The 72,089-nt window shown below is 37.4% G+C and overlaps 3 protein-coding genes across 4 annotated transcripts; 2 read left to right on the plus strand and 1 right to left on the minus strand.

The window, feature by feature from the left end:
- Positions 1-3,570: 3,570 nt before the first annotated feature.
- Positions 3,571-24,517, minus strand: AIDA (axin interactor, dorsalization associated). 2 transcript variants are annotated; one of them, XM_070949254.1, is made up of 11 exons: positions 24,257-24,517; positions 17,310-17,379; positions 14,644-14,697; positions 13,033-13,087; positions 11,824-11,887; positions 10,841-10,947; positions 8,702-8,713; positions 7,421-7,543; positions 5,517-5,639; positions 5,045-5,162; positions 3,571-4,025 (listed from the first exon to the last, which is right to left on the minus strand). In XM_070949254.1, exons 1-11 carry the CDS (start codon positions 24,364-24,366, stop codon positions 3,929-3,931), a joined length of 933 nt encoding a protein of 310 aa, XP_070805355.1. In that variant the 5' UTR covers positions 24,367-24,517; the 3' UTR covers positions 3,571-3,928. The 2 variants fall into 2 exon arrangements, with proteins under 2 accessions (XP_070805355.1, XP_070805363.1); XM_070949262.1 differs by lacking the exon at positions 8,702-8,713.
- A 1,164-nt stretch (positions 24,518-25,681) lies between these two features.
- On the plus strand, positions 25,682-47,266 carry BROX (BRO1 domain and CAAX motif containing). The gene is made up of 13 exons (XM_070949275.1): positions 25,682-25,747; positions 31,044-31,175; positions 31,273-31,379; positions 34,141-34,237; positions 35,573-35,668; positions 37,144-37,216; positions 37,800-37,905; positions 39,278-39,367; positions 39,855-39,940; positions 41,187-41,268; positions 41,815-41,965; positions 44,155-44,314; positions 44,581-47,266. The coding sequence occupies exons 2-13, from the start codon at positions 31,075-31,077 to the stop codon at positions 44,665-44,667; spliced, it is 1,236 nt and encodes a 411-aa protein (XP_070805376.1). The 5' UTR covers positions 25,682-25,747; positions 31,044-31,074; the 3' UTR covers positions 44,668-47,266.
- Positions 47,267-51,641: 4,375 nt separating this feature from the next.
- Positions 51,642-58,530, plus strand: FAM177B (family with sequence similarity 177 member B). Its single transcript, XM_070949288.1, has 5 exons — positions 51,642-51,671; positions 53,735-53,893; positions 55,707-55,773; positions 56,119-56,216; positions 58,333-58,530. The coding sequence occupies exons 1-5, from the start codon at positions 51,642-51,644 to the stop codon at positions 58,528-58,530; spliced, it is 552 nt and encodes a 183-aa protein (XP_070805389.1).
- The last annotated feature ends 13,559 nt before the right edge of the window (positions 58,531-72,089 follow it).

Raw genomic sequence — 72,089 nt, forward strand, 5'->3', positions numbered from 1 at the left:
GGTAATAAATATAAACCATTCTGAGAACAAATTGAGCTTTGGATGCCAACAGGTTGTCAACTTTCAATTGTTTTGACAGTCTGTCCTACGATTGCACACAGCATATCATGTCTTTTTTTTTTTAGAAGTACTTTATTTTCATCTCTGGGTTACCTCCTTTTGAATCAAGTCAGAGAACAGCGGAGGTTGTAAACCCATTGTTTTCATAGCAGGGCAATATAAATTATCAGTTAACGTGTTGGGTTAGATCAGAATTAAGACAGTGTTCTGCTCTGTCAATCTTCTGGGGGATCAAATAAATGAATTAAACAAATGAGTTTTTTCTGTACAAATGAATGATCCCAGAACTATTTTCTGGGAAACCTCACTTTGAGCATCTCATCAATGCAAGAATTGCCCATTTCTGCTCAGTCTGTTTTTAACCAGTTGCCAATCTATGTGAGTGCCCCTTTTTCTTCCATGGTTCCTGAGTTGGCAAAGGAGGGACTTGTGTCCAAAGCTGTTTTAAAGGCCAAATATATCATATTTGGGTTTGAATCCCTAGTGCTGTGTAACAGGGTGAGCTCCCGATACTTGTCCCAGCTTCTGCCAACCTAGCAGCTTGAAAGCACGTAAAAAATGTAAGTAGAAAAATAGGAATCACCTTTGGTGGGAAGGTAACAATGTTCCGGACGCTCTTGGCATTTAGTCATGCCAGCCAGATGACCACGGAGATGTCTTTGGATAATGTTAGCTCTTCGGCTTTGAAATGGAGATGAGCACCACCCCCTAGAATCAGGAACAACTAGGACATATGTGCGAGGGAACCTTTACCTTATATCATATTTTTAGAATAATGATCCAACATGCATCATTGTGTAAAGACATTTTAATTCCTTTTTATCAGACATGCCCCATGTTTGCTTATTTTCTTTGTAATTCTATTAAAACAATTGCCATTTAGCTGATCATAAAAAGTTCCTAAGAAGTTAGTAATAACAACACAGTTCCAAAGAATTCCAGCAAGATGAAAATAAAACAGGAAAAGCCACTACTGCTGCACAAAAAGTTTATGTTGGAGAGGTCACAATGAGGAATATGTAGCCTGGAATAGTAGTCAGTCTTCTATTGAGTCACCATGATCCATGATGGTGCAGTGGTTAGAGTGCAGTACTGCAGGCTACTTCTGCTGACTGCCAGTTGCCTGCAATTTGGCAGTTCAAATCTCATCAGGCTCAAGGTTGACTCAGCCTTTCATCCTTCAGAGGTCGGTAAAATGAGGACCCAAATTGATGGGGGCAATATGCTGACTCTGTAAAACCACTTAGAGAGGGCTGTGAAGCACTGTGAAGCGGTATAGAAGTCTAAGTGCTATGTGCTAAGTCTTAGGCAAGTAACATGCAACATGAACAGATGTTGGTTGAATGGATATTAAAAACTGTGGCAAATGGCTTCTTTAGAAAGATTAAAAATAAAGATTCACTTGGTAAATGAAGATGAGCTAATATAAAGGCATTATTACCAATTTTTATTTTGGCTCAATCTTCCTCATGAACAGGCTACACATTTCATAATGCAAATGCAAAAAGTAGGTTGAAGGGACATACTGGAAGCCTGAGATACAGAAACATGGTATTGGAATGTTGGTATCTGTCCAAATTGCACTTTAGAATACTGAAGGAACTTGCTGATAGTTTAGCCAAATTATTATGTATTTGAGAAATACTGGAGAACATGTGAAGGTCAGAGTAGGGACGGCAAATGCCCTTGGAACTACAGGGTAATTAATCTGCCATTTCTACTCAGAAAAGCTATAGTGGCCGATTTAAAAAAGTGATTAACATGCAATTGCCTTGAAAAAAATGTCAGCAGATAAGATTACTGGCCAGCTCATTTTTTAAAAAAATGAGCTCACTTCCTTAATACAATGTGGAAATTTTGTAGATACTATTATTCTAATGTTTGCAAGATTCAGTCTCAGGGTCTTTACTCTTGCACATGTTATCAATTACTTGGATGAGAACAGGATGAGAATCCCCATCACATTTGTACATGATACAGTACAAATTTGGATGGAATAGCTATGACTGTAGAAAAAATTCAAAATGATCCTGATACAGAAAGAAATGAAAATAACCAAAAGATTTAGTAGAGACTCAATAGAAAAAGCAGTCAGGTGGAGAGGTTAGGATGGAGAACACCTAGCAAGTATCAGTACTTCAGGAAAGAGTTTGGAATCATTCATTTCATTTTGAGAAAAATTAGCTTTATGAAAACAAAGATGTGATGGCATTATCTCATCCTGTTCTATTGTCTTTTTTTTCAAGAGGCACCTGGGCTTTCTGGTTTTTCTTTGAAGATGTTTCACTTTTCATCCAAGAAGTTTCTTCAGCTCTGACTGGATGATGGGGAATTGGTAATCTAAATCAGTGTTTCCTGCCTCAGCAAGTTTAAGATGTGTGGATATCTTAAACTTTCCAATATTGCTGCCAAGCATGCTGACTCAGGAATTCTGGGAGTTGAAGTCTATGCTTATTAAACTTGCCAATGTTAGGAAACATTGGTTTGTAGTAAATGATATATTACTGTTAAGAATCATCAGTCTCCTATATTCCAGTACAGAATTAATTATAACCATGAAAGATGCAGCCTTGTTTAAGACGTATTTGTTAGATATTAATATCCAGAAATAATATGCATAATTCATGACATTTGTACATCCCCTTCATGTAGATAGCATTTCTATGCACATAATGCAGTATAAACTTAGAAACTTGAAGCACAGTTCAGCTTTTTTTTCTTAGAGCAATTTAGGATGGATTCTTTTCTTTTATAATCATCCAGTTTTTTTTAAAAAAATTAAACTATTAGTTTTAGACTATTCCCAATAGTAAAACTCTACAGCAGTTGAAATTATCTGGAACAAGTGTACAGGTAGCCTTTGGGTTATGACCATTCATCCAGCTACTGTTCAAAATTATGACAGAACTGAATGAATGAATGGTACTTACTATATTATGGGCCCTTGGAGTTGTGGCCATTACATTGTCCCCATGGTCACACGATTGTGATCCAGGTTCCTGGCTCATGATTATGATGTTACCGTGAGCTATGGTCACATGGTCATAATTTCCGATGTTCCTTGCTGGCTTCCCAAAAGCAAAGTCAATGGGAAAGCTGGCAGGAAGTTGGAAGTCAAGGTCACCTGAGGTCCCCCCTTAATGACAATAACCAGGACAACTTGGATTGCCATTGTTAAGCAAAGTGGTAATGTGACGTTGCACAACTATGTGACTGAATCATTTAGCAATGGCAATTCTGGGCCCAATTGCTGTTGTAAGATGAAGACCAACTGTATTGAGTTTACTAACTTTCAGAACAAGCATAATTTTATGACTGTTAATTCCAGTCCTAAATCTTGAGAAAAACAAGTTTTTTTAAAAAAAAAATAATGGATGCAACATGTGGGAGTGTGTGTGTGTGGAAGTATCTTTTTGACATTTTATATAATTAAACTCGAATGGTAATAATACTTTATAAATTTAATGAACTTAGGAAAATGATACAAACAAAATACAGTAGAAGATTAAATGTTTTTTGATACTGGCATATCTTTATTGCTGTATTAGGTTTGGCAGGTGAGAATTCCTCAACTGCTTTAATTAAGGGTTCTGATATAACTGTAGAAATCAAGTTACAGAACTGAACTTAATAACCGGCCAACTTATGAAAAACTTGCAACACACTTTGGAACATCTGAGATAAAAAATATACATTCCAAAGAAACTGGACTTGGATGCAGAGCATGGTTGCTGATCCACTGCTGTGCAGCATTGATGGTCATTTGTGACCACAAGGTAAATGCATCCAATTCTTCCTTCCTCCTGAAAGACAAGTGCTACATATGCAGCTACTATGATTTTGTGGCAAGTGGTTCAGTTCACAAAAGTCACTCTTTGTGCAGTGTTTGATGAAGATGAAGATAAAATGGCTTCTTGGTCAACAACTGAAGTTTCTTCCTCTTGAAATCAGTGGGTTTTTTGTACCTATAATGATAAAAATAGTAAATATCGGAATTAATCTTAATGCTGTTTAGGAACCTACCCCAGATTATTCTTTTCTTACTTAAAAGGATATTGTATAATCTGAGCAGCTAGGTAAAATGAATACAACTCTTAATCCTAATTTGTACCTCCACAATAATTATCCCATTTAAATTCAGTGGCACTTGTCTGGTATAAAACTGTCTCAAAATTTGTTCTATACTAATTATTCAGATAATCATTCTTTCACTTTTCTGTCTACCAATTTTCTTCTAAATTAAGCCAAAGCAGTTAAAATGGTTTCAGAATCACAAACACAATCTAATATCTATTCTGAATATTACATTTTGGAGGGGGGAAAAAAACTCTTCTTCAGATCTTTAAACTTTTATTTGGGTTCAAAGCTAAGATATTGCTCAGCTATCATAAAATAATATACAAATCAAGCATTATGGAAGCTTAGCGTTTCTCTTCATATTCATGAAAAAAATTAATGAAGTGCACTACTTTCCAAGGATAACTTTTAACCACAAATCATTTGTATAAGAGCAAATATGGATGCTTGCTTTATGCAATATTTTACTTACATTTAGAGATATGCATGCAATTTTTATTTTTGGGCAGTCCATATCTCAACTAAAACTCAAATTTTGGCTGTACACGGAATAAAGCAGAAATGTTTTGTTCTGAATATGGATTGAAATACACAGCTCTGGGGAAAACACAACAGTATGTAAGGGATTTTCTTGCCAATGGGACATAGCAGTAGCTAGAGTGGAGAGAGGAGATACTGAGAAGATAGGAGGCAGGTGGATGAACACATGCATCACTGATGATCAGAAAAGATGATGCATACTGATTCTGTCATACTGCTATATTAAAATTAGCCCTAATTTGATTTGCACCAAAACCTGGGACCAAAACATTTCAAGTTTTGTTTCTGACCAACCATGACTGATCTGAAAGAATTTAGCAGATGTTCTGGAATACATTGTCTGTTGTTCATGCACATGCTTACTTACAGTTCTATAACGATTGGTCCAGCTTTAATTTCATCCATCTCCATAAAGGCAAAGCACTTTGTGCTGGTGAACCTTTTCTTGGGTTTATAGTGTTTAAATTCAAAGAAAATAGCTGCACCTGAAAGGTAGGAGAAAAAAAATCTAAAACATTCTTCAAATTACATCACTGTATTTCTTTATAGATTAGCATAGTTAATACAATATTGTTAGAACTGCCTTGAGGAAAAATGATCCTCATTGAAGATTCTGAACCTCTGCAAAGAACTCAACCTAAGAACTTTGAAGCCACTGTCTTTTGATCTACCCCCATCCCAAATCACAAATAACATCTTTAAAAAGTTTTGAGTAGTTTGGTTAAGGCACCAGGGTAACCACATTTTTCTGGAGATAGCACAACTGTCTTCTCTCCAAGTTATTGCTTTGTCCTATTAATCACAGTTCAACATGATTTTCAAATCTTCATGCAACAAACCTTTTGTTAATTTTTCAACATGTTTCTGAATTTCAATGTCCACATTAAAATGAATGTAAGTATCCTCCTTCCTTGAAGCAACAGGGGTGTCCTGTACAGGTGTAAGATCTATCCCATTGAGATCTGTTCCGAGAATAAAATTTAAGCATTAAACAGGGGAAAAATTGTTGTATATTGAACAAGGAGTACTTCCCAGGGTCATTACATTCATGATCTAACAGTCTAAGTGTTACAAAGATTGCTTCTTTTTGTAAACAGTTCAAACAATATATTTACACAAGATTCTTTACAGGAATGTCACTTCCAAGAACATGGTAGTGATCATGAGTAAACAATACTGTGGTGTCGCTATGGTAAAGTAACATTGCCTATTTGGCCTTCCCAGTGCACATTCTCTGAGAAAGGTGACACATGCTTTCCAAAGTGATGAAATATTTGGTATTTACAATAGAGACGTGATCATGTGTGCAGACTAGAGGAACATTTAGTGAACAGAAATGAAGTAGACTTGGGACAAACCGAACTTTTAACCAAGGCTCCTTGAAAAAAATAGCGGATGGAAACCATTTAATATGAATAGTCCTCACCTGCAATGTCAATTGGGACTAGAATTTCCAATTCGAATCAATGTGGCCAAAAAGCAATTTCTTAACAAAGGCTTTTTGAAAAAAGAGTGATGCAAATCTTTTAATACAGGTAGTCTTTGACTTCTAACGGCAATTGGGATGGAATTTCCAACATTAAGCAATGTGGTTGTAAAGTACAATGGCATTGCTTAGTAAGGGCAATCCCTGAAGTCCCAGATGCCATTCTTAACTAAATCCCATGGTCATTAGGTGAGGCACCTTCCTCCCAGCTTTCCACAACCAAAATCAGGCAGGAAAGGGTACAAGCCTGGCAGACAAATAAGTGGATGCTGCCAAGTGGAGAAGGGAGTGAGGCGCTACTGAGAAGGGTGAACGAGGTGTGTGGGAGGTGATGCCCAGATCAGGGAGGGTGCAAGGGTGTTGTGAGAGGTACCACACAAGTTGAGGAAGCTGCTATGGAGTGCAATAGAGCTGCAATGCAAACGTGGGGGATGGTATGCGTGAGACATGGCAGAAGTGTAGAAGAGGTTTGGTGCAAGTTGAGTGCACGAGAGGCACAGATTGGGGAGGGTGTGCAAGAGGTGCTACATGGTTGGAAAGGATATGTGGGTTCTGCCATGAGTGCAGTGTGTGCAGAGTGGTTGGGAAAAGATGCACAGGAGGGCTAGGTGAGAGTGCGTAGGTGGGATACTATTACCCAGAAATTTGTGATTTTCCCTGCCAGCTTCCCCTCTGACTTTCTGGGGAAGCCAGTAGATAGCATTGCAAATGGTGATCACATGGTTGCATAGTGCTTGGCAACTGATCATGAATGCAAATGGGTTGTCAAGCATCCAGATCATGATCATGTGACTGAGGCTGTGCTGGGAAAGCCAAAATTCTAAGAACTCACCATAACCAACGTTCATTCAGGACCATTGTAACAAGCAATGGACACTAACTTAATGGTAATAGATTGAGGACTAACTGTACCCTTTCACTATTCAGGAGAGGTTAATCTATAAAAAATTGACTTAAATTAACTGATATGTAAGTGGAAGATTAAATTTCAAGAACTCTGTATGCTAAATCAAAGTGACTTACAGGAGTTTTCACATGTTAAATCTTGCAAGGAGTCAAGACAAGGCAGTTCTAGAAAGACAGCATGTTGAAGAGTTTCCATGGGGGAAAGAAATCCAGTATGACAAATGTCAATATTTTAAATTCTAAATGCTGATTACATTGTGGAATATTTTGCCAATTCAGTTCTAGCTAATACTGGATAAAAAGGACCAAAATTATATGCCTAGCCAAATCAATTAAGAAAAATATACCTACCTTTCACACTAACTGTGATATAGGGATCAATGCACTGCCCAGCATCTTTAAGACCAATTTTTTCTATTTTGATAGTTAGTAATGTCATCCCGGGTTCAGATGGTAATCTGGGTAATAAAGTACCTGAGGGAAAAATAGACCAAAATAATAAAGTTATTCAGCATTTTTAATACTTTCATTCTCTCGTTATTAATCCTGTCAACAAATGGATATCTGATAATAACATCATAAGACACAATCTCTGGCATAATTTATTCATATGATCTGATTGTAAATTACAGCATCTTGGAAAAGTAGGATCCTTTTTATAGTTGAACAAGAAGAGTCAAGGAACTATTATCTATTCAATTCTCTGCGCAAATTATTTGTCAGCTGAATTGCCTGAGCAAATAAACACAGAAACATATGCATCATGACAAGACAAGTAGTTAAGTAGTTAACAGCTGGGAGAGAGCCAAGACATAAAGCTTTTCTTTTCGAATATTAGACTAAAACCACTTGCTAAATACCAATTTGGGGAAGAGTCAAAGCCAAGTGCAGAATTATTGTCAGAGTTAATGTCTGTAGCACCTCACAATCCAGACAGAGGCAATTTAATTACTTTCCAGATCTTTTAGATTTGTGGTTTTTAACTTATGATACATATATTCAGAGGTGAGACATGGGTGAAGACATTGAAACTTACTGTGTTTAAAGTTTACTGTAAACAATAAACACAGGAAATTCTGATACCATGCAACCTTCTTTATTGAAAGGGACATTTGATTTTTTTTTTTGTTTTATGGTGAAACCCAGGTTCTTTAGTAGCACCACTGCTGGAACATAAGACATAAATGCCAAAACTAGTCTTCTAGATGATAAATTCTATAAGCCATTGGCTACGATGGATGACACTGGGAACAAAAGCCCAAAACATCATTGCTCACTCTTGATGTACATAGTATGTCACATACATGAATACAAATCTGCATGAACTTTTATAGTGTATTAAAGTAAGCTTGCATTTCTGATAGAAAAAACTTTCTACAATCTCCACACATGCCAACTGATTTTTTAAAAGATGGATTTTCTCCATGTCAAAAGCAATTCAGAAACTTGTACAATTTGATTCTGTGCCTATAGAATAGACATTCATCATCTACCATTTATTTTGGGGGGAAAGAGCCAGATGGTAGATTTTAATATAAAAGAGTTTTCACATTTACAATGCTAAACTATAAAACAACAGCAATATGATTATTTTAATAAACAGCAACTATTAACATTAGAACATCATCATACCTTCATTGGCTCCTGGATTAGATGAATGATGTAGCACATGGTTACACAATGGAGCCATGCAAGTAGAAGATAAGACAAGACCATGAATGATTAGGCAGCAAAATAATACAATATGGGATCCGTGAAAAGAAACAAATTGTACAATGAAGTACATACAATGGAAGTTACAATGTCAGAAAAACAGTCTCCTAAAACTAGTACCATAATGTGTAAGCTATCTCAAAGTTCATTTTTAAATGGCATCATCTCAGCACCATGGTATTTCAACTATTACAAAATTCTATTTATCCACTTTAATCGGCATACATATGTCAGGATTGTACCCAATTATTCTTATCTGGAGAACTGAATGATGCGTGCGAGTTCATGGGAAAAGTCTACTTGTGGAATACATGAATATATCCCCAAAACAGAATTTCTTGGAACTGAAGCTCGTGTTGGAAGTTTATCTATTTCAGACATGGCAATGAACATACTGTAGAAAACAGTGATTATCATATACTGTAATGAAAGGGATTATTGTGCTAAATCTAATATTACATACATGGACTTTCAACAGAACCAGTATAAAGTTTATCAACTCTTCCTTTTTTAGCTTCATAAGATCTTAAAGATCTTAAGTCCCCTAGAATACATTTGGTTAGTACAAAGCAAATTGCAACGGGTATTGACTTCAACTAGTGCTGTTTCACTGGCATAAGGCTACTGTCTGATTAAACTATGTCACTTATTTCAGACACTTCCTAAAAACCATTTACTGCTGTGCAAAATTGGTCAATTTTAGTGTTTTCACCCCCCCCCCCCCAAGTTTTTAAATCAAGTTTGAAAACTCCAGCTAGTGGCTGGATGACTAAAAAAAATATCACACAGTTCCTGGCCACATCAGGCTTTTACTTCAAGCCTCAAGAGGCACATATTTTTAATCAGCAACTAATTGCAAATAACAGGTTTTCCTTTCAGAGCTTTTATAAATATACAACTGGGGCTACTTTTAAACCACGATTGTTGCATGGGGTATATTTTCGGGTGTGGGGGGAATTGTAGAAGAAAGGTAATATTCACCAACATAGAGCCCCTCTCTTTAAAAACATTCATGCTTTTTTGCCTTATCCATGCTAGCCTGTAGCCCTGATTAACATTTGTGCAATCAATTTGGCACTTAAGCCAAATTATCAGAAATTAGGATCCAAAAAAGGAAAAACTAGCTTGGAGTGAGTGTAGGGTGCATTCACTGCACCTCTCAGTACCTCTCAGGGAAACCATGCCTTTCCTGGGTTTGCACACTAGCCATGCTTAAATCATACCCTGTCATTTTTTCTGCTTAGTAAAGATCTATAACCAATAAACCTATTTAACCACTGGCTAATAATAAATAAATATGAAGCACCAATTTCCATAGGGATTATGCCTTGATAAAACAGTAAACTTCAAATCCTATCTGAATTTGAGAGCTGACAAAATTAGTATAGATTTTCACAAAGCAAGCTTGCTTGATATTGGGCAGGCTTTTCTAAGAAAACTCCATGTTTCTGCTTTGCTCTCTGTCCTTCACCTTACCTCCAGATGATAAGGGACAACAGTTTTTAGTTCAGCTAACAATAATGGCATTTTATAAAATCCTGGCACAAAGGCATTCTAGCAGGGGCATGCTGAGATGCTCTTTATTCAGAAAGAGGTTTAGCAAACAAACATCCAATTGCAGATTCCCCCCCCCCCCTAACTCTTGCATATGGTTGGAGAGAAGAGGCCTGGAAAAGAAAAACCTATGAGGAACATTTAAAGGTGCTGGGTATGTTTAACCTGGAAACAGAAAACTTTACAGAGATTTGACAGCTATCTTCAAATATCAGCAGAAGATGGGACAAAACTGTTCCAGAACACAAAACTAGAAACAATGGATTTAAAGTACAAGAAATAGATTTTAACTGGACAACAACAACAACAACAACAAATCTAACAGTAGGAGGTAGTGGTGGCTAGATGGCTGTAAGTATGAATTCCTGTACTGGTCAGTGACTGGATTAGATTACCTTCAAGGCCCCTTCCAGTCCTTGCATTCTCTGTTTCTAACTGTAATTCTAACATTCTCATTTTTCCCCCTTCTGGATAATTATAATTTTATTCACTTTGGCCTCTTACCTGGGACTCTGGCAGGAAATGCATCTGGAGATCCTGCTCCAGCTCCACCTTCCTCCTCATCTTCTTCAAATTCTAAATCTTCCTCTTCACCAGGTGCTAATATTTTTCTTTTAAAAAAGGGAAACATCATACTGCAACTGAAAACTGAGTTGGATAGGAATTGCCACTATATCAGAATATAATACTGGAATACAGGTAGTCCTCAATTTACAGCAGTTCATTTAGTGACCGTTCAAAGTTACAACAGCACTTTAAAAGTGACTTATCAGCCTTTTTCACACTTACGACCATTGTAGCATCCTCATAATCTTGTGATCAAAATTCAGATGCTGGGCAATTGGTTCATATTTATGATGATTGCAGTGTCCTGAAGTCATGTGATCACCTTTTGCGACCTTCTGACAAGCAAAGTCAATGGGGGTGTCAGATGCACTTAACTATATAACTAATTTAACATTTGCAGTGATTCACTCAACAACTGTAGCAAGAAAGGTTGTTGCAAGAAAGGGGCAAAATTCACTTAACACTTAGCAACAAAAATTTTGGGGTCAATCATGGCTGTAAGTCAAGGACTACCTACAGTATATTTATGGCCTCCATTCAAATATCAGAAGATTAGAATTGAATTTCAAAACTGCTACATTCTGCAGACCTATATTTTGCATTTTTTTAATATAACTTTGTTACGTTTTTATAGAACATGAAGACAAAAACTAACAATCATAATTAGTCAGAAAGAAGGATAGACAGAGAGAAACACTAAAGAGAAAGACAGGGAATAGGAGTGCAGAAAACAAGCTATAGAAAAACAGGATAAAACTGAAGTGATTTCTAACTTCTTTTACAAAAGGTATAAATAAAACTTGAAATACACCAATATAGAGCTATAGAATCCAGTAATTGGTAAAATCTATTGACCCTTTGACATATGAAAATTTTGCAATTTCCAACATAGGTTCTTTCTGCATGTAATTTTTCCATACCTTGGTGGAACAGGCTGAACATCAAAGGGAAATTCTTTATTATAGGTAAGAATACTCTTTAAGACTGTAAGAAAAGACAGTAATAATTACAATCAAAATTCTATATAATTATATAAAAAGAATAGGGCTTATAGTCACAGTAAGAAAGCAGAAAGTCCTTATTGTATTTTCCATACATTATTAAGATTACTTAAATTAGCAAATGTTAAATGAGACTTCTATATGAGCCGTACTGGCACAGGGATTAGAATGCAGTATTGCAAGCTAATTTTGCCGACTGCCAGCAGTTCGATTTTCACCGGCTCAAGGTTGACTCAGCCTTCCATCCTTCCAAGGTTTGTAAAATGAGAACCCAGATTCTTGAGGGCAATATGCTGATACTGTAAACAGCTTAGAGGGGGATGTAAAACACTGTGAAGCGGAATATAAGTCTAAATGCTACTGCTATTAAGTAAACATGATTTTGGAGAGAAAAACATTATTAGAATTTGTTTTATCTTTAGAAGACAAAGATGTCTGTCTTGAAAGGGTAAATTTAACTTAGGCAATATCTGTGACCGATATTATGCAGGAACAAATTAGTTCATATGTAAGTAAGAAATTCAGAGAATGGATTAATTGGCAAAAGGATTGCCACAAATTGCTTGGGGATCGTTGCCTGAATTTTATTGGCAGATATAGGAAATACTATCAGTTGTTTAATTATCAGCCATTTGAGAATATCTATTTTCCCTCTGTTGGCAGAAGTTGTTTCAACTGGAAAAGCAAAAGGCATGGCATTTATTTTGCCAATAGCTTAGAAACATAATTTATTTTTCCACACATATGTACTATTGCTATGACTTTAGCATTATATATACACAGAGACATACAAATGTACTTGATATAAGTGAGAACTATCATTCTGATAGCAACGTTCCAACCTCTTTTACTAAAAAACTCAATAATCATCGCAGAAGCTACTGGGAAAGACTATATTCCAAAGACTCCTTCCCAGGATAAAATGGAGTAGTCACAGGAACCTTTAAGACTTTACTAATATAAAAAAGATACTATATAAATTAAGTTTCCTGAAGAATAATGTAATTATTTGCAAGGAAAAGGCACTCTGTTGCATAAAACCTGAAGTTACAGAGATTGGTGAAATCCATTTTTCTGGTGGGGGCATTTCTTTAATACTTTTTTAATTAAAAAAAGGGAAATACTTACTTGGTTCTAGTTTCTTCAGATCCTCCAGCTTAAATTCTTCCTCGGACTGTGTAGACTACAAGAAAAACAGCATTTAACATCTGCAATTATTATTCATTGCTATATTGTAGTGAGTTAGAACAATTAAATAGTGGCAGTTTTGTAGTCTACAAAAATATGCAACCATAAATAATTAAAAAATTCATAATCTTATTGAGTATAAAACATCACACTCACACACACACAGAGCGCCTATTAACCTAATCAAGGTGACACCATGACCCTCAGCATGAACTTGGTTTGAACTAGGAGACCATTCCAAAAGACCGGTGCCTCCAAACCTCAGTTCCCTTCGCTGCCCTAAAATGGGGAATCATTAGCAGCTTTTTTCAAGTAGATCAAATGCAATGGAAGAATGTGGTTCTGCTGATAACCTGGTGCCATATCAGAGGCCCATAGCACTAGTATAATGTGCTCCCACTGGGAAAGTCACAGATTGCCTCATTTTCAACCAACTACCGCTTCCAAGTGGTCTTTAAAGACAGTGTCACATAGAGCACATTGCAGTATTTTAAACAGGTGGTGTCAAGTGGACAGGTCACTGTAGTAATGTTCTCCTATCCCAGATAGGGCTACAACTGGTACTACAGCCAAAGCTAGGCAAAGACTTCCCTGACTTCCCTGACAACTTCTACCTGCTATTCCAGCAAAAACCACAAGTCCAGGAGGACCCATTTAGAGGTACCACTGGAGCAGACAGAGCGCTTTGATGGACAAACAGTAATTCTGTTTAAGTCTCTTCTTTCCCATCCAGAATCTCAGGAGGATTGTACTTTATTACCAGCCTGACCTGGGGTAATGATGTAAAGCTGAATTATCTTTAGTCCATTGATGATGCTGGATCCCAGACCATCAGTTGATATATATCGATAACTTATAAATGTTAAGCGGAAGGAAAGAGGCTGGCAGAAGGGGGAGGAAAGTGGCCCCTAGAGAGTAGCCACAGACTCCTCTCCTCCCCTTCCCACTAACTGGAATCATCCATTAGGAAAGGAGCGAAGTGATTGCAAAACACTGCTCTGGTTCTATTTTTCTGGAGTTGTATTGGAATATAGTGGTATACACTGTTAATGCTGCAATAAATAAATAATGAATAAAAGGAACAATAAAGCCAGATTTCATACTCATTCTTGACCAGCTTCAAAATACCTCTTTGCTAACAGGAAACATTTTTCTTTGGTGGATGCAAGTGGCAATAGTATTTTTGTGAATATTACATAGTTTAGTGGAAGATAGGGAGAAGATAACTACAGTATTATAACTTTCAAGTTGCTTTAATGGAAAGATTAGAGAAATCAGTATAAACATTTTTATACTGGTTTTTAATACTACCAGTATAAAGAATTTTATATTGTTCCAAAGTCAAATTCTTTTTTAAGATTCATATTATAAGCCACTGCTTAATTTTTCTATTGTCTTAGACCCAGACACTGTAATAAATCACACATAACAGAAAGATGAGTAGAATACATGCCTCTGAGTCAGATCTTTCCAAAAGGTGTTCTTTAAGCTTTTAATATTTAATGAAACCCATAAAGAAACCAGAAATCACAGGTGAAACCAGAATTATACCTGCAAAGCTGCACTTCTGAGTTCCAAGCATGTTGCAATCTTAGCTAACGTTTTCTGCAACACAGGAAAGGCAGATTAATTTGACGCTGTTGTATTAATATTTTTATATGAAACGTAAACAAAAATAACTGTTAAGGATATATGGCTGAGGGAGCAGCAACCCAATAGTAGAACAGAAAAAAGAAAACCAAGTCCTTGACATAGCTTCTACAGGCAGCAAACACAAAAATCAAAACTGCACCCAAAAACTGCTTGTCACATTCAAGTTTCCTGTGTTCCCAGTCTCACAGGCACAAATAAGTTCATTTTTTAATGTAACTTCAGCACTGTGATATAAAAGGTCTGGAAACAGAATGCCATACAATTAGCAGACTCCATTATGAAGACATACATTTTCATACATTACTGTGAATCTATATATATGAAAGCAGAAACTTTGTACAGTAAGGATGAAGATACTATTTTCCTCTATCACATTCTCACCCACTTATCCCTTACAATAAAGCAAAGGTAATTGAGCTTTCAGCCTAATTTCCTTTTTCAGTTTAGCAAGTATGCTAAAGAGATTGTATTTTTGCCGTAAAAAAAAATATTGCTCCTTGCATTTGACAACTTCTTTGTTATGAACCAGAAAGTTTTAGGATATATTAAAAGGCACTTGAGAGTTGAAGAATGAAAGTATTCTGTACAGATTTTCTTGAAAGTTTTAGAGATAATTTTTTAAAGTAAAAGCCTCTTCTGAATTGTGGCAAGATACCAAAAAATATTATTCACAACTGTTTCTCAGGAACCGCACCCAACACAAATATTAAAAAAACTAAAACACTACAGCTAGCCTCAGCTACAGTAATGTTTTTCTAAGTTATCCTATCCCCAACAAGGCACGTCACTGTTTACTAATGAAAATACCTTATTAAATACATTAAATTAACAAAGTGAATCTTTATACCCACTTTATATTTTTCTAAAAAACCTTAAAAATTCCTTGATCACTAGATTTGTCAGCTACCACCAAACAAGCACACACATTTCAGATTTCATGCAGAATTTTATAGCTCCAATGAAATGCTATCTTTTCAGAAACTTAAATCAGTTTTTAAGAACAACCTTCTAAAATAAAAATATTTTCTATGTAACTGAACTTTTATGATTTTACATGGCCAAAAAACGAAAACACCTTTTTTTCAGGTGCCAAAAATACAAGATGTCAAAATTTACCATGGGAAGGAAGGAAGGAAGGAAGGAGGGAGGGAGGGAGGGAGGGAGGGAGGGAGGGAGGGAGGGAAGGAAGGAAGGAAGGAAGGAAGGAAGGAAGGAAGGAAGGAAGGAAGGAAGGAAGGAAAGAAAGAAAGAAAGAAAGAAAGAAAGAAAGAAAGAAAGAAAGAGAAAGAAAGAAAGAAGGAAGCCATAATTAATTCATCCAAATGCCAGAAGTTTTACTACTCTAAAGAATAAGGAGAATTTCCTGGTCAGCCTAACATATACATCAGAGATTACATCTCAACATTAACACATAAATGCATTCAACTATTCTGTAAAACAACTCCCATCTCCCCTAAAAAAGGAACAAATCCATGCCTTTGTAGGATGTACTTTGGCAAGGTAGGGAAATCCTCTTCCCATATCTCATCATATACTTTTTACACAAAGGATTCATTACTTAATGGCAGAGATTCAACAAAGCCTGAGAATAAGTAAAAGGCCCTTTCCATCCATGTTACTGGGAGGGAAAGGGGGGAAGGAGAGGAGAAAAAAATTGTCCGCCTTCCAGCTGCAGCTTCCCATTCAAAAGTGTCCTCAAAGCCTCCAAATTCACAAGTTTAGATTTGGGTGGGGCAGGAGCTCATAGCACGAAGTATAGGCCTAACAATACGAATAAAATCCCACCAGTAATATTTAATATTAATCAGAGCCATCTTATTAATGGCAAAGCTCAACCACAATTGAAGAGGCAGCATTTTAACTGTTTCTTTATTCCCTAACAGACTAACATAAGAGGAATAGCGTAGCAGGAAGTGGCAGTCTGTGCATGAAAGAAAGATGGTTCTGAGAAAAAAGCTGGACTGTTGAATTCCTGATAGAAGAAACCTGTGGAGAAGAAGCAATGTGTTTTTGGTAACCTGTCCTCTGAAATATTTGACTTTCAGCATTTCAGGACAAGAAACCAGATTGCTCTTCTTTAAAAAGTGTAATAATCCAGCAAAAATGATACATATCTCTTTGTAAAGTTAATATAGAACAGGTATTTCAGAATACAATTGTCTGCACTATAATCTCTTTTTTTCACATAGTCTCATTTTATTTAACTATGCTAATGTATTACCTAGTGTAGTGGAGGCATGTATAACTAATATACAGGAAAAAGTAACACAATGTTTAATAAGATAAAAATGTGTACTCTATTATGATTACTTTTTAGATAATTTGTATTACATATGAATGCAATAAAATAGGTATTGTTCCTTTGCAAGCTATTTTATATCTTTAAAGAACTGAAGTATTAAGTCCATTCTCTGAATTTGGTGTATACAGATAAGTGCTACACAAGCCCAGCACTTGTAAACTATAGCCGACACAAGCAAATTATATAAATGACTGCAAGAAACAAATTAAACATTCCTTCTAAAAATAGATTCACCATGAAATGAACGTACACCATTATGTACCTTTTGATCTTCTGTGAATTCTGAATTGTTGGGTTGAGACACTGCCTCTTTCTGTAGATGTCTTGCTAATCTGGAGAGAGGTAAAGAAAACAAATAATTTAAGGGCTTTAAGGAGTCTCTAATTATAAAAGTACTCATGAGATATAAATTGAATAGTACATTAAGCAAATTATAGGCAGAATGTATCTTCTGATCCCAAGAAGCCCATAAAATAAAGAAGACATATAAACCAACTTATCTATTTTCTACAAGACTTTTAATATTTAGCGATCCAATAGTCCAGGGCTGTCAAACTCCTGGTCTATGGGCCAGATGTGTCACTTTGGCCACACCCACATCCTATTTAGCAAAGGAGAAAAAGGTCCCAATACGTCTCATGATGCTGCTATGACGTGAGTTTAACACCCCTGTAATAGTCCTTTTTTTATGCATGGAAAATGGAGCATATTCATTCATATTGACTATGAGGGAAACTATTCTGGCAACCTTGCCTCCCTTGACCTTACCCCAAAGTAAAAGTAAATAAGAAACTATTGCAGCCTATTGCAATCCAAATTTTCCACATCTTTTCCAATTTTTTCAAAACAAGCAAAAAACAAAACAAAACACCAGCATATTTATAGTATCTACTATCTTTGTAAATCTGTATCAGACAGCAGCACATCTTCTATAAATTTAAATCCATCCCATACATTTAAAAAGGAAAATTTTCTGCAGATGGATGATCAAATCAACTATAACCCTTTCATTATTTAATCTAGAAACTGCTTCCCCCAAATCTATGCAATTTTGATTTGTAGAAATGATATATGTGATATTGCTACCAAAGTGAACAAATAATACTGTTCAACACATTTGTAACTTGATTACAGTATTCTTGCATGTAACAGGTAATGCTGATCCTAGATGCTGATCCTAGATTGCTTTATACAGAGATGTAAGAAATACATCTGGACAAGGAAATAAACATCTATACTTCTAGAGATTCCAAGTCATTTACTCCCAATATTAACAACTTGCATTATCCAAAAATATCTCCCTCTTCCAAACTGGGAGTGTTACAATTTTATTCAGATACCTGTGCTGGGTAACAGGAATATGAAGCAACCAGTGACATGACTAGATGTGATCTTTCAAACCTAATTTTTAACATGCTTAGACTGGGTTGTTTGAGATTCATCAAAACAGTAAAACAAACATAACCTCATTCCCTCACCTGAAGCTTAATAGTGTTTAATATATAAAAATATATTTGCTGCAAAACTGATAGATCAGCTGAAATTATTTTTTCCTTAGAGACCCATGTAAGAGCAACACACATCATATATATCCTTTTATATTTGGCTTTCCAGCTGATCTCCCTTAGTGCAAATAGTGAAGCAGTGCATCCCATTGATTTCAACAAAACTTGCTTTTAAATAAACATTTGGCATAAACATTTTAAGGTAATCTAGAGCTTTGTGCTTTTTTCAAGAACTATACAAGCAAGAATTCAATCTATTCTGTGGGTTTTTAGCGCACTTTCCCCTTTTCACCACTTTATTTCCCTATTGCCATTTGTTTTGACGCATCACTGAAGGATTCTCTATTTGCTTGCCTCCTGGAATAAGCTTCATCTCTCCAAATTTTAAAGACTGGAAAAAGCAAAGATTGATATCCATTAGCTAACCACAAAGAACCATTCTGCTGTAGTGGTTAAGATACCAGACTAGAAACCAGATGATCATGAGGCACAAAATCAGCTGCATGACTTTGGGCTGGTCAGTCTCTCATAGCTAGGAAGTAGGCAAAAGCAAGCTACTTCTGAAAAATCTTTCCACAAAAACTGCAACAACTAATCCAGGCAGTCAACAGGAGTCAAGACTGACCTGACCTTACACACACACACACACACACACACTAACCAGACAAATATTCACTTGCTTGTATGTTCAATGACCTTAACACCTTAACAGTAACGAGACCTCCAACAGTTACAGTACATCCCAAAGGTAATGATTTTCTACATGTATTTCTGGTTCCTTAAAAAACGTATGACTGTCGAAACAGAACAGCAATAAAGGCAATCTTCCATGAAAGAGAGCCATCCACCATTATTGAAATTTACCAACATGAGTTTCCTACATGCAGAATAATAATAAAGCATACAATGTTTTGGCTAAACAACATTATTGCCTTACATCTTCTATACTCCTCTATAACACAAATGGCTGGCATAACAGAAAAGCTGATAAAGACTTCTCTAAAGACAGATTTGAAAAACTACTGCTAGAGTGTTCAATGTTGACCACAGGGAATTCCTAAATTTTATCATAATATTCTTTCTAAACTTCATGTACAGCAAGAAGGGTAACTTAACTGGTAGGATTAATACTAAAGAAATAGATCAAGAAGACCCATAACAATGACATATTTTACAATTATAACAAATAATTGTCTGCTACCTAGGCATCATACATCACTCTAGGTAGCTTACAATAAATGACGAACAGAATATGCTTTCAATGTACCAACAAGCTCAGAATACTAAAAGAGGCAAACTACTTGAGGAAATGATCTCTATTCAACACATTTATTAGTAGACAGTACTAGAAATAGAGATAACAATTTTATAGGTTGCTTTCAGATAAACTTAGAAACAAAAACACAATTCCCCCCCCAATAATTTTTAATAAGAAATACTTTTGTCTCAATGATAACATAGAAAATACAATATGAATATAAAATCTTAACAAGTTTGAGGAAGTTGGCAAAGTACAGAATAGGCAAACATAAGAGTTATCTATACGAGTGGTTTACATTCGCAGCTGGACTAAAGGTTTGAAACCAATGAGGATGGATCCAGTGGCTTCTATTTTTCCATGGAAGTGTCCATCTCAACTTCAAGAATAGGCACCATCTTTAAAATAACAATGCTAGTTAGAGATCACTTAATTTTGAACATAAAAATGAACAACTGGAGAAAATTTATAATTTTGAGAGAAAAAAATGTTCTCCTTTCATAATACATTTTAATAGAGATATTTCCATAGAGCAGATGACATCCACACATATTCTTTTATCATATACCGCTTCACGGCCTAAGTGGTTTACAAGCATATTTTATTCCAAGCATATTTTATTGCTTTTAGATGCAATTAAAAGCCCACTATTAATTTCAATGGGATCCATTTCTGAGTAGTTAGAAAAAGTATCCTATAAAGATATAAAATGCAGTGCTATGTAATGTAAAAGTGCCTTAATTTTATTTGCATATTATTTAAAGTTATACCAAAAAGTTTTAAAAAATGAACAGCAAGCTATGGCAGCCAAGATACAGATATCTTTTAGTTCCTAATAGCTGCATAATATAGGGAAAAAAGAATCAATCCAAAAAAGTTCTTAATCATTTGAATTTAGACATTTTCTCCATGAGCTGTCATGAAAAAAAAAATGTATAGAAAGCAAAGATTATTTTTTTCAGAAACTATTTTCAACTTTCTTATACAGAAAACTCTCTCTAGCTTAATAGAAAAGATTTTGAGTTGTATGTAGATTGACAATATTCACGTGTTGTAATATTTTAATATCATAGAATGTTGTAGTCAAAATTTTAAGGGAAAAGTTAATATAAATATGTTAAATATGTATTTCAATCATAAGTCAATTATACAGTACTTGGAAACAATTCAGAAACGTGCTTAGAGTATAAGCATAATGCCAGTCTGCAACACTTTATAGTAGGGATGTCTTGGGGTTCTGTAGTTATCCTCTGCACCTGCTACATAATCATAGAAAATGATGCACCTACTTTAAAGAACTACAGGAAGATGCTACGTTCATACTCCATAAACATTCCAAAGGCATTATGGAATCAAATCTGAAGCACCGTGACCCATTTTTTCATCACTTTTCCTAAAAATGTTATAATTTTTTCCACTAAAAAAGTCCCCCTTCCTACCAGCACTCTACTTCGTTAGCAAACCTTGAGGCAAATCACTAATTTTTTTTTAAGATGGGAAATTGATGCTGAAAGATGGCAATTTGTGCAAGGCCATACAATGAATCAAACTGCAAAAGTACAACTTGGATCTAGCTTAAACTCCAAATCTTGCCCATATGATTGCACTACCCGGTATTTCTTGGAACTGGCTAGAGTTACTTCAAACTTACCATTTCCAAATTTCACTTTTGTTTCACAAATGTGTAAACTCATATCGACTAAAACTAGTTTTGAAAATATTTCTGCATGAATTTCAGAGGAAAATTGTCTTATGCTCACATTTAAGTTACTAATGGGGAACTACTGTTGAGGGTCCTAGCATCAAAAACTAGGCTTTCACAACCTTTAATAATAAGGAGAATTGTTACTTATTGCTGTTTGGACCAGTCTTTTTTTCTCATTTAAGAAAATGTTGAGGTGTAAGGAAAAAAAACAGTTAAATGATTGCTCATTCATTACAACTACAAGACTGTCTGGGAATTATGAATAATTTGCAATTTTGCAAGGAAAAACCATGACATTTTTATATTAAATCTATATTAAATGACATTAAATACATACATTATCACAGAAATATTATATTGTTACTAATGTGCTAACTGCTACAGGTAGTCCTTGACTTACAACAGTTCATTTAGTGACTTTCAAAGTTACAATGGCACTGAAAAAAGTGATTTATGAACATTTCTCACACTTATGACCACTGCGGCATCCCCATGGTCATGTGATCAAAATTTAGATGCTTGGCAACTGACTCATATTTATGACTGCAGTGTTCCAGGATCATGTGATCACCTTTTGCAACCTCCTGATGAGCAAAGTCAATGGGGAAATCAGATTCAATTTACAACCGTGTTACTAATTTAATTGCAGTGATTCACTTAACAAATGTGGCAAGAAATGTCGTAAAATGGGGCAAAATTCACTTAACAAATGTCTCACTTAGCAACTTTTGGGCTCTTAGAACTTAGAAATTTGGGGCTCTATTATGGTCATATACCTCTATTATGTTGCTTCTATTTTTATATTGAAAACTACTTAGTTGCCATCTGTTTTCAGAAATAGCATGCAAATTAAAATGTGATCTTTATAAAACAATAGTGTCACTCATTGATAAGGCAATATAGTTTAAGAAAATGTAATGGGAACCATGCTTTAAATCTAAATATCATACAGATGCGAAATATCAGATGTGATAATGATCAGCAGTTACAGGCAGTTTAAAAGGGATTGGATAAATTCAGAGATATAGCTTTTAATGTCTACTAGTTGATGCAGCCATAGTACCACCAAAATCAAAATGCTTTAAATTCCAGTTAGAGATCAGCAGTAGAAAAGAGACATTACCAACTGGCTGATTAGCCATATTATGACACTATAGAAGCTTAGGCCTTGATCCAGTAAAGCTCTTAGAAATGCATACAATTATAGATCAAGACTTCACAATGTTGCACATTCCAACTGGATGGGCAAGGGAAATGCTATAAATATTTAAGCATTCAGTAACTTCCCTCCCAACTTAATCTTTCTACAGTTTAATTAAAGCAACAAATGATTTTTTTTGTTTCCTAATTGCTCGGGTTATTGTTAATCTATAAAAGTTAAATATAAATGTATGATCTTTTATTAGACACATGCAATATAATTTTACAACTCTGAGTTAACAGGACTATAAGTGCACTCCCTACGCTCTAGTCTTGTCAGAAGTAAGTACATTGATGTTGTAGCAAAACATATGTTAGTCTTGGAGGTCTTGGAATAGCTCCAGCAAACAAAAAATAGTATACAAGTGCTCCTTAACTGCCATTTAGGGTGGGACATTTTTGTGTTGGGAATAAAACATATTTGTACATTCTGAAAGCAAAAGAGTTAATGGTTATCAACTATTCAATATGATATATAATGGTCAGAAGCCAAAGAAATATTAATTTCCTCCCAAGAGCCAAGTTCTTTCAACTAGATTCCTTCTCCAATCACGAGGCTTCTGAAACCATGGGAGTTTTCAAAAGCAACATTTGCCAATAGACAATAGATGAATTGCTTCCTAACAAGCTATTAATGTTACAAAATATCCTCATGTGGCAGTTCAATAAAAATTAGCCAAATACTATATGGAAACATAGGTTTATTATCAGTTGTTAGGAATGGGACTAGAGCTACCAAATACCCAATTTTAAATTGTAGAAACAGAAGCAATTAATCCACAGAATCTCTCTCTCTCCCCCCCCCCTGTACTAACATTATACATCTGGTACTGCTAGAGATGACCCTGAAAGAATCCCAGGGTTCAGATTAAGGATCTAGAAACAACAGGTGGCTTCCAAGGCCGAAACTTCCGTCAGATATCCCAAAGCTGGCCAACCTAAAAAAAAAATCACGTTCAGAGCCTGGGGAAGCCTCATAACAACATTAGCAGAATTATTTTGTTGGCGTTTATCTTTAAAAAATACCATTATATTTCAAAGCAGCAATAGATGCAGATCGGCAGCAAGAGCCTCAGCATCCTCCCCTCTGCATCTTGTGTGTAGACGCAGCCATGGGGCAGTGATGGAAGCGACCCTTCCCCAAATCTGTAGCCTCGACGCGGAGCCTCCTCTTCCTTCGTCCATAGACCCTTCGCGCCAGACAAAAGCCTTCCAGCGCGAAGTATTTACGACCAGAGGGACCCTCGCACAACCCCCCCTCTCCCCTTTGCGGTCTTCCTGGAGCAGCCCTTCGCCCCCGGCCGCCTGCAGCTGCCCTTCGCCCCACCCAGAGGCTTTGTAGCGCCTGCCTGCCCTCCAGGTCACCCCTTCGGGGCTCCGCCCAGACCCGCCACCCGCACCCAGCCCCGCGGGTGCCTGAACCCCAACTTCTCGCCCCACCCAGGGGTTCTCCCCCCCTCCCGCCTTCGCCTTCAGCAGCTCCCCCTTCAGCCAGCCCGACCCTTTGAAGCTGCTGCCGCCGCCCGCTCACCCCCACTCACATCTGATACTCGTCGATCGCCTCCACCAGCTGCCCCCAGGAATCGAAGTCGGTCCCTTTTCTGAAGCTGGCGCCCCAGCGCAGCAGAAGGCTCCGAGTCGCTTCCGACATGGTCCCAGCTGCTAAGGCTCCATCTTCATCGGCGGCCGCGCCGGGGAACGGGAGCCGGGGAGCGAGGAGTGGAGGGGCTCTCGCCGGGCAACGGCCGCTCGCTCCAGTCCAAGCAACACCGCCGCTCACTCCCCGACCAAGCCCATTTGCCTTCTCATCCAAACCTGGCAGTCGCTTCAAGCGAGGCCCCGCCCCCCAGCATGGGCGGTTGTACCCAAAGCCGCCTTCCTCTCCTTGCCCTGCGCAGCGGAACTGGGGACGCTGTCGGCTCCCGACTGCGCGTGCGTAGCCCTAAGCTATTGTAAACTTGCAAAGGCAGCCCTCGGGGAAGGCGCTTCTTGGTTTACTTGTGAGCTTCTATTCCAGCGGGCGACCGCTGGTAAAATATGACAAGCCGCTGCAGCGGAAAACTGCAGAAGTTTCGAAAAGTCCCAAGAAAACATCACTGTTAAAAAAAACGTGGCTTTTAATGTGTTGCACCTAGAAGCACGCTGATTACACTGTGACAGAATGTATGTGCATTATGACCCTCTTTCATTATGATCCTGAAAGAGAGGAATAGATTCTGCACGCTTATTGTTACTCTCTGTATTTACCAGAATTGTGAGGAAAGGCTTATGCAAATTCCAAGTTTGCATTGGGACGGGGAAATCCAGTCTCACCTATTCTTGCTTGGAGCATAGCTGCCTCGATTTACATGTGAGGAGATTAGTTACGTTTTTATTCGCACTAGTTTTTACAGCGTCCCTTGCCAATAGCCTTTTGATGCGTTAGTCCTGGTAAACGCACCAAGAGATGCTTTCAAACTTTCTTGAGGTTCACTTGCCGCCGCCTTTCATCATCACAAGCCAGACACATCTGATCGCCAGACGGCCATCCCTTTCGGTGGCCCTCTGGGCTTTGCACACTTCGCCGCACTTTCTCCTTCACGCCTCAAACCGAGCCAGCAAAAAGGGGTGGCTGATTAGTCACCATCCTTCTGTAGCTAGAAATATGTAACAGGTGCAAAGAGGGCAGTCGCCCAATTTCCATCAATCTCCACTAGTTCTTTGTGTATTGACTTTCAGAGCCAACTAATCCCTCTCGCTCTGCTTTGTCGAGCCATAGGGCTGCGTAGAAAAAAAAAAATGCACTCCTGTGGGGGGGGGGCATTCACGCCTTGGCGAGCCAAGAGCCGCCCGGCTCGATTTCGATGCTACCATTCCATGTGAAGCGCTTCCGCCCGGTTAGCGAGACTTTGCCAGGTCCAGGAAGGTCACGTGATTTTCGGGAGTCGGGCGGGTTTCCTTGGTTTATTATTGCCGAGGTCACCCTACAGAAGTTATCCTTTAACTCCTCTACAATTTTTGGATCTCTGGCATAGAGTAGAGAATCTTCCGAGGTGGGTGAGTGGTAGGAAGCTTCTATTTATTATATGGTAGGCGCTTGTATTTTGTCTCCTCTCTTTATACTGCACCTGAACGCTGGCAGTGATGAATCTTAGCGGCTTCCTGCTCCTCCGATTGTTTCCACGGTCAAGCCTTGCACAGACGTGGAATCAAATGCATTCAGTATAGCGATTACCTTTTATTCTTTTGTGAAATATGCTCCGTGGGGAATGAATTTCGAAACGAATGGCTGTTGTTTTCCCCACCTCCTTGCATTCCTAAGCTTTATTTCGTCTATTCTTATGTATACACGATCAGTGGGATATTTCTGGGCCACTTAAGGACAAAACCATATTTAAATAGTTATTAATTGTCCTTTTCCTCATAAGATTTCTTACGCTTGTTTTACGATCCCCAAGCCTCTCGACCTCCAATCCCAGCGCAATTTCGAGAACTGAATAGAATTAAAGCAATCATTTCCGCCTTGGTTGCAGGACTTTTAACCTTAAACGATTTGTGAACATCGGAATCGTTTTAACTCGGACCGCTTTGTTCTTCCCTCCGCTTGTTCGTCGCGTCCTTTTGCCTATTGTTTGGTGTTCCCAAGACAGGACAAAGTTGGGGGAGGCGGGGGGGATCTGTAAAATAAATATAAACACAAGCCCTTTAGAAAATTGGAAGAGAAGCAGGTGTGATGTCGCTATCAACAGAAATAGAGGAAATGTGAATATATAGTAAGGAAGCAGCTCGTTTTAAAGTGGATTTAGCCTTAATTGACGAAATCGGGATGGTATTTTCAGGAAGGGGATATAAACGTAGAATCTCAGGCTAAACAGCACGCAGGGAATGTGAGAAAATAAGGATTATTCCCGGGCAAGGCTACTTGGGATGTTTACATCGCAGTTGTATCTAAAGCAGAGAAAGAACAATGAGGCTTGCCAGCTATGAGTGGGCGTGGCCTCCGGCCTCTTAACTCAGCGGGTCCTCCTTCACTATAATCAATGAGACTACTTAAGAGGTGCCAACAATCGTTATGAGGAAAGAGCCTGGCTTTGAGGTTTAAGGAAATCCCGCTGAGGCTTCAGCAAACCAATAAGGTTGGGGTGCGTTTTGAAATGGTGGGTAAAAACCCAAAGAAGCCGTATTTATCTATCCGATGGAAAGCCGGTTCGGGTTGAACATACTGCTTCCTATTGTAGCTAGTCTGTTGTGCTTCTGAGAGTTCAGCTGGGAATTGCTACAAACCGGCATCAGTGTGCTTCGCTGTACTACTGCATCGTCCTTCAAACATATAAATCTCCGAGCGAGGCCTGTCCATGAGGTTGGGACTACTAATCCCGAAGCACAAGGGAAACACCAGGTTTCCAATATAGCCGCACCCAAGTCGAACGAGCACTTGGCAAAGTAATTGATGATAACCGGAGAGAAAGCGAGAGACCGAGTTTAATCGAGGTTATCCCAAAACAGAGTAACTTGTTGGTTAGAAAGCATCTTCGGGAAATGGCTTTAAGGCACGCATTTGCCAGTCGGAACAGAAAGGCTGGAAGAGGCGAGTCTCTTCCCTTGCAGTGAAAGCTGCCCGGGCTTGCTTTTCAGCAGAGCCACCGAGAGGCGGACTCGGGCCTTGCCGCCTTCCTTTCATAGTTTCTGGCGATGCGGCTCCTCCTCCTGATCTGATTTCCGTAGAGCTGTACGGTAGTGGCTGCTGCTGACAAGAGTCCGCTGGAAATCGAGAAGGTAAATAGAGCAGCCCCACCCTAAGGAGAGAAGGCGGAGACCAAGTATGTTTCTGGGAGAGGCTTGGATTAATGCTGGATGGGGATGGGGGGGCTATTTGCTTTGCTGTCTGCTAGGGAGGAAGCGCAATTGCTGTAACGTTGGAGAAGAAGGCCTGTATATATGATATACAATATATGATGGGCAGAATTTCTGAGCACTGAGACAAGCTCTTTTTAAAGGTTCCTGGTTTTTTTTTCGTAAAAGCAAAAGTTCGATACGGGTGGTCCTCGACTTATATAACCATTTGTTTAGTGACCATTCAAAGTTAGTGGCACTGAAAAAAGGGACTTAATGACCAGTTTCCACGCTTAAGACCATTGAAGCATCCCCATGGCCACGTGATCGACATTTAGATGCTGGGCAACCGGCCAATGTATTGGATGGTTGCAGTGTCCTAGGGTCACGTGAATAGCTTTTGCAACCTTCTTACAAACAAAGTCAATGGGGAAGCCAGATTCACTTAACAACCATGTTACTCACTTAACAACTGCAGTGATTCACTTAATGTGGCAAGAAAGGTGGTAAAATGGAGCAAAATTCATTTAACAACTATCTTGCTTAGCAACAAATCTTGGGTTCAATTGTGGATGTAAGTAAAGGACTACCTGTATATGAAGGAGTATTACCTTGCCTCTTCCTACCTTGCCTCTTCCTTTCTACAGAGTTTTAGATTTTGGCTGTTATTGTGTTTAAGCCGCAACATGGGAAAATCTTAAGTTTCTTATTATGACTGTGTGTAGTGGAGACAGGATAAATAACACTGAAAACTTTTATCTTGCTCATTGTTCAAGTTTCTGTCTGGGAATAAGCCGCCCTGAGTCTTCGTGGAAGGGCGGCATATAAATCAAATAAAAAAAATAAAATAAAATAAGGAAGCAATGCCAGAAGTTTCTTATGTAATACTAGAGAAAGAAGGTGATCTTATTTACAGTATTGCACTGGGAAAATATCTAAGGCTATATAGTACAGGTAATCCTCGACTTACCATCATTCATTTAGTGACCAAAATTACAATGCAGTGTCCCGCCTTATGTGTTCACCTTTTGCTATTTTCAGAAAAGCAAAGTCAATGGGGAAGCCGGATTCATTTAGTAAGCATTTTACTCACTTAACTGCAGTGATTCACTTAACAACAGCCTAACTTGTATACAATGCAGAAACCATCATCTTCATCTTCCCCAATCCTAGTTTAGCAAAACGTCAATTAGGAGATACCAGAAATAGCAATGTAGTTTATCTCTGGTTAAATAATCCAACTTTGTATTCTTTCCTTTTGCTCTGCATAGTCCTGACTTTTACATCATTTTTATGGCACTGCAGGATTTGATCTTTCATGACCTGGCTTTAAAGAAGTCAAGATTAAACTTTTCTACAACTTTAAAAGGAGTCTTCAAAGCTTTCACCAGTCTATTTTGTAACTCCCATAAAAAGCCATTATCCAGGATTGCTTGTCACAGCTGTTCCATGTCCAGTTCCTTTTCTTGATTTGTCTCTATATAAAATTAAAACTTTTAAACTTTAAATGTAAAGAAGATAAAAAACTAACAGAAATTAATATAAATAAGAAAAAAAGGAAAGGAAAGAAAAGGAAAAAAGTGCAAGAAAGAAAAAGTTGAAAAAAGAAAAAAATGTGGTTTCCAAGATTCTTCACATAGTGTTCTTATGAAAGGTCCCACCACTGCTGTCAGCAGTGATGTCATCTGGTATTTAAATCCGTGGGAGAAGCAAAAAAAAGTATAAAAACAATAAACATGTCAAACACAGTCATATTAAAAAAAAAAAAACTATACACACCACTGTACAACATAAGAACTTCATTGTTTTTCATGAAAGACATTCTCTCTCCCCGAGCACTTAGAACATATCTGCATACATTTCTGACAACACAAAAACTATTTTGAAACAGTCTGTTTTCACAATCATAAGACATTTTACAATATTAAGGGATGCAAAGGCTCTGCAGAAAACAGCTTAAAAAACATTATTTTATGAAGTTACTCGGAAAGTTATACTGGAAAGTCAAAAGTTATTAATGATTGATACAGTTTATATTCTACAGCCAAATAACTCTTATTTGGAAAAAATGTTTAACACACAGAAAGTAGACTTTAGTAGAAAAACATGTTTAAAATTCATAAATAACACTAGTCAATATTTTTACAGTGCTATATTTTAGAGTTGGTTGTGTTACAAATAGTTATACTTTCTCTTCTATTAGCTACGTGAGCTTCAATTATCTCTGCAAACAGATTTCTTTTCAGCAGACTCTAAGGGAGTCGCAACAACTGGCTGTTAATCATATGAAAATAATGTGACCCATAGGAGGAGTGCCCTATACCCAGACCATATCCATAGTCCCATTCATCATTGGCAAACTGAATGAAAATTAGCACTTCCTGAAGAGGAGCAAATGTTTTCAATCTCTGGTCATCAGGAGTATCTACAATGCTTCTCAAAATTCTATTGAGACTTGCATTTACTTTAATTTTTTAAAAAAAGTTTTAGGTTTTAATTGTTTTTTATGTTTATTGCTAATAATGCTAAACAAGATGCAACAATTATAATGCCACCTAGAGTCACGAATGTGAGAGAAGCAGTTATATAAATTGAATTAATAACTATTGATTATTCTTAAAACAAGTGATTTTCTTCCACAATTGTTAAGAGTCTAAAATTTCAGTGCTGTACACCACATTTAATATAATATCTCATATAGGACAATCCTTTGTATGTTTATCAAACACTAGGTGGATACCCGTGCTTTGCTATGAAATTATGTGATGGGGCTTGATAAATCAACACTTACAGCGTGACAATTAATAAGTAGTTATGATCAGCCTCTCCTCTCCCCTTCTCTCCCTCAGCCTTGCCGCACAGAAGCCTCCCCTATCCTATCCCCTGGTTGCTGCTGTGAAAATAAAACTTTTGCATTTGGAATAGATTTCTTTTCAGGTGGGAAGGGGGGAGTAGAACTCCTTAGCATCAGAGGACTGTTTGGAAAGTGAAACAGTATTTGTTGTGTGAGCAAGAAGGAGACAGGAAGAAGCCTGGCCGTGGCTTAGCTCAAGTATTCTGTATTAAAGCTGTTTCCTGCTGTGAAAGTAAAACTGAAAGTGAAACTCTTCTCCTCTGCTTGTGTTTTGCATTTGGAACAGATTTCTTTTCAGGTGGGGAGGGGGAGTACAACTCCTTAGCATCAGAGCATGTTAATAATAATATAGGAAATACTAATGCTCTGATGGTTATTTTGAAAAATCCTTTCTTAGTGAGCACCTAGGAGCCAAGTGGAACATACGTGGCAAATTTCAAGTTTGTAGCCTTTACGGTTCTAGAGATTTCATGATTACGGTGTGAGTGGTTTATATATATAGATCTGCTAGGTTTATTTTCTGTCTCTAACGAATACTATATGCATATGTGTGTGTCAATATCTTTCCATAGAAAACTGTAATGTATTAAATAACCAGACTTTTAAGTGTTGTGTTTGTAGTTACAAATAAAATCAGTAATTTTTTCTCTTCTTTATTTTAGTCTTGCTGTATTCCAAACTTTTAGGAAGAGAATGACTCATTGGTTTCATCGAAACCCTTTAAAGGCTACAGCTCCTGTCTCATTCAATTACTATGGAGTAGCCACAACTCCAGCTGCGACAAAAATCTGCAAGTAAGTGATTGTAAGAACATATGAAAATATGAGTTAATATGAGAAAACAGTGCACATCTGAGAAGTATCTTTTGGTCTTTTTTCCCTTTTAATATAGTGATTTAAGGTTATCAAGAGCACGACTCCTGGAACTTTTTACTGATTTAAGTTGTAATCCAGATATGATGAAAAATGCAACTGATTCCTATTTTTCACTCTTGGAAGGTAAAAAAAAAAAGTTCAATTATTTGGGAGGGTGAAGTTGCTCTGACTGTGCTGTTAAATTTTAGTGACCCAATTGCCAAAACCTGACAATGGTGAAGTGAAACCTGCTACTGTGAAGTGTGAAAACACAAAAACCAGAGTGTAAAACTAGAGTTTGAATCTTCAAAAATGCTTCACAGATTTTTCTTTAAAAATAAGAACAACTCCTCACCCACTGGCAAAGAGGAAGAAAATCAAAAATTCCCAACCAAGCCCATGTCATTGACGTTGCATTGCACAATGTCACAGCTATCTTATTTTCAGACATTCCCCCATATTAATTATAGTCCTTGCTTTCCAAAAGGTTGCACTTCCTTTTGTAGAAATTTCACGACATCGTTGTGTAGAAATAGGGCACTGATATACATCATCAGTGATCCAAAGGCTGCTTTTGTGATTGATCAAAGATGCTTAATGTATGTTCAGTAACTGAGTGGAAAAACCATCAGGCTATATTTATCACAGAGCTGTTTATGTGAGTAGAGAGCTTATTCTTTTAATTTTCAAGTTAGGCATTTTTCCTTGATTTCAGAAATGGAACTGGCCACCTAATTCTGATATTACTTTAATGCTCATAGTGACAATTGTCTAACTCCACATCCAAGATATCTTGATGACTATAGAACACAAGGAAGATGAAAGTGTCTCTGATTTGCAGAAAATTGTAGAAGAAGGAATATTGCCTAGTATCTCATTATTTGTCCAAAGTTTTATAGAAATCAAAGATATTTTCATTCATTCATTCAAACAGCTTTGAAAGAAGAGAGAAATACAGGCATTTCCCTGGTTTCTTCTGTTTTTCTCCAAAGCAATGCAAGTAAAGGGAAACATCGTCACTTCTTCATACCCACGCATGGAATAAAGAACTACAGACTTGCCTTTTTTCTCAAGAGGTTTCTGTGGGAGTGAGCAAAATTCTCTGAATGCAGTGCTGCCAATCTTTTTCCTGAGTGGATGGCTAAGTGCAGCTTTACCCTTATGAATATATTGTGGAAGATAATGAGTGAAGCTGATCTTGGGGTTTTCAGTGATATGCTGCCTTATTGTTTGGGCTTGAGTATTATAGATTATAGATTATTTGAGAAATTACAATAGTCTACTATATTTCAATAATCTAAGCACATGGTAGATAAAACAAATCAGTTAAATTGGAGGGATGAAATAGCAAACTCTGGTTAGCATTCGTTTGTCTAAAAAAAGTCAATATGAGTGCAGTAATTCATATGTCACTCTCCCCCCAAACTCATTTTTCAAGCCAGCTACAGAACACGGTGCTTTTTTTTAGGTGCTTTTTTTTAGCATTTTCAGTCATTTACATAGTTGATATTTATAACCTTATAAATGTGTTATAGAAGACAGAGCTGAGCATGTTTATATTCTTTTACCTACTGTACTTTAAGCAGTGTTTCTTAACCACAGCAACTTTTAACAAGTGTGGACTTTAAACTCCCAAAATTCGCTAGTCAGCATGCTGCCAATTGAATTCTGGGAGTTGAAGGCCATATTGTTGCTGAGGTTAAGAATCACTGCTTTAAACAACATCGACAGAGAGTTGCTCCTATTTTTGTCAAGGTCTCTTCCTTTGAGAACTTTGCCCATTTCCAGCCCATTGAGTTTATACTGCTAATTTTTATGGTTCCCCCCCTTTCTTCTTATTTTAACGAACATGATTTAAAACCATGAATGCCATCTGCCACAAGGTATTTCAGTGTCATATTCATGTTCAGGGTATCATGCCATGCCTTCTTTTCCTTCTGCAGCCATTGGAAGTGCAGTGCAGTGCTCATTTCCCATTACTCTTGTTGGGGAATTCCCTTGAATTTTTTTGCACATGTACAAATCGTGAAATATACTAAAATGTCTTTATTTATTGAATTGATTTATCTGGCCACCTGTCTTGCAAATACAACTTTGGGTGGCTAAGAGCCTATTAAAATTCTCCATTAAAAAATAGCAGAAGGATAAAGGCCTATAAAGTTTGCCAAGAAAAAGCCAATAAATACTCAACAATAATAATAGTTCACAACCGAACTATTCACAATAATAGTTCACAACCGGTCTAACCAACTGACCTCTATGATGGAGCATATTGAAGTTTTCCAAAAGACAACTGGAATCTAGATAATGCAATCTTAGATACGTAAAGATTATTTTTTGGAAAATAAATTTGCAGTTAGTATGTATGGAGTATATGCTGAATGTTGTAATGAATATCTTCCGTGTAATGGGGCTTCACCATCTGTTCCCCCTGTCTTTCAGAAGCCATTGGGAGGGCTTCTGGAATGATACAGGATAATGTATAACCCCTCACATGAGCAGAAGGGCTTTCCATTTGCATCAACTTCTTTTGACATGAGGGTGCATCATTTTCTTTCTCTCCTCCCCCCTCCCCCCATACTTAGTACATTGACTTATCGGGCTCATTTCCTAGAATTCTTTGTCTGGTGTTGCTCTGAGGATGGAATGTCAATTACTTTGAATTTAACTAAAGAAATTATTGAAATGACCTCCAAGTGTAGTATCTCCAATCAGCCAAGTGAAAAGGAACCCTGAGGCTAATTTTGAATACCAGGCATTTTAAATATTAAAAAGTTTTATATTAACAGTCACATTATCAGTAGAAAAAATAAAGCAAAAAAAAAAAAATGAAGACAAATGATTATTTAAAGTACATTTTGATTTGTAGGGGATGTGCTATTTAATACCGGCATTATTTTAACAGGCTTTATAGTTGCTCTGGATAACTCTTCACAGGATAGCAAACTGAGATACATTCAGAATTTTAAATGGACAGACACGTTGCAAGGACAAATACCAAGGTATACATATAGTATGATTTTCAAATTTTAAGGTAGTTCTTAATATGAGAAGTAACTTAATGGGATACCAAGATGCTGATATGGAATTTTAAAAAAATGTTCTTACATTTCTTTCATACCTTGAAAGAGCCATCTTATGACAGAACTTATTTTATCAGTGGGATCAATTGAAATCTTAGTTTGCAATTATCTCCATGTGTGATTTTTGTTATGACTTTATCTTTCTTTTTTCATTGTCTAATGGGCTATATTGTATACACCAATACAACCAATTAATAAAGTTATTGCCCGTATTACTGCCAAGATATCTAAGTGACACTTAGAAGTGAGTATATGTTTTGTAATTTTATATGTGATTATTTCTTAACATTATATCTCCTTGGGATTTGTATAATTAAAAACAAGCCCTTGTGTGACAGTATATGCTTAGATAAATTAATTTTCATCAAGATGACATTTATTATATTGGATCAAGCAAAGTTTCCACTTCTATAAAAAAGACTGTTGTTTGTAACTTAATAGTAGTGCTCAATTAATAATAATAATAATAATATATTTTTTTAAAAAAAATTGATTTATATGCCACCCTTCTCCGGAGACTCAGGGCGGCTTACAATGCGTTAAGCAATAGCCTTCATACTTTTGTATATTTATACAAAGTCAGCTTATTCCCCCCACAAACTGGGTCTTCAATTTACCTACCTTAGAAAGGATGGAAGGCTGAGTCAACCTTGAGCCTGGTGAGAGTCGAATAATAATTTTATTTCTATACCGCCCTTCTCCCGAAGGACTCAGGGCGGTGTACAGCCTGATTAAAAGCACACAGACAGACAAAATTTAAAAATAATTAAAATTATTAAATAATTGGCTCAATTATAAAACCTCCAAATTTAAAATCCCACATTTAAAACCAATTAAAATCTTTACATTGATAGCCCGGCCTGGGCTAAACACTTTAAAAGAATGGTGATAAATTGATTGATTGCTACTTCAGTATTTTTATTCTGAAGGGAAGAACTATAAAAACACTATACTTTGAGTATTTCTGACCAGACTAAAACAAAACACGAATTGTTTCAGTCAGAACAATTCCACTTTTTAAGCTATTCAACTTCTATGTAAACATTTCAATACTTTGGAGGTTTGCTCCCATGATTTGGGTTAGGAAGGAATGAAAAGAAATTAAGCAATTGAACTCAATGTAACATTCCTGAAAATATATTTTATAGCATTTTGCCTTATGTCTAAAAGATAAGTGGAAGTATTGCAATGTTTTGTACTTCAGAAATGTTATAAAATCTGCAAAAGACAGATTTTTTTCCTTTCTTCCCTTAGTGCCCAGCAAGATGCTGTGTTTGAATTAGTTTCTATGGGATTTAATGTAGCCTTGTGGTACACTAAATATGCATCAAGATTAGCTGGGAAAGAAGAGTAAGTATTTTCACTTTAATTAAAGTAATGTCAGAAGGTTAAAAACATACCTTAAGCCCATTTCAAATTGGTGGGTTTGGTTTTGCTAAACTGTTCATAGGATTGCAGCCTAAATTGCTATTGAAAGTAAAACCATTTCAATCTATAGTCTTCAACTTTCTTATTCCGAAACTGCAGGGGCCCAGCCTTATGCTTAGAAATGTAAATCAAGTTGAATTGCAATATCAGACTGTAAAAGAGAAAAATAATTTTTGTCTAGTTATTTGGGAATATTCTCCTTATGTAATGTCCTACATGAATGACATCTTCTTTTCAATATATATCCAGAAAGGTGATTTTCTTGTCCTGGGAATCAACAGTTGATTTATTTAGAAAACTGATTTATGTATTTTAGTAATTCAGTCTACAAAATTCATCCAAAATATGAAATCCAAAGAAAAAACTAATATAGCATCAGTATCACCTGATATGACAATGCGAGAACATGATATGGCTTCACAATCAGTGTGTATGATGCTCTCTCTTAGTTGGCTTTTTTTTTTGCACAATACCTGTCAGAAGCCTTGATTTGACTAGATTCCGATTAGCTGTTAGATGTTTATAGCCCAGGCCCCAGACTGTAGGTAGTCCTTGACTTTTGACCACAATTGAGCCCAACAATTCTGTTGCTTAGCGAAACAGTTACGTGAGTTTTGCTCTGTTTTACAACCTTTCTTGCCACAGCTGTTAAGCGAATCGCTGCAGTTATTAAGTTAGTGACATGGTTGTTAAGTGAATCTGGCTTCCCCATTGACTTTGCTTGTCTGAAGGTGGCAAAGGGTGATCACATGACTCTGGGACAGTGCAACGGTCATAAATATGAACCAGTTGCCAAGCATCTGAATGTTGATCACAATGGGGATGCTGCAACGGTCACAAGTGTGAAAAATGGTCATACGTCACTTTTTTTCAGTGCCATTGTAACTTTGGAAAGTCACTAAACAAATTGTTGTAAGTTGAGAACTACCTGTAGTTGCAGGAAAGTTGGCTGGTATCACTATTGTAGCTTTTAGATGCCAAATAAAACATTTGAATTAGTAATGAATAGCTTATGCAGTAGTTTAATTAATTTGATTAAACAATGAATGCCTTATCCAGTAAAACATTAGCCTGTGTGACATTTGTTGAAAGTTATTCCAGTTAAAGTACAAGAGTATTGTGATAATCAGATTTTTATTCAGCAGTGTGCATCATAGTTCTGCATCCTAGAGTAGACAATAATGGATTAGATGGACCAAAGAGGCTGACATTTGTTCTCTGTATTACTCAATTTTTTCTGATTTGTTAGAAATATATTATTTGCTGAGCAAATATGAAATAAGGAAACAATACTTTTTGAAATAGTAAAAGAACTTGGCTAGCAATAATATTAAGAAATTTGATGGATGATGTTTAAAACTGAAGTATTTAAATACTAATGAATTGCTAACATTTAGCGTAACAGAAGATGAAGCAAAAGATGTCCATCGCAGTATGAAAATAGCAGCTGGGATTTTCAAACATTTAAAGGTAAAACACTCCCCCCCCCCCCCAAAAAAATTGCATTTTCTTTGACTTGAATGCAAGATTAAAATAGCAATTTTTAAAGCTGGCATAAATGCCTGAAAAAAGAAAGGTAGCATTAATAATGGATAGAAATATGTAGTGCATATGTGGATTCTGAAACACTTCTTCCAAAACATTTCTGAAGCATGCACAGCTCCTCTTCTTAGTAGCAGCTCATTAGGATTCATGTGTTGTTTAAAAAAGCTTATTTAATTCATAGGGTTAAGAATAGTTTCAGATGTTCAGGTAGAACACACAGACTATCTTCTTAGAATTGTTCCACTTTGAAATTTACATGGGATATGAACATGTTTCCCATTATTCCTCGCTTAGATAGAAAGTTTAAAAAAATTGTTCCTTAAACAAAGTGTTCCAATGAAGGAGATTTTAAAATATTAGATGTGATTCTTAAATCATTGATAGATATCTGGTGGAATATGGGTATGCTTTGTAGTTATTAAGTTCTCATAAATGTTTAGATGCTTCATTGGTTAATTAAATACAGCCACTGTTTTCAATACTAAAGTGCTTTTTTTTTTCCATTTAGGAAAGCCATATCCCTAAATTGATCACTCCTGTAGAAAAGGGAAGGGATTTAGAAGCTCGACTAATAGATTCTTATATTATCCAATGTCAAGCTGAAGCACAAGAAGGTATTTATGCAATATTACTAACTTTGCATCTGAGAAATGTTGGGGGCTTCCTCTCTGAGGATTTTAAAACAATTTGTTCTGCTGGAGAACTGAATGGTAGGACATAGTCTGACATAGTGTATTACATTGCCCCTTAATTCCTTTCAGATGCAGCATCCATGGAATTATTAATGAAAAGTACAATGTAATAAATTGTTTAATAACAGGCACATCATGAATTTCAGAGGGAAAAAAATCCCAAAATGCAAGCCTACCCACATATCATCACAACATAATACTTGTCCGACACAGGTGGCAAAAGTATCTCTGATGATCTTAAAAATCTAACAGGGTCTCTAGCGGTGAAGAGGTGTGTTAGAAATTATACTCTGATTTTTAGAATGCCAGCAGAATTTTGGTTTAGTAAGTAATTGACAACCATGTATTTGCTTTGACAGAACCTGTCCATAGATGCTTTACTGAGTATCTCACATTATATACACCAATTTCCCAAATAACTACAAGCAGAGTCCCACATAGAAAACAGAAAAAGTTACTTTAGGATGGATGTGATAGTGTCATAGAAAATGGCAAGCCTTATACTATTTATGATATAGGTGTAATCCCATTTTTTTAATTAGTCAGTGTTCACCAAAGTATTAAAAAGAAGACTGGAATCCATAGCACTGGATAGGGGTAAGAGTTTCAATGGCCTCTTCCATTTCCCTACTCCATAAGTCAGTGGCGTCACATAGCATCCATGATTCTAGTACCTGGACATTCCCTGTGAGCATTTAAGAACATCTGTTGTCTCAATGAAACCATAACTTGTACAATAAATATGCTTTAACACCAAGCTTCACCAGATGGCAATCTATATCATGAGGTTACTGTAACCATCCCCCTCTTCCAAATATCCAGGCCACCTCCCCTATCAATGTGCCAGAGCAAATTGAAGTCCTGCTTTGCATGCTGGCATTGTGGCAATCTGAGTCAGACCCAGATCTGCCATCAAGAATCGTAAATTCACATGAATTAGAACATTTCCATTCCCGTCCTCCTGACTGTCTACTGTAGGGACTTCTTATTCCACACATATATACAATGAACACGGAAATGGAATTGATTACAATTTCACACACAAAACAGTTGCTTATGCAACAGTCCCATTCTCCAAATATTAGAATATAAATTCAAGGACAGAGACTCACTTCTCACATAGGCTAGTGTCTCAACTCAGTTCTCACAACATTAGAAGTAAGAAAAAAGAGAAACAAATATACTGCTTTCTAAGTAGGTTTTATGTGTTTAACAAATTGTCCATGTTTATGCAATTAGAGAAATAAATGGGATGCAACGTGATGTTTACAGTAGTTTCTTATTTTTGTTTTAGTGACAATTGCCCGGGCTATTGAGCTGAAACATAATCCTGGTCTAATAGCAGCCCTGGCCTATGAAACAGCCAATTTCTACCAAAAAGCAGGTATGTTGTTATTATTACTTACTTAAAAGTTAGTGAATATTTGATACCAATTTTAAGGCATAAATCTTATCTGTGGACAGAGCACCAAGGAAGTACCATGGATAAAAAAATGAAATCTGTGGCCAAATAAACTTACTTGATTATTATTTACTTTCGTTTTTATGGTGACTGAAAGCAAGAAGTCAGCATACATCTTTCACTCTTGTGGCTTCGAATATATCTCTGATTCATGGACAAATGTATCATTACAGAAATGTTTTGATTTTAAGCAGGACTCTAAAATACAAGATGGATCGACAATATCAGCAAGTATTGCCGGCCCAATTGGCAAAAGAAAACTCAGGACTGTATTGGTGGGAAACATGCAGAAGAGGCCTTCATCCTGCAGTGGATAGACAATGGCTAAAATGATGATGATGATGATGATTGCAAATAGATAAATTAATGAATAGGTTACTATTTTAAAAGCAACATTACCTTTTCCTAGATCAAATGTTATCTAGTTTGGATCCAGCATATACAATGAAATGGAGAAAATACCTTCAGTTGAAGTCATGCTTCTATATGGCTTATGTGAGTATTTGGGGTTTTAAAAACAATTTAAAAACAATTTTCAAAGGGCTATGAAATTGTTACATAAAATAGCAATCTGTGTTATTCAGGGAATATTTTTTGTAAGTCTTTTAGAGTTCATATATTTATAAATCAAAGGCAACTCAACTCATGATTCCTAAACAATAAAATCCAAAATAATAAAACATGGTGACACCAGGGGATCAATATACTTAGCATTTTTAATACAGATGTGTTCTGAAGGCACTCAGTCCCCTAAACCAGAGGTTTTTTTTGGGGGGGGGTGAGGCCTTCAGAACTCCATTAAAAGACAGCAGGATCCAAACTGCTCTTATCATCAGGAAGCTGCTATTCCAAAAGCCAGGTCTTGAGACAAAGAAAACATGCAACCTGGGACCTATCAAATGATATGTTTTAAAGGTGGAGCCTGGAGTTTTCACCTCTGTTTGATCTTACTGGACCAACAGCAGAAGACAAGTGGTTTTTAATTTACATATACAAGCTTTTCCTGGTTCAATGGGGCTAAGAGTGAAAGAGTATGTAGTAGACCTTTGATTTAATGGACCTCAAGATAGTGGACTTTAAATTTAATTGACCAAATCTGCATAGCTGAGTTTTATCTGAATTTAAAGCAAAGCATACTTTTTTCCAAATAGTGAACCAAACCAGCTGTTCGGCAATTTGATGTTTGCTGCTTTCTTTCAAAGTGTATTCCCTGTTATCTGTAAAGTATATTTTCTCATGTATATTCTGTTTGCAAAATCCCATTTACCGATTAATGGTAGCTGGTAAATTTAAGCCATTTGAAGTAATGGACATTTCTTTGCCCAATGAGTCTATTCAGCAAGGGAACAGTATACAATATTGTCTCAAATAAGGAAATAAAATATGGCAGAATATAAATACCCATTTTCATGCATTTTTCCCCCTTTTGCTATGTGCTGGGATAGCTGAGAACATAAAGCAAGTACTTTTCTTTTTTTAATGGATTGTACTTAACTGCCATATATCAAAGTCTTCTGCTACTGTAAATGTGTTGGTGAACATGAGCAGCTAGAACAGCCTGCCTTTATTTTGCAGAGTACCATAGCAGTAAGAGCTATAGAAACAGCTAATTGCTCTCTCTTAGCTCTGTGCCTTCCAAATCTTGAAGTTTATTCTTCTGCCCTCACTGCTAAAGCAAGTAAGGAATTAAGGTAATTCCAGAGCATGCCAAGCATATTAAAGAAAGTCTTGCTTTCCCCAGGCTTTTTGCTACCATGGCCAGACCCTCTTGGCCAGTGATAAATGCGGAGAATCTATTAGGTCTCTACAAGAAGCAGAAAAATGTAAGTGCTTTTTCATAGTTCATAGAATAAATGTTTTCCCCTTGGCATTTCTAAAAATTAAAACCAGTAAGTTCTCAAGAAACCATACATTTGAATAATCAAAGCATAACTTTAATTCTTGAGAGGTGTAAGGATTACTGTGATAGATTTTCTTGTGACAGTTTAATCTGCAGGAGATGATCATGTCCTGGTTTTTTTTTTTTTTTTAAAAAAAAATTAGAATATATGTTCATAAAAATTGTGGTTTGTTTTTATAATCAGATTTGGAATGAAAAACATAACAATAAACATAAAACAATACACTTTTTTCCAAAATGTGTTCTTTTTCCATGTAATTGTAGCTGCCACCCAACATTTCCATGTAATTGTAGCTGCCACCCAACATTCCTGAGTAGCTAATATCCTTGTATCTGTCCTAACATTTTATTGACTGAATACAGCATCTTGACTGAATACAATAGACTACAAAGTGAAGTACTGCAGTTTGTTAAAAATTGTACAAAAAAGTAGTAAGAACACAGACTGACTCTTTGCTTTCTTGTAAAGTTTATGCCAAGGCGGAAAAACTATGCAAAGAATATGGTGAAACCAAAGGGCCAGGGACTACAGCGAAGCCATCTGGACATCTTTTCTTTGTGAAATTAGGAACTGTAGTGAAAAATGCCTTAGAAAAATCTCAGCGAGAAAATGGATTCATGTAAGTACCGTATATTTGTAATACTTTTTTCAAACAAATATAGCTTAGTGTCTGATCTTTTTAACATATATTTAATAAATTGATAGACCACCCAACTTTATCATGTCTTGGGATGGCATACAATATAAAAACAAACATCCAGGAACAAACTGACAAACTCTAGCAGACCAATTACTTTGGGAAATGACATTCACTGTAGTCCAAATCTTGGGGAAAGAGCCAGGTTTTAAGGCCTCATTTAAATAAGGTCAAAGTGGAGTCATTCTAGAGCAGGGGTGTCAAACTTGTGGTGTCACATTGTCACGTGACATATCACAACTTTTCCCCCTTCGCTAAACCAGGGGTGGGCGTGGCCAGCCTGTGACACATCCGGCCCACGAGTTTGACACCCCTGTTCTAGAGGATAGATGCTGGGAGAGAGATGGCCTACTTTCTCAGTCCCATCAGATGACACTGCTAACAAGTGGGACTGGAGAATGCCAATTCTGTCTGATTGAATGGTATGGACAGACACTATAGAAAACAAATGGTCTCTCATATAATCAAGTTCTGTGCTATGAAGGGTTTTATAGGTAATAACTACCACTTGGATTGTATACAGAAGCCCACAGGTAACTACTGTAGCTCATGAAACAACTATATTACGTGGGCATACAATGAGATGCCCTTAACTGCCCATGCCACTAAATTCTGGATTGCCTGCAGTTTCCAAGTGGTCCGCAAGGCAACCTCCTTCTAATGTGGAATGGCAACTTCACGGCTTTTCTCAAACCAGCTGGTTTTTGTGATAGAATTACCTCATTGTCTGCGTAAAGCAGTACAGATATATATACCTGTTTATCCCCTAAAAGTGAGGCCAATAATGGGGTACTTATATAAAGAACATATTTAAGTATCCCATTATTGGACTGCCTCAGCAAATTATTCTAGAGGGGCTGTGTGGGAAAACTGAGGCCTAATCGTGAAAGCCAATTGGGCAGCCTTTTTTTTTTTTATTTGATTTATATGCCGCCCTTCTCCGGAGACTCAGGGTGGCTTACAATGTGCTCAGCAATAGCCTTGAGCTCTCAGCCTTAGGAAGGAGGCAAATGACAGACCACTTCTGAAAATGCCACCAGGAAAACTGCATGGACTTGTGTGGGGAGTTACCCTAACTCAAAGGCAATGTTCCTCCCCCTCTACAAATATGCCTTAAGGGAATGCTGTTCTAAGATTTTCCACCAAAACTCCTTAGAATTAAGGAAATAGCCAAAGAATGGTATTGCCGATTACAAATTGATCAGTGAGAGATTTGCTTAAAATCTATTGCCTTATAATGGTGCAGACATACAGTATTTGCAGATGCCACTGGAAAGGGGAACTTTCCTGGCCCAGATGAACAATTTTGTTGAGATTTGCCACTGGCTTCAGGGTACTGTCTCAACAGATTGGCCTTGGGAATCTTGTGGAACTTAGTTTTTCTCAAACCAAGCACTAGTTTCACTGACATCTGCAACAAACCACAGTTACAAAGTGATGACAACAGGCATCATAATGTTAGAATACAAATATAATGATATGATATCTGTATATATGATGTACAGGTACAGTTGCATTACTATGCAGGTACATCATTTCTCATCCTTGCCTGCCAATTCTTCCCATTTTTTCTCTCTTTTTTTTAAGCAAACAACATGTGGCTTTTTCACTGAAGTGTGTGTGTGTGTGTGTGTGTGTGTGTGAGAGAGAGAGAGAGAGAGAGAGAGAGAGAGAGAGAGAGAGAGAGAGAGAGAGATGGATGCAATGTTCAGGTCTAAAAAATGAGGCAGTTCTATCTTGAGCAGAATAATTCTTTAATTCAACAATTAACATTATTTAAACCATAATATATAATGGAAGGGCAATGATTTTTTTTCCTCTAACATTGACTGGCCACAATGAAGTAATTTGGGGAATCAATTTTCTATTCAGCCAGTTGGAGTGCTAAACCCTTCTTTGTCTTGGATTCTGCTTTGACTTGTTTGTACATGTGGTTATAAAAATAATCTTCAGTGTGTTTAGCACCTGTCATATTTGTGAAAGTGGAGTGCAGATTGTGAATTGCATGCAGTTAAATTATGCAAACTGTGTAGCATTAATTTGCTCCTAAACTATATGGAATTACGTGGAAAAAACTAGGACTGCTAACATTCAAATTGGTTTTCTTTTAGTTACTTCCAGAAGATTCCTCCAGAGGCTCCCCAGCTTGAGCTGAAAGCAAACTATGGTCTAGTTGAGCCAATTGCTTTTGAATTTCCAGCTGTGCATGCTCAGTGGTCCCCAGAATCCCTTGCTGCATTTGATCTCACCAAAAGGCCAAAGGAGGACAGTGTAAGAACACAAACAGGTTGCTTTTTTTCACCAGTTTTATCTGTAATGTTCAGTTTTTATATTGGTTCTTTCTTACTCAGGATAAGAGAAATGCTGAGGATAGAGGGGTAGGTGACAAAGTCCTGTAAAGGATGGGGGGGGATACCCTTTCTCAAAAACTGTGTATTGAAAAACTTAAGCTTTATTGCCATTTTTTTTTAAAAAGTATTTTACTTTATTGTACCCCCAATGCAACATCATCTTTTCTGCTTTTCTTTTATTAATAGGCTAAACCAAAGGCAGAGGAAGAAGTGAAACCTATGAAAGAACCAGATATAAAGCCTCAAAAAGACACAGGGTGCCAGATCTCATAAGATCCTCAATTGCAAAGAACTATTCCTTGTAAACTGCGTTCTGTAAACTTTAGGGTTATTATTGCCTGTCCTGTTTGCTAGTTCTTCTGGCTGCCTTTACTGTAACAAAATAGATTCTTTTTCAACTTGGTGTGTGTGTGTGCGCGCGCACGTACACAGATACATACGTGCACATGAATATACACACATCTTTTTATTGGCTGGGTTGAATGGCTTTCTTTCAGAAGAAGAAATTGAAGAAGAGATTAAAGCTAGATTGGAAGAAGATTGGGACCATAGTGGAAATTAGCATTTAGATGAGCAGGCATTAGATTCTGGAACAAATAATGGCAAGGGATGAGATTGAGGCTCTGCTCAGGGTTTGTAAGGTCTGCACAACAGTGAAGCAAACAAGACAATAATGTATTAGTTTGTTTTAAAAGACAAATTATTCAAGCCTCAAATTATTCAAAATAATAGTACAAACGAGGAAAATACAGTTAAGCACAGGAAAGTTCTAGACAGTATAAATTAAGTTTCTGCAGGAATATGGATTGCTGCCGTCTTTGCACTTCAAATTTTACAAATGAAATCATAAATAAAAGTGATTTCAAATTCATAGACTCAACCAATTCTATGAAGTCTCTCTCTGTGGACTCAGTTTTAAGTACTGCTATGTCAAATCAGTAAGGGCGTTTCCCTAAATAAAAGAGGCTTTCCATAATAAATATCATTTATTAAACATTTAGAATTATGACACAAGGAAATGTAGAAAAAAAACTTGAATAAAACATATTAAAGCATGCTAAAGTTGGAGAAACTGCCGCACAAAAATGAGTTTTATTGATGTAATTGGAAAGATAGATACCAGAAGATTCAAAAAGGTGATACCAAGAACAAGTCTTATTTGGCAGTAAAGCTGAAATGTAAAAACATGCCTTTATCTCTGCTTATTGGTTTCCACTGTTCAAATGTGAGAGTTTTGTACTGTAAGACTTCAGTAATATTATTTCATGGTATACAAAACTACAAACAGGGTTGTTTTGGATATTTTCTTTGTGCAGTTATATATCTTCCTTATATACATATGTAATTAGAAAGTTATAGTATGCAATTTGTTGCCAACAGTTATGTATTTGCTGCCAGCGGAAAACGTTGTTTTCTGATATTAAAAAAAATCAATAACAGATAAATTATAGATAACAAATGTTTAAAGAATTTTCACATGGAATTTGATAAGATTTCATTTCAAAGTGGAGAACTGCAGTTGATATGTGCTTGGTATAATTAACATCAAATCTGTTAATTTATATATTGGATTTGTTCATGGTAACTTCTGTAAACTTCTCTGACTTGTTTTTTGAACACAGTTAGTGGGAATATTTAATGTGGCTTAGGGATATCACCTAGCACCAATGGGAATCCTTATTAAGGCCAAAACGTTTAGGCATTTATTTTGTCCCGTTTATGTTTATTCATTAATTTGATGTGCATGCCCTATTGCAATCCTATATTTTGACTGTCACCAAAAACTAAGTCAATATTTTCCTGCTTGCGTGAAGTAAACAAGATAAATCAGTCACAAGAAAATATTTGAATTATGAACATAAATTTGTTCTGTACATATTTTACTAGATATTTAAAGATCTTGAGGATATCCAAGCACTTCTCAATAGTGATCAAATATAACTGAGTTACACAATGTATAGTGAGGAACTGTAATCTTGATAAACCTTCTGGTTAGTAATACATTGTATTACAGTTATTGTATGTTTTGAGAGTTTTTATTTATTCAGTTCCACATATTTGCACAGCCATGTTTTGTTTTTTTAACAGACAAAATATTACAGTATTTAATTATCAGTTTCACTATAAATATCTTTAAAAAGGTTGGCGGCCATTAAAAAAGTGTTACAAAATATAAATGATCTAATCTGCAGCCATCAGATTTTTCATGTATTTATTTTTCGAGGGAAGGAAGGGTAAAAACTTTTCATTGCATTTTTATTAAGATTTCCCAGGAAATTATTGGTTAACGATATCAGAATCGCTACATTTTAAAAAGTGTGGACCTGAATCCTGATCAATAATTAGGATGGAAACACTGGGAACCTTACATAAAATTGGAAGTTGAAGTAATGAATATTTTTAAAAGACTTCTTAGCACGTCTACAATTAGAATGTAATATTTGTGATGGTTCAACTATTTTAAATTATTTTGGCTGTGTGTACATACATGCATGGCACACAAATCCAGACACACACACACAAAATTCTGTTTTTTCCTGAAAACTCTCCAGCTATATTATGTTTAGAATATGAATACATTAATTTTAATAATTGGCCATTGTAGAATGCAGACAAATGCATCCTTGTTGTTGCATTTTGTCCTGATCCTGGCCTATAGGCTTTAAATATATCAATAAAATATAAATTAAAGTACTCCTTTACTTGTTTGATTTTTCAAGATAAAATGTTTACCATTATTTTGAATCCTATATAATATAGAAAATATGATTTTTAATGATATATAATATTTTACACTCAAGATATATGTATGTATATATAAAGGTTTACTTTCAACCAATGTACTTTTCTCATTAAAAAAATGATCAAATTATTCAATCTCAACATGTTCTATGTTTAATATTTTCAAATTGTTTCTTTGTATGTTTGCAGAATTTTAAGACTTACTAGAGTTAGATTTGGTATCTATACAAGATGGAAATTAGACATGCTGTTTTTTACAACTTGAGCTGCTTCTTTTTACACTTTTCTGGTTAAGAAATATATGAACTAAGCCTAACACCTGGCTTAAAACAGTTTTATAAAAGCTGTGTAAGCCTGATAACACTTCATAAATAATAAAATGACTGGCATGTTAATTTTCTCCCAGGAAATTATCAAGAAACAAATTATACTACTTCTAAATATCATTAGTGGGGAGGTGCCTTTGAGTCAGTTTTTGACTTTTGGTGACTGTTTGGACAAGTCTGCAGTTTTCTTGGCAAGATTTCAGAAGTGCCATTACCGTCTTCCTAGGGCTGAGAGAGAATGACTGGCCCAAGGTCACCCAACTGCTTTGTGCATAATAGCAATAGCACTTACCTTTATATACTGCTCCATAGTACTTTACAGCCCCCTCAGCGGTTTAGATTGCCCCCAACAATCTGGGTCCTCATTTTACTGATCTTGGAAGGATGGAAGGCTGATCAAACTCCTGGCTATAGGCAGAGTTAGCCTGCAATACTGCATTCTAACCACTGCACCACCAGGGCTCCTAAAGTGGGATTACCATTCTCAGACTCCTGTTTTCTAAGCTGATGCCTTAACCACTATAGCAGTTATGGCTAACCTTTTTGCCATCGTGTGCCAAAAGAGGGAGGAGCATGGGGGGTCGCACGTGCATGTGCCCACACCCATAATTCAATGTGCCCCTGCCCCCCTGCGCATGTGCGGTGATCCCCCGCACTTCCCCCACTTTTGGCACGTGACGGCCCGATAGGCCCGTTTTTCGGCCTCCCCAGGCTCCAGAGGCTTTCTAGGAAAATGGACTTCCCCACCCCTCCGGAGGCCCTCCAGAGGCCGGAAACAGCCTGTTTCTGGTAGCCCGGAAGGCCCGAAAATCAGCTGGGTGGCGTGCAGATGTGCTCTGGAGCTGAGCTAGAGCAACACTCATGTGCCCGCAGATATGGCTCTGCGTGCCAGCTGTGGCACGTGTGCCATAGGTTCGCCATCACGGCACTATAGTAAACTGGCTCTGTAGCCACTGTTACAGAAATGAATACAATTCTTGGTACAGTTCAAAACCTTACTGGACTGAAGGAAGCTGGTCTAGGTGGAGGTCAGAAGATGCAACTTTTCAACAATTTTTTCTCTTGCATGTCTGTTATATTAATGTGACATTTACCTGTGAAAATCAGATACAAAATACTCTCACAACTCGATGTTGATTAATTTTTGTGAGACTCGTTAGAGCAGGGGTGTCAAACTAGTGGCCCTTGGGCCGGATGCGTCATGCAGAGGCCACACCCACCTCAGTTCCGTGAATGGGAAAAAGTCGCAAAATGTGACGGCAATGTAACATGGTGAGTTTGACACCCGTGCTTTAGAGGTAAGGCAAGGAGTTTATTCATGTGGAAATACCTGTAAAAGCTGCTTTTATCTCTTGCCCAGGCAGAGTTGCTGAGAGTTGGGAGGTATATAAATTTAAATAAAGTAATATTATCATCATCAGTGCCAGAATTCCATTACAGAAGAATGAGCAGGTCCATCCCATCCTTTGATGTTATTTCCATAGAGCATCTTGATTCCTTCAGTTTTCACTATTTATCCTGTGTTGATGGTGAGTATGGCACATTTGGCCAGTCCAAACCCCATTGCAATATTTTGGCTGTTGAGCAGTGATTCAGTTTCAGATCATGCTTTTCCACACAGCTTTAGATTGTCCATGTAAAGAAGGTGGAATAGCAAAGCTTCTGATGTTTCTAAATAACCATTTCATATTATAAATCGACATTCTGTTAGACTCTGTTCTGTAATTTCTGGTTCTGGATAGTGTTCTCTCCAGAACTGATACTGTATTTTCCGGCGTATAAGATGACTTTTTAACACATGAAAATCTTCTCAAAAGTCGGGGGTTGTCTTATACGCCAGGTGTCGTTCTCCTGTAACCAGGCAGACCAGCCCGAAAGGCTCTGACGAGCCTTAAATGGCTCTGGCGATCCAAGCTCTGACGATCCCAGCTTTGCCTGCTAATCAGGCAACGCAGCTGGGATCGCCAGAGCCATGTAAAAAGAAAAAAGTTTTCCCCCTCCAGCTTGCTTACCTTAGCTGCTAGTCGCAACGCTTGCCTTGCTTCGCTTGCCTGAATCCATTCCATCAGCAAGCCACTCCCTACCTGCAATCAAGCAGGCAGGGAGTTGTGGACTTCAACTCCCAGAATTCCTCAGCCAGCAAAACAAAGCTGGCTGAGGAATTCTAGGAGTTGAAGTCTACAAGTCTTAAAGTTGCCAAGGTTGGAAACCCCTGTTCTATTGGGTAAGTTTTTTTCCCCTTTGGGAGCTTTAAAAAAAATAATTAATTGGGGTTTTTTTTAGTTCTTTTTTAGACCTAGCCATTTAAAGTTTAGGACGTTTTAAATTTAGTTTTCATATAAAAATAAAAATAAAATAAAATAAAATAATATTTGTGCAGCTTTCTGAGATTTAGTGTGTTTCGGTAGTGTTTCACTCTAACTACACAAACACACAAAATCTCACAAAGCTGTATGTGGAATTTTGTGTGTGTAAAGTGTGAAAGTTGTTTTTGGGGGCTTTTTGGGGTTGTGTGAGGTTCCTGCTTGTTGCAGGGGCTATTTTGAGTCTAGCACAGCTGCTTTTACATTGTGGGTGAGCCAGTTATGTTGTGTTGTGTGTGTGTAAAGTGTGAAAGTTGTTTTTTTGGGCTTTTTGTGGTTGTGTGAGGTTCCTGCTTGTTGCAGGGGCCATTTTGGGTCTAGCACAGCTGCTTTTACATTGTGGGTGAGCCAGTTGATGTTTTTTAATTTTTATTTGGTGTGCGTTGGAAGAGGGGTAGTTTTATACGGAGAGTATAGCCCCAACCCTATATTTTAACAGGAAAAGTCGGGGGTCGTCTTATACGCCGGAAAATCCGGTACATTCTTTTCACATAAGCTCTCTTCATTGGACTTGATTTGTAATGTTAAATCATTATTTTTTTCATTTTCAATCTACATATATTTGCAGCAAGGAAGCAATTTATGGTTGATCATTATTACTATTGAAGGGCAGAAGGAGAGAGGAAGAATTAAATGGAGGGCTATTGAGAAATCAAACAAAACTAATGTATACGGTACTTTGTTATAAATTCTCCAGAGGGCAGTGTTGCACTGTGAGATTTGTTTATTAAACCCAATGTTGGGGCACCTTAAAGAGAAGCTGTTATTATTATAATTACTGACATATTATTACAGCATAAGCTTTCATGGATCAGAGTCATAATGTGGAGAGAAGTAGAAACTCATGATGTTAGAGAGAGACTGAGTACAGGTAGTCAAAGAATGGTCAGAATTCAAGGCTTTTTGATTTCATGACACATGTCTGGAAATAAATACAGATTGGTAGAAAAACTTCAAAAAGTCCATCGTTGTTTGCAACTGGATCCACAATTTTTAAGTTTGCAGTGGGGTACCCTTTCAGTCACTGCCCTCTATTGGAAATATCAAAAAGGAAATATATATATGAAGATTGTATATGAATATAAGATGCCTATGTCTTATTCTCAATTTGCACACAGCAAACAGTAACACGTGATCGAAGCCCTGCTATAAAAAAGGATGGGGGTACCATACTGATTTTTCATGCCTCCCCAGCATCCTTGTTTTCTCTTCTTATATTGTTCCCTCGCTCACCTTAAGATGCAGCAAGCTATGTCATGATGTCTTAAAAGACATGGCAATGCTATAAAGCAGCCCATAGATGGCATAGCATCTACAGTTCCAGGTAATGTTGCTTTTCAACAGAGGTGCGGTATTTGTTTGTGGCTGATTAGATCTGCTGGAAAAGAATTGTACTCCCGGAACTTCTAAACCACAAAAGCATTTGACTTAAAAAGGGGGTGGGCGGGGGGGGGGGATTGTGAAAAGAAGATGCTGAAGATAGCTCCCCAAAATGGGAATGTATTGATTGTAATCATATGTGTAGCCATTTTCTAAAGTCTCATTTTGCATTCCTTTAGCTTTCTGGTTATCATTATAAATATTTAGATTTGGTAATTAAATTACGGAAGAGGAGAAAGTCCAGCCCACATTTCAAACTTGGCCAACCCTTGTTGACAAAGGGATATCCTGGTCTATATAAAACTATAAAACTATACTGTTTTTTTCAGCTGGCCTCATTTGAAATGCTCTTATTTCCAAGATTTCTCTGCATGGACCCCCAGTGATGTGTTTTACATCTTCTATCTCAGCATTATTTTAATCCGATATTATTTCCATGATGGACAATTCCCCAAAAACTCTAAAGGTGAGTTCTTGTTCTGTTCTGTCAAATATCGACTGCTTTGAAGTTGATACAAGAGGAGATACTTTGTGTTTTTCAAAGACTTTGCAGTCTAGGTTATAACAATGACTTGAAAGATAATGCTGAAGAATAAATTTGTTGTTTGGGGAAACATGTTATTGTACAACAAAATGCATACAATTATTAAAATGTGTGCTGGTGTGCAATCTTTCTTTTTAATGGGTTTGAAAATTCACTGCTGATAATTACGGTAAGTATTGTTTTGAAAGAAGTTGAATATAACTGAAAGATGGATTTAGAAATGAAGAACGAAGCATGCTTTATTTTCTCTTGTTTCCTTTGGGCTTCAGTCATAAGGAAAGTTGACTGGAATCATGATGGGTAGCAACAAAGTAAGCACACATTAATCATAAGGACACTATTTGGCTTATGAATATCCTAATAATCCTTTGGCATAAGCTTTTTCAACATTGTAACCATGTGCAAAGAACAGAACCTACTCCTGATTTTTTTTGTGAAAAATAAGACAGCAATGAAAGTTTTGTGTGTGTGTGTGTGTTGATTTACCAGCCCATCTGGAGTGAAAAATAAAAGTACAAATAGCCAACCCTCACTATTTTCAAGCATTAATGTACATAGTATCATAACAAATCAATGCCACAGTAGTAAATCTGATTTTTGATTCACATTAAAATGGGTCATTTCATCTTTTAATGTTCATAACAGTTGATACTATTGTACCAAAGGTCCAATTTATTTCAAAGGACTACTTCTTTGTCAGAGGATTGAAAGAACAAATGAAGTGCCCTGTACTATAATACATGAAAGCAGTCTCAAGTACACATAAAACATATCTCCAGGAACAACACATATAAGCACACCCTAAAAGAATGGGGGGTGGGAGGGAAACAGCACGCTCATGCCAATTTTTCTTATTTCCCACCAAATTGATTGATGTGTTTCCTTTTCTTGTTGCTCAAATGTTCTCAACACAAAATTTAGATCAGACTTTCCTCACTTGCTTCTGAGGTTTTGGTTTAATTTTAGAAGCCTTCAAATGAACTCTTCAAAGTTGAAAAGTCTGTTTTTATTCTGTGAGGTCCTTGGTGCTCTCTGAACTTGGTTGCTTTTTTCTTTCTTTTTGGCAGACGTTTCATTACCTAACTAGGAGATATGATGACATCCCTGATGATGTTACCTAGTTTGGTAATGGAACATCTGCAGGAAAACATCCAAGATCAGAGAGCCCCGAGGACCCCACAGTTCAACCCTGAGCTACAAATATTATGTTTTTATTCTACTGCATATGCTCTCTACATGGGGCTCCCCTTGAGGAGCTCCCGGAGGCTCCAACTGGTGCAGAGTGCAGCCGCGCGGGTGGTTATGGGAGCGACATGGCGTTCCCATGTAACACCTCTCCTGCGCGAGCTGCATGGCTCCTGGTGGTCTTCCGTGTGCGCTTCAAGGTCTTGGTTACCATCTTTAGAGCGCTCCATGGCTTAGGACCTGGTTATCTACGGGACCGCCTGCTGCCACCAGTAGCTTCCCACTGGCCAGTACGCTCTCATAGAGAGGGGCTCCTCCGGGTGCCGTCGGCCAAACAATGTCAACTGGCGGCCCCCAGGGGGAGAGCCTTCTCTGTGGCTGGGGGGAGCTCTGGAATGAGCTCCCCCCAGAGATACGGAGGATCCCGGATCTACACACCTTCCGCCGCGCTCTTAAAACCTTTTTATTCCATCAGGCTGGCTCAGCCTAATTTTTCCCTTTTTCCCTTTTAAAATGCAAATTTTTTATTTGTTTTTAATTTATTGGGATGTTTTTAAATCTGTCTTCGGCCAAATTGTTTAATTCAGTTTTATTCTGTTTTAAATTTTGTATTTATGTGTTTTTATCTTGTGGCTGTTCACCGCCCTGAGTCCTTCGGGAGTAGGGTGGTATACAAATGAAATAAACTAAACTAAACTAAACTAAACTTTATTCTATTTTTAGAAGATGAAATAAAAATCAGAGTTGTCATCATTTCCTAAAATTGTTTTGGCTGAGTTGATTTTCCTTTTGATGAACAGGAGGAAGTGAATGATGGAAGGGAACTGGGAGATAATATTCTAAAGGAAAATAAATCTCCTGGAAAGATTATTTATTTTGCAAATGGTGAAACAATGGAGGAATGCAGTTTAGAAGAAGATGGTGTTGAGGAGGACAATCAGAAGCCATTACTTGACGCTGTGAGTTTACGATGGCTATTATTATTATTATTATTATTATTATTATTAGTAGTAGTAGTAGTAGTAGTATCATCATCATCATCTTCTTCTTCATCTATTTGTATGACTGCTGGTACATTAGGGCAATCTATAGATCCTCCTCTTTTTTTACCACTGAAAATCAACAGCAATACAATTGCTGATCATGTCAGCAGCAATCACCTGGAAGATAAGCTTTTCCTGCAATCTGAGGTTTGTTACTTCCTTTGAAGAAGTTAGTTTTATATGCATTCTATAGAAGGGAAAGAAAGAAAATGTTGTGGCCTGTAGGCCGTCAGCCCCTCCAGCAGCCAAATCAGATGAGCAAATCAGGGCAACCTGAGGGGGAAGAGGGAATGGAGCTGTCAGAGAGAGAGAGAGAGACAGAGGGGGGAGCCTGGGCCATCTGTTAGCCCTCAGATGGAGAGTCAACAGCCCCCAGGTCTGGAGGTGGCTAATGAGGAAGAGGAGGAACAGCTGGGTCCAGTGCCTGACACATGGATGCGCAGAAGACAGAGGAGAGGAGAGCAGTGGAAATCAGTGGGCCGATCCTTGGGACAGAAGAGCCACCACTACTAGCGAAGCCCCACCCTAGCTCTGGGAATAAAAGGCAGAGGGTAGAGATGAATAGATATGGCAGACAACTATTCATCTCCCTGCCGGACAGACTTGTTAGCCTGCGGTGAGAGAGAAACTTTTTGCCAGGGCTGCTGGCGATCCTAATAAAGGAATCATTGGTTTAACTTCAGAGGGTTTGTCGTGTTCAGGGAGCTGGGTCAGAACAGAAAAGAAAGGAGCAGATCAACCGCAGTGACACAAATGCTAAGACTTTTTAATGAAGTGAGATGAATTTCAAAAACATTTTAGAATAAGATTTTTGACCTTTCAGCTATCATTTCTAAGTACCTTACTAGATGATAAATGATGTGTGTGTTTTCAAATATGTGAAAAAAACCTGTATACGAAATATATATTGTTTGCAAAAATCTTTGTCTTCCTGCTGGATTTCTTGGCTGCTGATAAAGGTAATATATTTTACTCATGTAATATTAAATATTAATTCTTAGCCTTGATTGGTTTTTTTGGCCCTGCTTGTCTTCTATTAGAAGCTCTGCTATTCGATAGCCGTTCTATTTCATGGGCACAAGGAGGTTACCGTTTATTCATGAAAAAGGACAAAAAGGGAAGATAAGATTGAGAAATACTTTTGGTGGGGGGTGGGTGGGAAGAGAATTGCCCTATTACCAGAGGTGGGTTTCAGCAGGTTCTGACCAGTTCTGGAGAACCGGTAGTGGAAATTTTGAGTGGTTTGGAGAACCAGTAGTAAAAATTCTGACTGGCCCCGCCCCCATCTATTCTCTGCCTCCCAAGTCCCAGCTGATCGGGAGGAAATGGTGATTTTGCAGTAACCTTCCCCTGGAGTGGGGTGGGAATGGAGATTTTACAGTATCCTTCCCCTGCCATGCCCACCAAGCCATGCCACACCCACCAAGCCACACCCACAGAACCGGTAGTAAAAAAATTTGAAACCCACCACTGCCTATTACTATTACATTTTGTTTGGGATTTTTTTTTTCAGGAAAATGATGCTTTTCTTTATATAATGTAAAAGTGAAATTTCAGCAAAAGTGAGCACTTGATTGCAGTTTTGATACAGCAATAACCTCCTCTTTCTCTTTTTGCAACTGAAGCCTATGATCTTGCTCCAAAATGCATCCTCATGGTATGATTGCTTTGTAGCAGCTGCAGATGAGTCTCTGTATTGTTACCAACAGACCTCTGGCTTTATTCATAGGCCAATCTCTCTTGGGGTAATTATCTACGAAGCTGGGCACTTCAAATTGTAGCCACAGCATTTTTTGGTAAGTATACAGGGTGGGGGGTGGGTTAAGTGTAAGTGATAGGCTGGTGAGGTAAGAATGTTTAGTACATCATCATCAATTCCTGAGAAAACCTATATGTTCTTATACCTTTACAAAGAAATTAATAATGGATTGTGCCCCAGCCACAGAATTTATTTTCTTCTTCCAACAACCAGAAAATAAATTGCATGTGATAAGGAAACATTTGTAGACTAATACTGGCCACTATCTACTAATAGATGTTCTGATTGTACTCATACTCCACATATATACTTGCATATCTGCACACACACACAAATCTATGACTTGTTCAAATTACTTTTTTTCCCCCCAATATCCTTACAGCTTGTGACTTTCTTGGTGGGAAATTTGCCACATTCCTTGGACTCAATGAAGCTAAATACCAGTATGCAGTGGATGAATACTACAGGACACAAAATAAGGTAAATATAACAAATGCAATGTAAGGGCCTCAAGCAAGTGGCCCGTTTTCAGCCTCCCTGGCTTCCAGCAGCACTCTGCTGGCCAAAAACGGGCCACGCAGCACTTGGACATGCCCCCCCCCCCCGGCCGCAGCCTGTTTTCAGCCTCCATGGCCTCCTGCAGCACTCTGACTGCCAAAAACGGCCGAAAAATTCATGGCATTTGTAAAAGAAAAAAAGGAAGCAAGTTTCTCTGGACATCATCATATTCTTGCTTAGTTTGGGGACCATCTATGTTTAAATGAGCTAGAGGTAGATTTTGTTCTTTAAAAATTATCTAGAGCTCTTACTATATTAATGAAGCAGAATATCCTCAGCTGGAGGAATGAGGGGTTTTGCCCTAAATTGCTAATATAGAGGTGTTTCATTTTAAAAATAGATTATTTGCTAGAATTCTTGTTATCCTATCTTCTGTGTAATAAATGTCAGAGCTGTTGTATTCTCATTCTTGGATTAACTATTTCCCATCCAGATTTCAAAGAAAAAAGCATGATATCAATAAAACTTTGTGAATATATGCTTCCTGTTGTCCTTAAACTACTTATCAGTCATTGAGTTCAAAGCTGAGCTTAAATCCTAGGATTGTAAGAGAGTCACTGCAGATTTTAAAAGCTTCATACAGTATTTATGCCCCCCCCCAAATGGTGACTATAGGCATCAATATGCTTGCAGACATTTTCCTTTATAACTGGGAAGCCCCTTACTCCAACTGAATTTTTATTTGTTTTTTATAATTGTTTGGAAATTCCAGATATGTCCTTGTCCCTGAAAAGATTGGAAAAGAGGAAGAAAGTAAAAAAAAAAGGTTTATCTTTAAAAATGCATTCAAACATTTATTCCTTTAAGAAATCATTACTAATCAGGTATTTTGCAAATTACTGCATAATTATGATTCATGGTCCAGGTTGTTGATCCTTATAAACTACTGCACCTATGTAACAACTTCTGACAACTTTTGTTTTAATAACTTTCAAAGAGTTCAGAGCAAAGTTACTGGTCAGCTTGTAATGTTGAGAAACCTGTTTGCTCTGTAAAGTTGGTATTTTGTTGGAGGCTGGGATATTTAAAATCTGATCATGTGATAGAGTAGCTAGAAGCATATGCCCCAAATGCAATTAGCTTATTAGACCATGAAATTTATGAAGAGTAAAGTAAAACCTGGGTGACATAAAGTTTTTTTAAAAAACAGTGTCCTTTCAATATCATAATACGAAACTTTGGCTATGTTAACAGTAAAACTCAGAAGTATTTGTACAATCAGGCAATAACAATGTCCTTATTCCACAGATGATAGATAAGGGGAGAAACCATCCTACTGTACCAAGTTGGGTCACATGACATTGATTGTGCTACTTTTTAAAAATCAGAGTATTATATTAATCCTAGTATTATAATAGAAGATCGTTATACAAATACACACACACATCATAAGATCAACTTGTCTTTAGAGTAGCCATGGTCTATGTTCCAAAAATGTAGTAGATGGGATCAGAAAAAAAATAATCATATAATTAAGATGACTTTTGAAAAATATACTTTTGATGGAGATCCCTTATACAGACATACCAAAAAAATTGCGTGTTTCTATAATGCTCATACAGTGATATTTATCCAACTTTACATGCTTTTGATTTATGCATGGATAACTAGATCAATTCATAGCCTAATTAATGTGGAAAGGACTTGAACTTAGCGGAATGAGGTAGACTATGCACTCACAAAAGTATCAGCACCGAGATTTCTCTCTGCTGCTTCAAAATGAAATCTCAGTGGTGATACTTTTTTGAGTGCATAGTCCTCCTCATTCTACTACGTTCAAGTCCTTTCCACATTAATTACGCTATGGATTGATCTAGTTATCTGTGCATGAATCAAAAGCATGTAATGTTTCATTTTAAATCAGCATTCTCTAATAAAACATGTACCATAAAATCTACAAAGCATCCTAATAAAAAAAAAATATCTGAAAAGTAATGGGAAACCTGTGGTTATCAGTCATTCTTGCCTTTCTCCATCAGGACTTTCTACAATATATTTTGTTTTTACAATGCATAATGTATTATCTGGGCTATTTCAGAAAAATGAAAGTGATGAAGATTATGAGGAGATGCTAAAAATGAAGGAGACAACCACATCAAATGAAAAGTACCACCTTGAAATGAAGCAGCTAAGATATGGGTCTATTAATTGTAATGATATCCCCTTTCTTCCTCAGAAGGATACGGTTGCAAATGTAAATGAACTTGAAGAAGATGGGTTGCAAAATTTAAAATAAATCAAAATTATGGGAGATAAAATGTGCATGGTTTTGGGCTGGATCAAATTGTCTAATCTTCACGTACATGTATTGAGAGGTTGAATCAGTGGATTGTTGGACTCTTGGTGGATTGTTTGGTCTTTATATGGATTAAATGGACTGTTTTAGACCATATTATATATCAACATTACTGCTGTTATTATTTCTGGATTGTACTTGGTTAAATTTTGTTTTTGCTTGTAAACTCAGAGTCATGTCATGGACTGGGTAGAAATATAAATTGTTTATATAAATAATAAATAAACCAATCCTTTAGAAAAAAATCAAGAAGAAATATCACAAGAGACTTGCAGTAATGGTGAACCTTTTTTTCCTCGGGTGCCGAAAGTGTGCACATGAGATAACGTCCACGTGCATACCCACACCCATAATTCAATGCCCCCGTGCCCCGTCCCCCTGCTCATGCGCGCACAACCCCCCCGGACCCCGTTTTGGGCCTAGCAGGCCTCCCTGAAGCTTCGGGAGGCTGGAAATGGCCCGTTTCCTGACTCCCGGTAGGCCCGGTAGTGTTCTGCCCCAGTTATGGACCCCAAAGAACGCAGCACACACAAAGTCTGTACAAACCTTAGTTTACTAAATTAAATCTGTCTTTTTCAAACAAAGGGTGTTAATTAACTTTCTTAACAGCCTACAAGAATCCAAAGAAGAAATAATCGTAATCTTACTATGGTTGGCAGAAACCCAGAAGCAATTTACAGGAAACTGATAAGAGAACTAAGATCAAGACAAGAAGGAGAGTGAACGAAATTGTTTCCTGCAAATTGCCTCAGCCGTCGTCCTTCCTTAAATAGGCTAAGGGAGTGGCCAATTAGCCCCAAGCCTTACTCTCGAGGAGACCTCCTCCTGAGGAGCCACTCCAGTCTTTTGGCAGCTCTGCGTGCCCGTGCATTGAGAAGAGGCTTCTCCTCTTCTTCCTCTTCATTTATAGGAGCTTCTGGAGGTTCTGAAGGTCCTGGCTGAATCCCCGCCTCTGGCACCACATCATCTCCAGCCTCCTCATTGTCTGACTCGAGTACCATCTGCACAGGCTGCTCGCACAGCACACCAGCTCCTCGCTGTCGGAATCAGCTACTAGCTGCACAGGCTGCTGACGGGCCACAACAGGTAGGCCCGTTATAACTCATAACTGTCATAAGTCAAGGCACCTACATAATGGGGTCTTATTTTATGACTGTTTTCATGATGTTAGATGAATCATGCAGTCATAAATCCAAATCCATTCTCACAAAATGTTTCTGCCAGAAACTTGCAAAAAACTCAGAAATTGCTATCACATGACCATGGAATAATACAACCAGTTGTAGTACGTCTGAACTAGTTACTATGCAACCAAAATGCAGTCATGCGACCTTGGGGTGTGTGTGTGTGTGTGTGTGTGTGTGTGTGTGTGTGTTTGTGTTTGTGTGCGCACGCATGCGCAACATTTGATGATGGCCAGAAATATCTCATGGAGGAGTGATTTCTGATGCTCCCTAGCAGCTTCCCATAAGCAAAGTCAATGAGGAAACTGGCAGGAAGTTGGAAGTCACTTCCACTCCACTGCTGCGCCCAGTTAACTGGTGGCAAAGTCCAATAGGGGAATGCTGATTGGCTGCTTTGGAACAGAGGCTGAAATTTGAAATCTCTTAATGGCAGCAAGCAGCAAAGGAAGAATGAGAGAATCTCATATTCATGCTGGTGAGGCTGGCCAACACTGGTGATTGATCAGTGAGCTAAGCCCTCTTCCTTTCTGGAGGGAGGGGGCTCTCAATGACACACTGGGATGGGGAGAGGATGCAGTTTTCTTTGCAATCCACAGCTCCCTTTCCCAGTTTTGTCCTTTTTACATCTAAAGATTAGGGCAGCTGTTTTCAATCTGGTGACCTCTAGATCGGTTGGACTTTAATTTTTATTATACCCAGCTAAAACAGTCATGCTATCTTGGAATTACAGACTTAGTTGCCCAGTGTATCAATAAGACAACCAAGAATATAAATAAGAAAAGCATTCAAATAAACAGCATTACTGGATATTTGTGAAAAAAATTACTTTAATAAACACTGTCCATCAATTTTAATGCAATGATTATTTCTTTCACCTCAAGATGGCACTATATAATAAGGTCTAGCTGCTAGTGCACAATAATGATAAAAAGCAGTCAGGTACAGCTATACATAGAGGGGCAAATCTCTAAAACATAGCAATACTTTTGTTAGGATGATCTGAATAACTGGTAGAGTATGGTAAGCAGTGTTTTTCAAACTTGGCAACTTTAAGATTTTTAGACATCTTAAATGTAAAAGAACAGTACACTTCTATTTGTAATGGTCATCATTTTTAACTAAGAAGGCAGCTTCAGGAGGAATGTACATGGAACAATGAGGGAGGAAGTCCCCGCCCCAATCTAGACAGCCAGATCAAATGAGAGGAATAGTGGATATTCAAGACAGGGGAAAGTACTTCTTCATAGTACACAATTTGTGGAACTTGCTCTCCCACTCTATAGCAATGACCAAAGCTTGGATAATTTTAAAAGGAGATTGAATATTAATGGAGGATAAGACTGGTTACTGATCACTAGCTAGCAAGCATTGCCGTTATTACTTCATTATCAGAGATAGCAAGTCTCAATATCAGGTCAGTGTGAGTGAGAAAGCTGTTGTGAATGTGTGCTGCTGGTAGGCTTCCCTTTACCACCTGGTTGCTATGTTGGAAACACAACACTGTCAAAAATAGCCCTTGGGCTGATCTAGCACTACTTTCCTTACATTTTTCCTCTATGCACTGGGGAGTCAAAGAGGTGAAAAGCAATGAAAATAGACCAAATATATTTTAGAAGTTTCTAAACTGCCTAATAGTCAAATCTTAACAGCATATTTCATCCACCTCCTAGAATCTTTTGATAATAAAGTTCTGCTTTATATTAGCTCTGTGATGGCTTAAACCCCACCCCCAGCAAGTTAAAATAAAAGCTAATGTTACAGTTCTACTAGGATATCAACAGCTTGACAAATTTTAAAAATATATTAATAGTGTTCTCTGGAAGATGTTTTGTATAGTACAGTTCACTGTGCAGCGAAAGGTAGAGCGGCATATACTCATAAACTCAATAGTTTGTTGATGTCAGTTTCCAAGAGGACTTTGGAAACCAAAGACACACAAACCAATATTACTTTTATCAAATATTACTTTTATTAAAAGTTTATAGTAGCAGAATCTTGCATGTCTGAATGAGACTCCCCCCTCTTTCCACTATCTTCATGAGAATTAAGGAGGGCTATGTTTGAAATATTTCTCAAATTACAGGTACATGTTCTGCTCTGAGCTTAGATTTCTTCTATCTGGCCATTGTTTTGGTTGTAGTTCCTCCTCCTTTGTTCAAGGTAATTCTTTTTGCCCACTACAGCTATTTTATAATACAAACATTGCAAGAAACTCACTTTCCCCTATTGTATTTGCCATATTTATTGCTGAGGTGCTATTTGCACAAACTTACTTCTAAAACTCTTTCTGCTCCTAAATACTTCACTTTTTGTACTTTATTACCTGTTGAAATTGTATGATGTTGTTATTTCTCATAGGTTTTGCAGTAATTCTGATGATTCTGTTAGAAATTAGTCTTAATTTGTGTTCTAGATATTTGAACAATAATGCAACCAAAGTATGAGAAATGTAAATTTATCCATTGTTTACTTTACCTTTAAATGAATAAGTAAGGTCTTTTCTCTCAAACATGGTTTTTCTCCCATTATTTTTTATCAAATGAAGTCTTAACTCAAATTCTGCTCTGTAGGTTCACAATACATATGGAAAATCCATGTCTACCAGATGTTAGACTATAATTCCTACCATACTTGAACACAGGCCATTTCAATTGGAGGAAGAAAAGTCTTAACTACAAATGGTGACCAACCAATTCCTTGCTCCTGGACAACACAATTCTTTACATCCATATTATTAGTTTAGAATAATAAGCTGCTATTAAAAAATGAATATAGACGCAAATAATTTTCAGGGCTGTGTATACTTTGGTTAGGAAAACCTTGTGTGGGCAGATGACACTGCTACTCATTTCAATAATTTTTTTCAGACTTTCAGGCAAACCTGAAAAAAATGCTACTGCATTCGGGAATCCACTAAAGTAGAATCACTGCTTACTATATAAGGTACATCTGAAAAAAATGTTTACATAGAAAAGTCATATGATAAGGTAGTTAGATACTGTAACACAATTTGGTAAATATATTTTCTCTTTTTCTAGCAGAAAGATATACAATTCGCTTTCCCCACAGATATGGTTGGATTGCAAATGTCATCATCCTTAGTATTGGTGGGATGGGGACTAATGAGAGCTGGAATTCATTACTGTAACATCTGGAGAACAATGTACTGTATGCTAGGTTGCCCAGATTGTTATAATCTAGCATATAATATATTCTCAGAATTAACCACTGTGTTTGCTACAGTCACTGAAGCATTTAACATATATGATCTGTGATTGCCATCGGAATCACAAATTACCATAAGTTTAGTCTAGCATAGTTTAGTCTAACAAAACCAGTGGATTGTCTTTGGTTCGAGTGTCATGAAAACCCAGAACACTGGAATCATTGAGTTAAATCAGTTGGTTAAATTCCGATTAAATCAATTATGAGAAGTAGTTTTCTCATAATGCAGCCAAACTGTCTGCATAACACGCAATCCACAACAGCCCTTTTCCTTTACTGCCACTTAACATTTCTTAGAAAGCAGGAACACCCCTCTTCCATAATTTTAAATCAGTGCACATTCGTATGGAAGGTGATCTGTCATCTTTTACTTATGACGGTTGCATTGTCCTGAGGTCATGTGATCGGTGTTTGCGACCTTTCGACAAGCAAAATCAATGGGGAAGCCAGATTTACTTAGCATCCGTGTTACTAACTTAACAATTTCAATGTCAATGTTAACAACAGTGGCAAGTCGTAAAATGGGACAAAACTCACTGAACAAATGTTTCACTTAGCAACATAAAGCTCAATTGTGATCGTAAATTGAGGACTACATGTACAGCCCATTTTTAAATGCCAAAGGAAGGATTATCTCAATCTGGGATGCAATCATCAGACAATCACTAAATGGCAGCAGAGAGTAAAAAGTTTTCTGTATTTCTTTGCTACGGTCTGGCAATTTTCCAGATTTCTGTAGCCTTACCTAAACTCGTATACGGTATTTTTCCTTATCTCCCATCAGTGCCTGCCTGGTCATTCTTAACCACCGGCCTCCCCGTTCAGCCTTCCTCCCGCGCAACTCCAGCTTCAATGCTGCACACTATCGCCACCCAGCGGAAGCGACTGAAAGTGAAGCCCTTCCGCAAACATAAAACAGCATTCTAGGAGGTGCCATTATCTCTGGAAGGGCGGGGGGGGGAAGAAAAAGAAAGAAAATGAAGAGGTCGGAAAAACAAAAAAACCACCCTCTTCGGTCAATGGCGGTAAAACATGGACAAAGATAATGCTATGTTTCTTGGACGTGATCGGTTTATTTTTTTAAGAGACCTAGAAATAGTGGTGGAATACTGGCGAGTCCGTGTCCCCCTCTCACTTTCAGTTGGGCTAATCGCTCAGTTTTGGAACGTTGATCCTTTACCCCGGAACGAGTCCCGAACCCGAGGCGCAAAGAACTGTTTCGGAGAGCTTTATTTACTCTAATACGGTGGGCAGACTTATAACTGTGGGTGAGGCTTGCTTTTGGCATGTATTTTCCATCTCCAGGACATCGCCACCGATCGTTCCTTAGAACATAGCCCAGATACGGTGCTTATACGGTGCCTTGAAAGCAGCTTCATCCCAGCAGTAGTTTTGTACCACCACGCTATATTGCCCAAGCCACAACCTTACATCTATGTCAGTGTGCAGCGCCCTTGCTAAGCTTTTAATAATCGTCTTTTAAATACTTGCTGCGGCCTAGATGCTGGTTAGCAACTAGGGACACACTTCTGGGTTTAGCTTTATGATTTCGAAGAAGTACAGATTTCGACAGGGATCGAATTGTATCTCTAGCAGTCAAGGTAAGTGATGCAGGGTTCTAAAAATTCACTTTTAACACTGCTTTTAAATATTAAAATGCTCGCAAGTATTAGAAAGGGTATTGATTTCTAAACACGTTGCATGTGTGAGTCTTTGAATATTGAGATTTTCCTTGTGCCTAAATGCGGGATCTCATTTTCAACTCATGTATCGATTGACTTTCTAAATAGCTGCTGGGATATTATTAATAACTTGTCATGTCTGCCTCTTGTCTTCTGATCTTACTGGCTGGATTTACACAGTAGATTAAGCCGTGTAGTTTATCGAATGAATTGCATTTTGTTGTGTTTGCATGGCATGTTAAATCAAAAGCTCTGCTTTGCAAACAACATATCCCACAGTGAAAAACCCACATTGTGAATTAGTGTCCATAGTTTGTTTGCTTATATGCATATATAAACACAAATGATTTATTTAATAAATCTAGTTAAATCATAGTTTGCAATTATCCCTCTGTACCCTTAATCCAGGATTGTACTTAGTGGTTCCAGTGAAACAGACATTAGACAGACATTAGAATAAGACTGCTTTTATATTGGTCCACAGGAAATGGAGGAAAATAGGTAGATCAAAATGAAGTCCAATTATAATTATGTTATCCTTTTAATCTATTAATAACATTCATATCCCTACTATCCTGTATAGAATTTTGCAAGTCTCTTGTTTAAAGTGCAGAAGATGTACAATCAGACAGGGAATAAAGATTGCTATTAAGCTGGAGCTTGTATTTTAGTAGCTTGTATCACTTGGTAGTGGTCTGTTAATATGTGTATAGATGTGAATAGAGGAAAAGGATTGATTGACTTTTGTGAAAATGCATTTGAACCTGAACACTTTTCTAAAGTTCCATGCTGCAATTACCAAAAGTAATTTCCCCACTTTTGTGGATTTTGCCTATTTTGAATTATATAATGTCTATAAGAACATGAATGTTAGGGATGAAAAGAAGTATAATTCAACTATTGGAATTCTGGAAGGGACTAGATTAGATAAGGCTGTCAAGTCAGCAATTTGATTATGAAATCACTATGTGAAGAAGAGAGCCAGTTTGGTTTAGTACTTAAGGCATCAGGCTAGAAACTCTGAGAGTATGAGTTCTGGTCACACCTTAGGTACAATGCCAGCCTGGTAACCTTAGACCAGTCCCTCTTTTTTGGCCATAGGACAGGGGTCAGCAACCTTAAACATTCAAAGAACCACAAAGATCCTAACCGGAAGTCCCCCGTTCAATTCTGGAGCTGACCGGAAGTCCGGTTCCCCCACCATAGAGTCTCCTCCTAGTGCGGCGTCCTTTTTTCTCTGCCAACTGGAAGTCTGGTTCCCCCACCATAGAGTGTCCTCCTAATGCGGTGTCCTTTTTCCTCTACCTATCCTAACCAAAAGCTCTATCAATTGTGGAGCCAACCGGCGACTGGGAGCCTCAGCAGAGGGATGAAAGAGCCACATGCGGCTCCAGAGTCGCGGGTTGCTGACCCCTGCCCTAGGAAGTAGGCAATGGTAAACTACTTCTAATAAACCCTGCCAAGAAAACTTCAGAGACTTGTCCAGGCAGTTACCTGGTGTCAAGACTGACTCTAAGAGCGAGCGAGAGAAAAGTGAGAAAGAATACTAAAGAAAAAAAGTTCTACAAAAATATATACACAGATAGCCCTTGAATTACGAGCACAATTGAACCCTTAATTTCTGTTGCCAGTTAAGTGAGTTTTGTCCCATTTTACCACCTTTCTTGCCACAGTTGTTCAGTGAATCACTGCAGTTCTTAAGTAATAAGGTTGTTAAGTGAATCTGGCTTCCCCATTGACTTTGCTTGTCAGAAGCTCACAAAAGGTGATCCCATGACCCTGGGACATTGCAGTTGACGTAAATACAAATCTCTTGCCAAGCATCTGAACTTCGATCACATGACCATGGGGATGCTGCAACGGTGTGAAGTGAAAAACGGTTATAAGTCACTTTTTTTCAATGCTGTTGTAACTGAATGGTTACTAAATGAACTGTTGTAAGTCGAGGATTGCTTGTACTTTTAACACAAAGGCTTTCCACTTCATTGAAAGCAACTGTAGACCCCTATGCTCCCTTCCACAGAAGAACTGAGCTGCTTTTTCCTGGCTCAAATACCTTAAACCCCAATTTCTTATTTATTTTAATAGTTGCATCTTTGTGGGCCTTCTGATTTAGTGTATTTCTCTTTTTGCAGGAAATCTGTCTTCTCTCACTTTCCTGCTCCTGGGCTTCAGATTCCACTGAATTCCAGTTCCACTTCAAAATTACTGAGCAGCACTGGGATGGATGGACACACACACACACACACACACACACACACACAAACATTGGTGCTTGTTTCCTACTAAATAGTTTTTAAAATGTAGCCTTTGCAGTTCTTGGAATGAGGCATTCATGAAGCAGACTGCTGTCTCCCCATAACTTGTTCCTGCTTGCTTTCTAATGTGTTGTATTGGCTTCGGGCATGCCTGTGCATAATGAGTGCTTCTTCATCCAAAAGTGTTCTTAAAATATAGGTTTTCACATTGGCACACATTCATATCTAAATACTGTTTTGCCCCTAGAGCATTTATGGCTCCAAAGTTATCCCCCTCCTCCCCTTCAAGCACTACATAAAAATGTCTGTGATTTACTGCTGATAGCCTTCTGGAGTATATGTTCTCAGAGTGACTAGCAAAATGCAAAGAAAGCTGTTTCAGATCAGTTGGCTCTTTTTAAAGAAAGCTATTAAAAGGGGAACCTTAAGCAGAACTTCTTTGTATAGATTTGATGACAGTACAGTAATCATTTTTCCTGAAGCTGAATTGCCTGCAGAAGAGCTTATTTCTCTCCTCTCCCTCTGGGTACTCCCAAATCTCCTCAAGATCAGATTTGACTAGGGAAGCTAAGTGAAATCCACCTAATGTTGGATGCTGCCCTTAGTCTTTTGGTTCAGATGACAATTTCTCTTTTTTGTATTATCTCTCAGATATAATTTCCTGTGCTGAGGCTTTTAGCAAATTTCTGGAAGGCTGTTGGATAATTCAGTAAGTTTCATAGAATCCCCTTTTTCTTTTGTGATTCCATTGCTAGCTATTCTTAAAACTTTGAAGTGTTAATCCAAAGCAAGGGTTAAAGATGGATGGTTCTCCAGTTGTTGGATTCCTATCATTCTAAGTCAGTGTAGCCAGTGGTCACAGTTAAAAGGTGATATACTCTAATAACATGTAGTTCTGATGTCATTAAATTTACAAGGATAATGTTTGACCGAGAAACTGAATTAAAGATTCAGAAGAATTAAAGAAGAAGCCATTGTTTGGCCAACCATTTGAAACAATTTGAATTGATACCAATAGAGGAGAACATTTCTAGTCAAGGTTAAAATGAGGAGTCCTTGGTGCTCTCTGAACCCCTTGCTGATGGGATTTTTTCCCCTTCAGGCCAAGGAATGGAGAAAGAGGTAATTTCCAACAATTTACCTTCTCTCTGTAGCTCCCATGTTCCCAAATCAGTTCCAAGAATTTTCATGTATTCAAATTATGTTTATACTTTTACCTGTTATCTTATATATGCTTGACAAAATAAATAAAGAGAAAGAAAGAAAGAAAAAGACGAGTGATACACAGGAAAGAGATTTGGCAAAACTTGCTTTAATTCCATTGATTGAAAGAGCATTCTGATAGCTAAGCAGTATTGTTGGATGTAATTTCTGTATTGTTTTAAGATGGATTTAAAATCAGTAAGAATCAATATGATTGCCTTTTCATCAAGTTTGTTGTAAATTGCTTTTGGCTATAAATATGGTTAAGGCAGGTGAAAAATTCTGTTAAGTGGAAATTTAAATTTTAAATAACAGATTTGATAGTTGTTTCCTAGTACTAAACAGCATATTTTGAAATATATTGAAAGCCATTTGAAGTATTATTTTGGAAGAAGAAATATACAACAATGGTCTCCATTCACAGCACTTTGAACATATCTATGAAATACAATGAGAAATCATGGGGTTTTTTTGCCACAAAACTGAAACAAGAAGTTAATTGGTTAATTGAGCAGGAAAAGTACCCTTCTTTAAAAACCTAGGAATAATCTTTCATGATTGGGAGATCCTGGAAATCATGAATATATTAAGCAATATATTAAGCAAGTGGCAGACCAAAATCTATACAACTATCAAGAGAGACTTTTTTATTCCAAAGGAAGTGTACTGATACAGCACCAGAACATTTCACAACTATAACCCTAGCCCAAACACTCTCTGTACCTCAGGTTGGCCTATAAATGAAGAAAATCCTAGAGACAATACAAACCCAAGTTTTTAGGGTCTTTATTTGCTGGCCCTTCAGTGCAGTACTTAGGCTTGAGTTTAGATGGCCAAAATTGAACATGGGGCATGGAAATGATGGGGAGATTGGCATAGTAGCTACAGATCAGATTTTTTTTTTTTACAGTGTTGCTACTGCTTGACTTGGCTGACAATTGTTTTTCACCATAACAAAATGTTAGAATCAAAATGAAGAACATCTGGGCTGCTTGTAGATTCCTTATTAACTTTGGACTGTGGTTGGGCCATAAAGTTGGTGTTATAAAGATTGGCATCAGATATCAGTCTGAAGGCAGCTCACTCTCTCAGAGCTTCAGAAATACTGTTAGACACAAGTTCTCGATAACCTGAAAGATAATTGTACATTCTTTCTTCCTCTAGCATGAGGAAGGATTTTTCAGGGCCAGACACAACACACTGATCCGCCCTATCAGGTAGGTACGAAGAATCAAACACGACTTAGCTATTGAACAATAATAGCAAAATTAAGTACCATATGCCAATATTCCCCGAGGGGGATATTGTTGTTGCTCTTCTGATTCCAAGGAAATTAATATATTTTAACATGCCTTTTTTATTATGACCTTTATAAAGATCTCTGAAAAGACATCAAATTATTCTGTTACCACATTTTTTTATACAACTAGTCCTCTCTTAGCAACCACAATCGATGTCTTGGTAACTAAGTGTTGTGGTTGCTAACTGGAAAATTACATGACCAGAGCAGGCTTATGACTGCAGTACAGATTTACAAAAGAGTTGAATACTGAAAGAGATATACAAATAGCTTTAAGGAAAAAAGGTTAGGAACAACGAGATAAGTGTGCAGAATAAGAGTAAGTGATCAAGCATAGGAATTATAGAAACAAATATTTATAAGGATAAGCACAAGCTCAGTGGCATTTAGTTTTCTAAGAAAATGCCCATATCCACTCAATTGCCAATACTCATAATCAGGATGAAAAGTCTGTCTTGGGTGCATACATTGTGTCATCACCAAAAGAATCTATTTGAAAGATCATCTTCCATACGAATATGACCTGATTTTAAATTATGGAAGAGGGGTACTCCTGCTTTTTAAGAAATGTTAAGTGGCAGTCAAGGAAAAGGACTTTTCAGTGGTGGTATTCAGTATTTCAATGGAAAAGGCAGGCTTTTTTTTCCCTGTGCCCCTTACCTATAAAATGAGATGCACATGCTAATTTAAATTAAAAGTGAATTTGAGAAATTACAATAATGTTAAAGGCATAAGGAACACTCAGAATATGTTATGTTTGGGAAAAAAAATCATTACAGTGCTTTTCTTTCTACAATGCTCTTGGATTCTTCTATGCTCAATTGAAGCAAATCAAGTTCCCTGCAGATCAGATGACACTGTGATTGGACGCTTGCCATTTTTTTAAAGTTCCCACCGTCCCCCATTGCAATCTTGGATTTTCCCTCAAATGGAAAAAAATTCAATTCAGGCTTCTGCAGATGTGGTAATGTTTCACTGCTTTATGGGAAGCCTATGTGATTGGAGGGCATATATAACTTGTTCTGCCTTTTAGCCCCATGGGATCCTGCTTTGATAGACTAATTAACAGTGTAAATGCAGAAATGCAGCCATGCCAGCATAGGGAAAATATATGACTCCACGGCAATTCTAAAAACACTAACATATTTCTCTGTTTTTTAATGAGAGTTAATATATGTTTTAGGAGAATGATGCTTTTTCTGTAATTGGCTACAGGTAACTGAGTACAAATTTTGGCCAACATGGCCTGGAAAGATAAATTGTGACAGGCTGTTGTTTACAAACACATTTGCATGTTTGTAAATCTACAGAACTTGCAGAAAAATGGCAAGTTCTGTAGATTTACAAAATGCAAAAGTGTTTGTTTGCACAGAGTCCTAATATTCTAATTATCAGAATACACTGTGCATCCCTGCTGAATGTTAATACTGGAATCAGAGACTTGGGTGATAGAAACACTTGATGCTGGGAAACAGCAGTAACAGGAGTTGACCACATGGATGAGGTGCTTACATTGGGTTATGGATCAAGTCAAAGGTCTCCAAATAATTAAGACATTTCATGGTACTTTTATGTTTTGCAGTTTATTACTTTACTGCAAGTTTGCTTGTCAGACTAAATGCATTCGACTGCACCTCATCCAGCTTAAAGGAAAAATTTAAAGATTTTTGAATTTAAGATGCTAACAAAGGGACAGACATAAAAAAAATAACAATAAAAGACAAAAGGCCTGTGCAATATTCTTTTTAAGGTTCCCCATTTGGTCAGCCTTTAGTTGTTAACTCCAGCTGAATTCAGTTCTGTAGATTTTACTGTCCAATAAATTTCCCTCAGTGTAGCATACATGTTTGTGTATCTGCCAGAAGCCATGCTCCAAAAAAGAGAAGGGCCAGTTCAGAAAAATATCTTAGTGCAAGGGAAACTCCTCTCCTCAGAGCACCATGTGCTTGGGAAAGCTCAGATGGCTGTTTCAGAGGCTGTACTTAGCCACTTCAGCTCAGCAGCAGCCCCTAGTAACTAGGAATGGCCTTTGTAGTAGCTGAACAAGGCTTCCAAAAAATGTATCTACTTTAACACTTCCAAGGATTACCTTCCCTCTCACAATTCACAAGGTTAAGTATTTCGTTAGAAAGGGCAATGTTATTTTCCTACATGCATGTTTTTTTCCATCCTTAGGGGGAGGATTGTTCTTGTTATTTCTTCTGCTTCTTTTTTGTAATTAATAGAGTTTTCTGATGGTCCTTGCAATGGGATGTTTGCATTTCTTGGGAGCTGTTTAAAGTTATTTAATTATTAAATTTATGTCTAAAATGACCTTTTAAACATGAATTTCCTGTATTCAGATTTGATTGTTTACAACAGCTGTCACTGTCAGTACAATTGAAACATTTTTAACACTGGTCGGAAACAGGTGGACCCATTCTGAAAGTTGTAAGCTATGGCAACAGAAATTGTAAAAGATACCATCACATTTTGTTGAGAATGTGGTTTTGCTATAAGCTTAGTTCAGCTTGTATTTCTTTTTTCACCAGAAGAAATGCAAGCTTTATACAAATCTATTGGTGTATAAATAATGATAAATTAAATTGAATTTATTTCTGAGCAGGCATGCAAGAATTTAAGTGGTTATTTGGAAATGTTTTATTAA

The sequence above is a fragment of the Pituophis catenifer genome, unplaced genomic scaffold (assembly GCF_029215685.1).
Source record: "Pituophis catenifer annectens isolate HBS135680 unplaced genomic scaffold, rPitCat1.0.hap2 SCAF_1, whole genome shotgun sequence".
Lineage (NCBI taxonomy): Eukaryota > Metazoa > Chordata > Lepidosauria > Squamata > Colubridae > Pituophis > Pituophis catenifer.

What these genes read in the sequence shown, in the direction of transcription:
- AIDA (XM_070949254.1), bottom strand. Translation starts at nt 24,366, where the DNA reads ATGTCGGAAGCGACTCGGAGCCTTCTGCTGCGCTGGGGCGCCAGCTTC. An exon ending in TCAGAAGTGCAGCTTTGCAG is followed by an intron (nt 13,088 to 14,643) that starts GTATAATTCTGG and finishes TTTTTCTTGTAG; the next exon opens with TCTACACAGTCCGAGGAAGA. An exon ending in TATCACAGTTAGTGTGAAAG is followed by an intron (nt 5,640 to 7,420) that starts GTAGGTATATTT and finishes TTCTCGGAACAG; the next exon opens with ATCTCAATGGGATAGATCTT.
- BROX (XM_070949275.1), top strand. Translation starts at nt 31,075, where the DNA reads ATGACTCATTGGTTTCATCGAAACCCTTTAAAGGCTACAGCTCCTGTC. An exon ending in CTATTTTTCACTCTTGGAAG is followed by an intron (nt 31,380 to 34,140) that starts GTAAAAAAAAAA and finishes TTATTTTAACAG; the next exon opens with GCTTTATAGTTGCTCTGGAT. An exon ending in AGATTAGCTGGGAAAGAAGA is followed by an intron (nt 35,669 to 37,143) that starts GTAAGTATTTTC and finishes GCTAACATTTAG; the next exon opens with CGTAACAGAAGATGAAGCAA.
- FAM177B (XM_070949288.1), top strand. Translation starts at nt 51,642, where the DNA reads ATGATGGACAATTCCCCAAAAACTCTAAAG. An exon ending in ATTCCCCAAAAACTCTAAAG is followed by an intron (nt 51,672 to 53,734) that starts GTGAGTTCTTGT and finishes TTTGATGAACAG; the next exon opens with GAGGAAGTGAATGATGGAAG. An exon ending in TGTAGCCACAGCATTTTTTG is followed by an intron (nt 55,774 to 56,118) that starts GTAAGTATACAG and finishes ATATCCTTACAG; the next exon opens with CTTGTGACTTTCTTGGTGGG.